The following is a 72,089-nucleotide window of genomic DNA, read 5'->3' on the forward strand; positions in this document are numbered from 1 at the left end:
CAAATTAGTCATTAATGCTCCTCACTAAAAAGTCCAGCTCTCATCCTTCAGGATAAATGGTAGATTGTACTTTCCTAATTCCCTGATAGATGGACATGACTGTAAGACTTGTTGTGCCCAAGAAATGTGAATGGAAGTAATACTTCCAGTTAAATGCTGTAAGACTTAAACATGACATGCCATATTTCCTTCACCCTGCTGTGATATCAGGGATTGTACCAGAGGGTGAAGATAACGTGGGGCAGAACCCCCCCACCAATAAACTCAAAGTCATCTCTGTGCTTTATAAACCACTGAGATTTGTGTATTATTTGTTACCAATAGCATGGCCTTTCCTGACTGATACATGCACACACACAAAATTGAATGTATAGAAGAAGCCTTTATATGATTATTCAGTGAGTGTTTACTTTTCTCTTACACTTGGTTCTAAAAACCTAGTAGAGTATCTATTATTCAAGACTACAGCAAATTAAGACTGTTACTTCTATAGGTAGACCTACTAATTGTCTTTAAAATGAGTGGCTGGTAAACAGTGTGTATGTTAGAAGCAATTAATCTGGGGTTATCAGATATCAACTGTTTACCTTAGTTGTTTCTTATGTTCTAAGAGATTATTTTACTTCTATGGTTTATGAAAACCATGAAAAAGATATAGATTCCAGAACTGATAAACATCTAGTCATTCTTTTTGGAGACACATTTTTGAAGACAGTGCTAGACAATAGGAATAGGAAAGGAAAGCAAATCAGTAGACAGGAAATTAAATGTTTTTCAATAAAAATAGCAAATTACACTCAAAAAAAGTAGAAGAAAGAAAATAAACAGAAAGAGTCAAATGAAACAAGTTGGAAATCTTTATATACAGGAAGATAGAAAGTGTAGGAGAAAGGAAGAAGGGAACTGAAAATGGAAAATATATGGGTATATATAATAGAGCATTTTCCTTTTTAAAAAAATACTTCAAAAGTCAATTAACTGCTTAAATATAAAATAGTAGCAATATTTTGTGGAATTTATAGCATTTATTGAAATAAGATATATGAAAATAGCACAAAGGTTAAAAAGGGATACAATTAAAATACATGTTGTAAACCTTTTACAGTTTATATGAAATATTCTAATTCAAGGTAGACTGTGGTAAGGAAAGGATGCATAAAATATTCCCTAGAGCAACCATTAAAAATTATAAAAAGAAGGGAATATTTTAAATACTTGGTTAACCCCACAAAAAAGTCAGAAAAAAACAGAAATAATAGAATAAAAGCAGATAAAACAAATAGAAAATGGTAGCATATGTAAACCCAACCATATCAATAACTATATTAAATATAAATGGGAAAAATTGCAACCCAAATGCATCAGTATTTTTAAAGGGTAATGCATCATGATGAAGTGTTTGGGTCACTATGTAGATACAGGGTGGATCTGCAAGCAAAATTTATTTTAGCTGTAGAGACAAATAATGCAACAGATGTACCAGAGGGATATTAAAGGTTTATTACTGACATAATGAATCTTTCTGGGAAGAATAAGTGAGGCTCCCCAGCAGGTCCAAAAAGGCTTGAGAAGCAAGGATGGGAGATTGGCTTGGGGTTTTATACTGGCTAATGGGTAAGGCTGGGTGAGGTTGGGTGAGGTTGGGTGATGGTTCCTGTGTGGGGACTGGGGCTGTCACACAGTTTGAACTTCCCACCAACACCAAAGAAGGGTGCACTAAGGCTTTCTTATCAGGTTGCCCAAATGTGGGGCAGAAGAAGAAGGGAGTAATGGGCTTGAAAGCTAAGAGCAAACGAAAGTGGAATCTGACCCTTCACTATATAAAACTTGGTTTAAGTGAAGCAAGTTTGGTTAAATATCCAACAGTCAGTCAGTATTAATTCACCAAAATAAAGAAGGAAAAAATATATATAATTTCAATAGAAGCAAAAAAATCACTTGAAAAATTTAATAATCATTCATAATGAAGGCTTTTAGTAAACAGGAAAAGAAGGGAATTTTCTTAAACTGATAAAGGGTAAATACAATAATCCTATAACAAACATCATGCCTACAGGTAAAATATCAAAAATATTCCCTTTTCATAGGGAAAAAGACAAGGATGCCTGCTTAACCATTTCTTCTAAGCATGGTATACATACTCTCACCAATATTTGGTATTATCAGTCTTTTTCATTTTAGCCATTCTAGTGGGTGAAGACTAGTATTTTGCATTTTCTTAATGACTAATAATGTTGAACATCTTTACATGTGCTTGACCATTTATATATCTTCTTTTATGAATTATCTTTCAAATCCTTTGCCATTTTGTCTTTTTATTACTAATCTGGCTCTGTACTGTGTTTCATGTATATTTAATTATCACAATGACCCTTTAAGATAACTGTTACTTTTTACCATCTTCCCTGAAAAACTAAGCTTTTCATGAAGACCTACAAATTTAAAAATTCAGAAAACTTGCTTAAGATCGAATAGATACTAAATTGCACTCTAGGATTTGAGAGAGCTTTCTGAAATCTCTGCCCTTACCCCTGTTGCTACCTACCTAAATGGGTACAACAATTAAATGAATTGCTTAATTTATAAATACTAGAGTATACGGTACCTACTTCTCTTTCAAGGAAAGTTAGAAAGAGTTGTCATTGGACTTGGGTGCAAGACCTACAACTGGGTCATTAGCACACCCTACACAGGGGACATGGGAGGAAGAAAAGAGGACTTTGCAGCAAGACACAAATTTCAGGGAATAAAATGTGAAGTTCAGTAAGATACTCTACCTGCTAAACTCCCAAGGTGTCAGAGGAGCAGAAGCCAGCTCCTCTTAAAAAGAGCAGGCTCTGGGCTGGGTAGCAACAAAGTACTAGATGGGATTTCAGGAGGAGTTCCTAATCTGAGAACACAGAATTACACAGCCAACTAACTGGAAAGGACAAATGGGTGTCGAGTCACATGACCTTAGACAACACAGCACACTGCACTTATAAAGAGATTCACACCAGTGCACGATCTACATCTTGAAGACAGGAAAGGAGACTTGGGCTCTCCACTGGAACCCACTCCCAGGGAGTATATCCTCATTTTAATCCTCGTAACATGACTGGGGCTGTGGTGAGTGCACACTACCTGGCTCATTTAATATTTGCTTGGGAACTGAAGCAGCTGAGCCTGACAGCCATGCGTTAGTGGAGACTGCTGTGAAGAGCTGGGAAAAAAGAAATGGAAGAGCTGGAAAAATTATTTTGGGGGATTGACAGGTATAGCACTACACTGTGGCACTGCCACTAACCTTTTCATGGCCTCTACCCACCCAGAATATGCCTCAAAATGTTTAACATCGGCCGGCGGACTTGGCCCAGTGGTTAGGGTGTCTGTCTACCACATGGGAGGTCCGCGGTTCAAACCCCGGGCCTCCTTGACCTCTGTGGAGCTGGCCCATGCACAGTGCTGATGCACACAAGGAGTGCCATGCCACGCAGGGGTGTCCCCCGCGTAGGGGAGCCCCACGCACAAGGAGTGCGCCCCATAAGGAGAGCCGCCCAGCATGAAAGAAAGCGCAGCCTGCCCAGGAATGGCGCCGCACACACGGAGAGCTGATGCATCAAGATGACACAACAAAAAGAACCACAGATTCCCATGCCTCTGACAATAACAGAAGCGGACAAAGAAGAACACGCAGCAAATAGACACAGAGAACAGACAACCAGGGTGGGGGGGGGAGGGGAGAGAAATAAATAAATAAATAAATAAATCTTTTTTTAAAAATATTTAACATCCCTCTGACTTCTAGTCTCATACTCTTCCAATCCGTCTACACTACCAAGTGCTATTGCTAAAACACAGATCAGGTAATAGCATCCTCTCATCCCAAAACAATCTGATTTTTCACAATAATTTCCAGAAAAAAAAGGCCATCTCCTTTGCACAGCATTTATGATGCTTTCTGATCATTTCTAGTCCTTTTTTTTTTTCATTTTTTTTTTAGGAGATACCCAGGATTAAACCCAGGACCTCATACATGAGAAACATGTGCTCAACCCTCTGAGCTATGCCCACTCTTCCAGTCAAGCTACAGCTACTCCCTATTGCCCAAACATACTTCATGCTTTCTTGCTTTGAATCTTGACTCTTGTCCCTCTATCTGAATGCTCTGGATCTCCCAACTTTTTAATGGTCAGCTCAGACACCACCCTTTCTACTACCCGAATCCTCCTCAGTCAAAATGGGTTTGTCCCTCTTCATTCCTGTAGCCCTGTGTTTATGACAACAAATTCAAGTTTATAACTTACTGTCATTACTTGCAGACACTGAGATTGAAAACATGAGAACAAAGGCTGGATTATTCATCCTTGAATCCCTATAATACCTAACACACTTTTTTTTTACTTTATTTTTAAAGAAGTTTTAGATTACAGAAAAGCTACATTGGAAATATAGGGGTTTCCCATTTCCCCACCCCCTCCCCCCTCTCACATTTTCCCCTATTAATATCTCTTACATTAATGTGGTTACAATTGATGAACAAATATTGAAGCATTGCTACTAACAGTCGTCTATAATTTACATTATGGTTTACACTTTGCATCAGCCAGTTTTGTTTTGTTTTTTTAACTTTTTTTGTTTGGGGTGGGTTTTTTTTTTTTTTCACTTTTGCACTGTCCAATTTTATAGGTTTTGACAAAAGGTATAATGGCTTATGTCCATCATTGCTGTGCCATACAGAACAATTCCAACACCCTAAATATGTGCTATATTCACCTTTTCTTCCCTTCCTCTCCACTTAGGACCTCTGGTAACCAATATCTTTATATCAATTTTACAAGCTCTTCCATTACTATGATTATAATAAGCCTACTTTGATCTGTGTTTGCATTTCCCCCATATGTTTGTTCATTCCTCAATATTGAGGATTTGGGTATGGTGATGCCCACTTGGCTTCAGATTGAGAGGGCGCTTAGATCTATTGGCAGATGGAAGGGACATATTTGCTTCCAGTTGTAGACACTCTGCTCTTGGAGATGGGGCTTGTCCATCATCATTCCTTTGTTAGTTGTCCTGGGTGAGTCCAGTGAACTGGGAGTAGGTGTCGGCTGTACCTCTGCTGAGATTCAGGGCTCAACCAGCATATGACCAGCCAGAAGACTTAAGTATCTTAGGCATATATTTAAGGAGTGTAGTGCTAATTATAGGTTCAAATAAAAAGGGTAGAAGAATCAAGCATAGGAAAATTGTAAATGAGTCTAACTCTGTTACATTGGAGAAAATGGTTATCATATAATCCAAGGTAAATACCGCCAACAGGGTGCTGATTTAATGAAGTTGTCTGTCCTGCCTATAGTGTCCAGATGTCTCTAGAACCCTCAGGAGCACCCCTGTTTGAGGCTTTGTTTTACTGTGGTGGTAAGTGAGATTCACCTAAGATGTGCAGAAGCATAACCTCTGGAAAGATCTCTAGACTCACTTTGAAATCCCTTAGCTGGAAAAACTTTTGCATTTAATTTTTCCCCATTTGGGCAAGGCCTTTTTCCAAATGCATTGCTGGTTGGTGCTTTATAATACTCCCTCGGTGCCAGGGAGGCTCATCCCCAGGAGTCATGCCCCATGCCAGGATTGGGGGGGGGCGGGCGGTAGGTAGTGAGTTCCTTTGCTGATTTTGCTTAGAGAGAGGCCACATTTGAGTAACAAGGAGGTTTTCAGTAGGTAACTCTTGGGAAATAAGATATTCTGAAGCTAGGTTTCAATTTTACAAGAATAAGGAAGGTTCATAAGTACAAGCGTTAACATTGAGGGTTATGCATATTGCTCTGTTTTCTTTTATTAGGCACTGCCTATATATTGTAGAGATTCTTGCCACTGTTAGAGAACATAGCAGGACTCCCCAGGATGGGAATTTAATATTTTGTTGGCTATTGTGTGGGTCTCTACCCACTGAGATAACACCCTATGACCACATGAACACATTCCTATTCTACAGAGCCATGCCCCAGGTGGACCCTTCCCCAGACATCCCCCCACCACTGACAACCTGCACCAGTGACCCTCCCCTTCCCTAACTGCCAAAAGAGCACTCTCACAACTGTATTCTCAGCCGCAATCCTCTGCCTCCCCAGAGTTCACCTGCTCTTTCCTCCAGCCCTCTCCCAGTTCCATGGAGATAACCCAATGCACCCCCCAGCCCCGCTAACACTCACACTCCAGCATCATCAGCCCCATTGCCATCACTGTACCAGCACCACCTCCATCCACTGCCAAACCACCCCCTTCCACCTTATCACAGATTCTGCCCAGACTGAGCATCAGCTCTCCATTCTCTACTCCCTTTCTATCTCCTGGGAACCTGACTTTCAGGCTCTACCTCTGTGAGTCTGAACAATATCTTTGATTCATATTAGTGAGATCATGCAATACTTGTCCTTTAGTGACTGGCTTACTTCACTCAACAAACGGTCTTCAAGATTCATGCATGTTATCACATGTGTTGATATTTCGTTACTTTTTATAGCTGAGTAATATTTCATCATTTGTATGTACCACATCTTGTTTATCCATTCATCTGTTGATGGAGACAACTGGGCTTGCTTCCAACTTTTGGCAATTGTGAATAATGCCGCGAACACTGGCATAAACATTAACGTTTATCTGTTCACATCCCGGCTTTCAATTCTTCTGGGTATATTCCTAGTACAGGCATTGCCAGATCATATGGCAATTCTATACTTAGCTTCCTGAAGAGCTGCCAAACCATCCTCCACAATAGCTGCCGCATTCTACACTCCCACCAGCAATGAATGAGTGGGAATGTAGTGGGAATGAGTGAGTTTTCTGTTTTGTTTTGTTTTAAATAGGAGCCTAATAGACTAACAAACTTCTTAAAGCTGGTTGATTAACAAATATTAAAATATTAAAGTTTTCAGACTTGTTGAAATTTCACATTAACTATGGAATCAAGCAGTGAAGCTACAACCTTTGGGACCCAAGTACAAATCCTCTGCTGGCTCTTTTTGCCCCGTAGATTCAGGCGGGGAGTAACTTCTCCCTAACAGGAGTAGTCCGTTCCTGCTTAGGCAACTCCAGGAACTCAGCCTGCTCATTCCTACTGGAATTTCGATATATTAATTACAACCTATATACTGTGTACTTCTAAATTGGAAGTTGATAACCAAATAGATTTGAGAAAATAGTAAGGAAATTATGTATAAGATTTAAACTAAAATATAGTAAGCATTGAAAAATAAGCAAAAAATAAATAAAAAAGAAGCACACCCAACTATATGATTGCAATTTTTAAAAATTTTATTCTGTACACATTGAGCTTCTATTATAGGCTAAGCACTGGAGATAAAGAGAGAACAGAAAATAATCCTGCTCTTGGAAGACTTCATGGTCTAATGACACCCAAAAGTCACATTCAAAGTAATGATCTTAAAAGGTGAATATGTCTTTATCATGCATAAGAGGGTGGGATGAGAATATTCCAAGCAAAGAAAGTTGTAATGAGGTATCATATGACATGGCATATTTGCAAATCAATGAGAGGCCTGACATGAGCAAAGTCATTTTACTTCCCAGGCCTTCAATTATTTCTGTAAAATGAAGATAATACCTAACCCAGAAGGTTGTTTTGGGTTAAATGAAATAACATATGCACCCCATGACTGTTCCCAACTATAAATATCCTCTATTCCTGGGGTTCTTAACAAGGGGTCTGTGAGCTTGAATTGAAATTAAGGGGAAAAAAAACACATTATTCTTGTGGAGATGGGTTGGCACTGTTGTGATATATTTATTAAATAATACACAGTATAGTGAGGACTTAGTAAAGGGTCCATGGTTTTCACCCAACTGGCAAAGGGGTCCATGGAACAAAAAAGAGTAAACACCCCTGCCTATTCTATAACCACTAAAAAGGGCTTAAAATTTTTAAAAGGATGGAACAAGGCCATCATAGTTTATAGTGACCTCTGATCCTTGATGGTCTTGGGGATATTTCCACAATAAGTAAAATTACCCCAATGTGAGTTTCATTTGGATCGCAAAGTATAGGTTGGATACAGTTTATTAGTCTAAGACAGGTGGGCCAGAATATTGTTCTGTCTGTATCCGATAAAGAGCCCTGTTAGTCTACTTCTTGTTATTTCTTGACTTTCCATGAATAGAATATGGCTTTGGAGATTACCTGAATCTCTGGACTGACAATGTGATAGCCAGCCCTGGGCCTCAACAGACTTGCAAACCCTACACTCTGGTTTATGGGACTCACCCCACTCAGCTAACAGGGAGGTGAAGAAGGTCAACCACCACAGCAGGGAGCCAAGAGTGCCTACAAGTGAAAGCAGGAGGATTGCATCCAGCATCCATGTGGAATCTAAGCCCCCTCTTGATATAGATGTGGAGTGGGCACAACCATTCTAGGGTCCACAGGATGGAGGAATAGAGTATGGATTAGAGTGGACTTACTGACATTCTATTCATGAACTTTTGTGATTAGTAATCAAAGAAAATGTGGCATTGGTGTGGAGAAAGTAGCCATGGTGGCTGCCGGGGTTAGGGAGTGGGAGGAAGAGATGTGATGTGGGGGCATTTTCAGGGGTTGGAGTTGTCCTGGGTGGTGCTGCAGGGACAGTTACCAGACATTGTATGTCCTCCCATGGCCTACTGGGTGGACTGTGGGAGAGTGTGGGCTATGGTGTGAACCACTGACCATGAGGTACAGCGGTGCTCAGAGATGTATTCACCAAATGCAATGAATGTATCATGATGATGGAGGAGGTTGTTGTTATGGGGGGAGGAGTGGGGTGAGGGGAGTGGGGAGTATATGGGGACCTCATATTTTTTAAATGTAACATTAAAAAAAATAAAAAAATAAAAAAATAAAAACTGGGTTTGAATTATGGATTCCTGCCTCATTCATTCATTCTTTTTCTCATTTGGACATTTATAAAACGTGCTATTATGTTCCAGGTCCTATGTTAAGGCACTAGAGATCAAGACAAGATCCATGATGTCTATGATCTTACAGTCTAAGAGAAAGAAAAGAAGAAAAGAAAACAAGTACAGCAAGAGGGAAAATTAAGTTTCCCATTTCAGCACCCCGAGATGTGATACAAATCATACACCCAAGTGAGTGTGAGATAGACCTTCCTGGAGGAGTCTTCACAGCAGAATAAATTCCTTGATTCTTGAACTCCCTCACCCCTGAATATAAAAGAGCAAGAGGAAGGGAAGTGAGGTATCTGTACTCCAATCTCTTTGGAAAAGAATGAGTAGAGATACCATCTTTTTCCTCATAAGGAGAAAGAGGACCATTTGAATACTGGTGGATATTTTCGTTTCTGCTAACAAGACACAAGTGAAACAACAAAACCAGACATAAGAACTCAATGATTTGAGCAACTTCTTTCCTGAATTGACTAATAGTTTTCAAATATTGAAAGAATAGTTTCTCTTTTTTTTTTTGCAATGTACCTCATAACAGTTACACACACAACACACTTTTAAGTTCCCTCTGTATTATGAGCATTTTCTCCACCCTATGCTTAAATCTAGACAATCAACAAAGCAATAAATCAAGCACTTAACTTGTGATATTTCCAACATCCGTGATGTAAATACTTCAACCTGATGTCACTGAGTATAGAGCTGGAAAGAGGTGTCCAGAAGTGCACCATTATAAGATAAACAAAATGTGATGTATTCATGCAATGGAATATTCTCCAACATTGTTTTTATCAAAGCCCAATGAAGGAAAATGCATTTGATGTTTTAGACAGCGGGACAATTATTTGGGAGAAACAGGGCGAAACTCCTGTTTGTAAGATAAGTCTTTCAGATGAAGTATATAAAACTAAATGGGGCGGCGGACTTGGCCCAGTGGTTACAGCATCCATCTACCACATGGGAGATCCGCGGTTCAAACCCTGGGTCTCCCTGACCCGTGTGGAGTTGGCCCATGCGCAGTGCTGATGTGCGCAAGGAGTTCCCTGCCACGCAGGGGTGTCCCCCGCGTAGGGGAGCCCCATGCGCAAAGAGTGCGCCCCGTAAGGAGAGCCGCCCAGCGCAAAAGAAAGCGCAGCCTGCCCAGGAATGGTGCCGCACACGCGGAGAACTGACACAACAAGATGACGCAACAAAGAGAAACAGATTCCCCTGCCACTGACAACAACAGAAGTGGACAAAGAAGATGCAGCAAATAGACACAGAGAACAGACAACCAGGGTGGGGGGAAGGGGAGAGAACTAAATAAATAAATAAATCTTTACAAAAACAAAACAAAACAAAACCAAAAAAACTAAATAGTAGCATTATTGTATACAGTATTTGGACTATGATTTGATAAGTTATGGTTTATACTTAAGATTAGAATTCTGAGCAAAATGTTTTTGATGTATAAATTTAATTTAATCCAAATATATATGGATACATTTTAAAGACACAACTTGAAAAACAAATTCTTGAATAATAAATAACTTGGCCAGTGTTATTTAAATGTTGACTCAATTACTTTTGTTTGATAAAGGAAATAAGTGATTGCTTTCACTTCTAAAAATATACTGCTGTGACTGTTCACTCTGTTTTCCTTGCTTCTGTAGAGTAAGTTTGTCACAAGGCTTAAATGTTTTTAATATTCATTTTGGTTCAAAGTTGTGGTTTTTGTTATATGTGGAATCTTTGAAAGTTCAGCCAAAAATGAATGCAAATGTGACCATTCTGAAGTTTCTCTTAATTCTGATTTGTGCTAGAGTTTTTGGCTTTAAAGAAACTAAAACAATGGTAGTTGCCTCCTTCAGTATTTGTTAGATGTGTGAAGTACAGATAAATGTCACAAAGATGGTTTTATTTTTTAGATTATTACTGTAGGTAGTTACTCCTTATTACAAGTGAGTCCTTTTTTAAACGTGCATTTTTTTAATGAGTGGATTTTACAGATCCATCATAATAAATTGTATTGCTACATTTTTAAAAATAGGGGATGATGTGGGAGAGGGAGGGGATACATGGGAATCCCTCATACTTTTGATGTAACTTTTCTGTAATCTAACACCTCTTTAGAAATAAATTTTATTAAAAAAATAAAAGAACCTAGGGCCAAGGTTCTTAGGTAGATGGCAGTGCCCACCCATCCATGAGACAGGGGCTATAAGGCTGGGGACATGAGAGCAGAGCCTGTGGAACATTAGGGTAGAGATGCCCTATAGACTTGGGCTACATTGACTCAGAAGCTCCCCCTTAGATTTCTTAGGTAGAGGTGGTGGTAGGGGAAGCCATCAGCATCCAAGAGCATACAAACAAAACATCTGAGATTCTGGGTGGAGATGTGGGCACCAGGGATCATGTATAGAGTGAGAAGAGCACATGGGAAGAAGTTGGAAGCTAGGAAACAACATTTAAAGTAGAAGGATCCAATGAGGAAACTTAGAAGCAATGGTCTGAGAGGTAGAAAGCCTGGATAGGTTGCTTTCACAAAATAAATTTTGAAAAAAAAGGAATCAAGTTCTGATTTATGTGACAACATGGATGAACCTTAAAGGCATCATATTGAGTGAAAAATACCAGACAGAAGAGGAGAAAAATGGTATGATCTCAATGATCTCAAATAATTAGAGTAAGCAAATTCATAGAGTGAGAAACTAGAATACAGGTTACCAGGGGCTAGTTGGGAATGGGGAGTCAGTGCTTAGGTGGACCAGAATTTCTTTCTGCTTGGGGTGATGGAAAAGTTTTGGTGAGTGATGGTGGTGATATTAGCACATCATTGTGAACATAATAAACAGCACTGAATTGTATATTTGAATGCGGTAAAACAGTATTTTTAGGTTGTATGTACGTTACAAGAACAATTTTTTTAAAAAGAGGACTGTGCAGCACAGTGAACCCTAATGTGACCTATGGATTCTGGATAATAGTACAATTATTACAATATTTTTCATCAATTTTAACAAAGTTACCATATTAATGCAAGGTGCCAATTACGGTGGTGGGGCAGATGTGGCTCAAGGCATTGAGTGCCTGCTTCCCACATGAGAGGTCCTGGGTTCCATCCTGGTGCCTCCTAAAGACAAACAACAAGCAAACAAACAAAACAACTAATCAGGGGAACTGATGTGGCTCAGTGGTTGAGCACCCACTTCCCACATAAGAGGTCCCACGTTCAATCCCCCATACCGATACTATATATGTATGTGTGTGTGTGTGTGTGTGTGTGTGTGTGTATATATATATATATAGTGGTGGGGGGGGTGTATTAATCAGGGTTCCTAGGGAAACGGAATCAACAAGGGATATCTGTGGCGAGTAAGAGATTTATCAGAGTCTCTCATGCAGCCAGGGGGATGCACAAGTTCAAGTTCTGCAGGCAGGCTGCAACCGGGAGCTCCGATGAAAGTCCACTGTAGATTCTTGATGAGTTCTGGGAGATGCTGGCTGTCCAAAGATGAGGTGGGAAATTCTCTCAATGCTGGAATCACTTCCCCTTTTAAGGCATTCAACTGATGGGTTAAGCATCACTCATTGCTGATGGCAATCTCCCTGATTGGTGTAATTACAACCAGCTATCTATGATGTACCACTGCAGTAAAGTCAATGGTGACTAAAGTCCATAAATGCCCTTGTATTACAGTTAGCCCAGTGTTTGTTTAACCAAACAACTAGGCACAAGTACCTGGCTGAGTTGACACAATAGCCTAACCATCACAGGGGAACTGCATTTTCTGCATGATTTTTCTGTAAACCTACATATCTAATAAAAAATATACATTAAATTAAAAAAAGCATTAGTGCACCATTATATAGTATGTCAAGAGCATAGATAATAGTAAAATGTATTAATATAGTTAGGAAATGATGAGTTTGTGGCATTTATTACCTTTGTTTTTAATACAACTTCATTGTAAGTCTGTATAATTTAATTTTTAATAATGGCTGTGTTTAACAACTAGCTTGCAAAATTCCTGGAAATTTAACAGGCTCTCACCACCCAGTGTAAAACACCTCCTGTATTAAACACTTGCATACCACTGACCTCAAAAAGTCTGAAAACGTGGCTTCACTGTCCTATCACTCCTCAAATTACCACAGCATGACATCTCTCAGTGAACGTAGTAGTGACTTTTTGGGTAGCAGTCTCCTATTATCTTACGTGTTTACACCTCTTTGCCCCACTAGGTTGGGAATTCTATAATGACCGGTACTTTTTCTTTGCATCCGCGGGGAACAGGAGAGGATCCCTTGGGGCATAAGAGAGGAGTTCAAATAAATTTAAAAGGAATGAAGGAGCTAATCTTGTGGAGTTCCGACTGCAAAGAGTGTTAGAGTTTCCTGCATGCTCAGTACCACCTCGCGCTATCCTCTACGGGGAAGATAAGACGCAGTCGACGCTACAAAGGAAAGGTTGCAATCCGCAAGTTTCCCCTTTGAGGTAATAAGCCTGCGAGGATATGCTGCGCGCAGGATTCAGTAGTCCACTTAGGGCGCTCTATGCCGCTCCTGAGGCAAAAACCCTCAGCCGGCCCGCTTCCTTTAAGGAAAAAGAGGATAAACCCGACCCGGCCGTGCCCGCAGAGCCGAGAGCGCGCACTGGGCGGGAGCGGTGCTCGGCCCCGCGCGGCTCCGCCCCCGCCAACCTGTTGCCCGGCAACCGGCCCGGAAGTCCCTGGGAGGTGCGTCGGCAGAAGGCGCCGGCTACCGGGCGGAAGATGGCGGAGGGCGGCGGCGGCGGCCCAGAGCTCGGCGACGCGGAGCGGAGGTCCTGCGGCCCGCGGCCCCCGAGCGCCCGGGATTTGCAGGTGCGGTGGCAGCCGGGAGAGGGCGGGAGCGGGCGGGGCCGGGAGCAGCGGGTCGGAAGCCGCCGCTGGCCTTGACCGAGCCTCCCGGGAGCGGTGTGGCTCCGGCGCTGCGGGTCTCTCCGGGCGTGGTAACAGGTGCCCGAGTTCCCCTGGTGCCTGGGTCTCGTTTCCCCCCATCCCATCCTTACAGTTTGATTCAACTAAGAAGCCAATTAACTGAGAAAGGAATTTTGTGGGGCCAGTTGAGCGGCTTGTTATGAGTTACCGCAGAAGAAAGCTTTACTGTGGCCGTAGGAAGTCAGCGGACACTTAGAAAGTAAAGACATTTGTGCTGGTTACTCCTTTCTTGTTTTGGATGCTCTTTCTGACTTGATTACTTACACAGTAAGAAAAAAGAAGTGCCTTTTCATGAGGTATCACTTTTTCTCTTAAAAAGGAATGAACTAAAGCGTCTCATCTTACAGCTGTACAGCCTGGTTTTTAAAGCTAGGTTCTAGAAAACATGGCATATAAGAAATGGAGAAATAAAACTTTATAACGTTATAGGACACTGGCGCCAAATACTGCTCTACTACATTCTACCACCATTTTGCTTATTTTATGCTTTTTTTTTCTGTCTCCTTATGAGATCATTGATAAAATTCAACAAGCAAGCATTTCTAAGGAGATACAATTAAAAATAAAGGAGCTTGAATCCACGCACCTTGATAAAGGAATTGTTTTGCTTTATAGTCACACCTTCTTTCTACTTCTCTAAACAAACATATTGACTGCTGGCAGTTTACATACTGCTGAAATCTGGGCAATGCAAAGGTAAATCCACAGTCGATGCAAGACATTATGAAGGGGAGATAAAAAGTGAAAAAGATATTTCTACCTTTAGGATGCCTACAGATTTTTTTGATAAATAGGATGTGAATACACTTAACCTAACATTTTAAGATGGAATTTGATTGCGTGCCAAAGTAAAAACTGCATTAAATGAGGAATTTGGAAAGTGGAGAGATCACAGTGTAAGATTAGAGAATATTTTTTAGGAAATGGATCAAATGTAGAATAATCCCAAATATAGGTACTGAGTGGTCATGAGTCATTTTGGTAGTACTAAGCATAATCAAGGAATAGGAAGCTGTCATCTACTTCATCTTTTCTATTATAGACCAGCATCACTAAAGAGACAATGTGATGAGACGTTGGAGGAAAAATGGTGTTTGTGGTCAGAGTGACTTTGGTTTGAATCTTGGTCCTGCCCAGTTAGGAGAAACGTCTTAACCCCTCTGATCCTGGTTTGTATAGGGGGTGATGTTGGTGTTGTAAGGATTAAATAATGACTGTAAAGTGCCTATACATAATCCCCATATTATCCTGGCACGGTATTTGCTTGATAAATACTTGGTTCTTTTTCCTTCAAGGGAAGAAACTGTCGTTTACACTGGCTGGTCTGTTCTAATGCCATTAAAACTAAAACTATGTCACTGAATATCCTTTCCCTCTAATTTAAATCTCTTCTTTTTATGTGAAAATGAAAATAGCTTGCTTAATGGCCAAGCTATTGGCATATTGATAACTGGCCTGCCAAATTGTTTACAGACTTAATCCAAATCCAGTGGATTAATATATGATTAATAGTTTGTGATATTCTGGTAGATGTTAATTGTGAAAATGCTTTCATTTCCACCATAAATTAGAGGACAGGGATTTTTTTTTTTCTCCTTTCTGCATTATGCTTTGGTAAGTGGGTAACTGATTACTTTATGAAATGTGATTTCGTGTATAGTATTTAAGTATTGATAATCTTTCCTTTAGAATTTAATAAGAATGTGAAGAACTTGAAAAGAAACCTGAAAACAACCAAAGTGATGATGTATCAAGAAATAAAGTATGTATCAAAGGTTTAAAAGAATTTTATAATGTTCTTCTCCCTAACTAGTTTCTTGGATTTTGATTATTTTTGGGCTATCATGTTATTGTTTAATCTAACCATGCTAATCTTAAGAGTTACCCAATTGGTGCACTTCTCAGTACATACTTACTTCCCTGTCAGCTCAGGCTAAGAGTCTTTCATGGTGTTGTAGAGGAAGAGTGGTATGTTATTCAATGGAATAAGCAAAAGTACTCCTAAGAAAATATATCTTAGCTGCCATGTGGTATGGGGTTTGTTGGCATCTAAGTCAGGAGGATTGCTCTTGTAGTAATTGTCAGGTGCCACCAGAAGAAAGCTGTAGAGTTGTCTCTCCGAAGGCCTCCCAGCACCCTGAGCCTCAGAATTACAAATGCAGATTTTGAAATCTCATTTGGATAGCAAACCAGTCTTGACCTCCAGTTCTCCTCAAATTGGAAATTGTTCAATGGGAAAACTTGGGGTAGCACTTGTGGACAAAATTAAACCTAAAGACCTCCTCAAGGATCATTACTATTTCTGAATGTTTTCAGAGACCCTAGTCTCTTCTGATGCCCCTCGGTCCATCCATGCACATGGCTTTAACAGTTTGTTTAATTGTACACTTCTGTCCCAGTTTTCCTCCAGAATAGTTTCTGTTCTTAATTCTGTGTTCTCTATAGTTGTAGTTGCAGGACATTAGGGTAACTTCAGTACTCATTAGGGTTGAAATTAGACTTGGTGATATGGGGCAAAAAGGAGAGTACTCTAAGTGAGAAAAGGATAAGAATGTCTGATGTGTTATAATTGCCTCAAATATCCTAATCCTTTGGGGTATCATTATTCTGTATATCACCAGTTCTTTTTTTTTTTTTTTTAATTTATCGTTAGTTCTTAACTTTAGACTATAGCAGAATCTCCTGAAAGGCTTGTTAAAACACAGATTGCTGGGTCCCACACCAGAGTTTCTAATTCAGAAGGTCTATGGTGGAACTTCAGCATCGGCATTTCTCACAAGTTCTCAGGTGATACAGATGCTGCTATTCCATATAATAAACCTTCCTACCTTCTGGCATTTGCTGCTCTAAGGCTCAGAGTCCTAACACTTTTCATCTTGTGCTCTGTACCTGATTTACCTACTCTTCAATTACTTTGCTTTCAGGTTTCTTTTCAAGTTCTTCGCATGTCAAATTCTAGAGGAAAGATTATTAATGCTTACATACTTTATTCTCTCTCTGAATTGTGTATAATATTAAATTATGAAAAATGCCTGTATTGTAGGACACTCTGCCCTGTTAATTAATAATGCATTATTAAATAAGAATACATATGTTTTTATCTTTGTTTCACTGAGATTTTGTTGTGGTACATTGGTTTTGACCAGTACTTCAATTTGATTTAATGAATTTAAATTATCATTTCTTCTTTTGTGTAGTATTATCTGCTATGACAATAAGTTTAATTTAAAATTCTTTATTATAACATTTACTGATAAACCTATTAAATCATGAGTCCTGGCATCAACTCCCTCTAAATATCATTCACATTCCTCTATGTTAATAATGTACTATTAATAACTAGGACCTTTCCTCCAGGTGAACGCCCTACGCTAATAAATAACATTTTCTGCATACCCCTATTTCATTGCGATATTTTATACCATTTGCTTTATTCATTTATTTCACCAAAGAAATTATTTGAGTGGTAGGGTTTATTTTTAATAAAGCCATACTCTTTCTTTGGAGAGTTTGTAAGCTACTTTAGTGATGCCTTCCACCATTCTTTCCTTCCTCTTCACTTATTTTCTAGGGTTGATGGATTGCTTCATTTACCTGATACTCTTATTTCTTACAAATTAGTTTTTCTTCTTTTTTCTCCCCAACTGCAAAGATCACTAGATTTAATAACTTTTGTAGTGTTTCATATTTTAAAAAAGCATATTTGGTCCATATAATGTTTTCTCTGAGTCTTTTTCAAAATGAAGCAACCAATGACTATGTAGATGGCTTAGAGTCCAGGGATATTCATAACCTAGTTATACGGAATGATAGCCAGGAATAGAAATATTCCCAAATGAACCTTAAAGTTCCCTCATTAGAAGAGAATTGAGCTCTAGGCAGTGAGCCCTTACTTGAGAGAGGAAAACTTTTTTCCAAGTTCCTTGCCACCCAAAAGGATTAGTCACAATTTAATTGGTTCATTGAGCACATAGTTTGTATTGAATAAAATGGGTTTGATTAACTTCTCTTAGAGAAGAAAAAATAACTGTACTTTGACAAAAGAGTGATACTGTTGTAAATAACAATCAAAATGTCAGATTTTATTTGTCTTGGGCTCAAGGCTTCAAAAAATAGAATCACATATAGTAAATTCTTAGCAGTTATCTAGTATATTTGTAATAGATGGCTTGTGGAAAAATTGTTTAGAAACAGAACCTTTGCAAATCCAATGTAAAATGCAAACGGAGATTTGTATTGAAAGATTATTTGTGATGGCTTGTTTTAGTAGAGCAGATAATTATTTTTCAGTATGAATGATCACTCCCTAATACTAGTCCAGCATAGCTAGATCATACTGGAGTAATAAATTAACCCCTAATCAGAGGGCTTAACATAGTAAAAGTTTATGTCTCTCAGCAATGCACGTGCTTTGGCTGGGCAGGCAGGAGGAGTCTTCTCTATGTGGTCACTCACACATCCAAGCAGAGAAGTCCTTCACTGTCTTGTGACTCCACTCTGGACACAAGGCTTGAGCATTTACTGCAGGGAGGCTAGAGAGGGTTCACTGTGGAGGGTCTCCTCAAGTCACTCCATCCTTTGTCCACAGCCTTTCCAAGGCCATGCCAAATGCAAAGCAATCCAGAAACATAGGGGAGTACTGAAATACATGCTGAGCATGCCTCTCTCTGCCGTACTTACCTGTTTTCCATTAAAGTAGGTTATACTTTTATAGGCTATCATGAAAATCCTCTAAATTGTCGCAATCTACCGAGCCTCCCACCAGCATTCTTTATGTTTTGAGACCAGCATTTTTTTTTTAAATCTACATTTCCTAAAATTTAACACATCAACACTTAGGCAGTTTTATCCATTTCATTTGAGGGATGCTTAATAGAAAGCATGAAATCAAGAAAAAGTTAGGGAATATTTGTTCCCAGCCCCGCTTAAATACTTTCAAGTGGTATCATTTTTTATAAAATTATGGGTCTCAGGGACCTCACCTGATAGGAACTGGACTAAATGACCTCTAAGTTCTGTCCAAGTCTAATATTCTGTAAATTTATGAGCCAAATTGATACATAGTTAATTGTGGTAGCATTAATATGGACTTTGGTCTTCAGAAACAAGCCCATCAGTGCCTGTTATTCAAGAGAATTTATTGTTCAGGCCCTATTTTCTTTCTGATAAATATTTCAGTCACATATTCAAATTCAAAAGGGAACATAAAATACACAAACACAAAGAGTAGTATTGTCAGTTTGATTGGAATGTGATGATTGGTTTTTAAATTTTCATTATCTCTTTAACTGTAAAAGTTGAATTAGTGCTTTTCATATTCTGTTAAAGTACATATTTCTCTGTTTATTCAAATCATCTTAAAAAAATACAAACCCATAATACAAATATAATCTCCATTTAAAATCCATGATTTGATTAATCTGTTTCTGCTTCTGAGTCATGTTGTGTTGTAGTCTTTGCATAATTTAACCTGTGTTTGTGGAGTGCCTGATAAGCATTATCTTAACAGCAGTTGGGGAAATATAGCAGGGGGTATAAAATAGTAAGAAAAGGACACAGATAATGACAATATAATGGTTAGCATAAATATCATTAAAGGGATAGCATGTGATACTGAAGATCTAGAAAAGAAAGATATGATTAGTTAAGAAAATCAGAAATGGCTTCATGAAGAATGGTTGAAATGGGCCAAAGTTAGGATTTGAATCCAGTTCTTTTGCTTACAGAGCTCTTCTGTAATTTGAATTTCTAGCAAAATTGCCATGTTAGAAAATATGAAATTAGATTTATGTGGGGGTTGGGTTGAGGGGGATATAAAATTAGGGGGGAAAATTAAGCTTTTTACTTTGTTTTCTTTTGTAGGTATTTTAAAGTTTGACTAATAGACTCTTCAAAAAACTAACTCTGCCTCAAATCTCTGAAGCAGCAGAGATAGTTTTCAGATCTTTTGTGGGTCCAAATGATCTCTAAGTTCTGTCTCTAATCTCTAAGTTCTAGAAGAACACTTTTTCTGGAGATTTTATACATGCAAAATATTATGGCCATGCCAATTATAATTGAATAGCCACAAGGGTCAAGAGGAAAGCTTTGAGTTGATATCCCGAGATGTCAAAAGTGGGGGGAAAATAGCTTACACGATACTGAGATATTTGGATTACTTTTTAAAATTCCCATTTCAAGAACAAATAGTTCTGTTTATTTGAATTTGAAGATATCCAATGATATATCTATATTCATTATTTGTTTAACATTGCTTTATAAAAAGCATGTAAGTTGTGTGTGTATAATAAAATTCATTCTTTCATTTTTTCAGAAGCACATTTTCCTAAACTTGATGACATTTTTATGCCTTGTAAGCCTTTAAACAGAATAATTTTGAAATTGTTTTATGTGCCCAAATTTTGAAAACTCAGAACAGCTCAATAAAGTTATTTCATGAGCCCTTCTGAGAATAAGTTGACATTAGTGTGAAACATCTTCAAATATTTTAAAAAGGAATTGCAAAAGAATTATCTAAGTCCAAATTTGAAATTATACTTGAATTTATTCTATTCTATGTGGCATTTTGGTTATTTCTACTATAAAGTGAAAGATATAGTACCTGTATTGTGGAAGAGAGTTATCTTCTGAAGCATCAACCTGTATTTTTTTTTTAATGAGAAACTTTTACCACTCAGTTACCAAGTCACTGTTTTGTGTTAGACTTTATAACAAGCTTCTTTTTATGTAGTTGGCCTTGGCAGAATTATATGAGGATGAAGCAAAATGCAAATCTTCAAAGACTGATAGAACTAAAGCCACAGTCTTTAAAAGCCCAAGAACACCACCTCAGAAGTAAGTCCTCTTGTGTTTTGCCTTATCTGTGTTGTTTTGTTTTTAAAATGGTAACCCTTTTTAATTGACAAATCCCAGAGCTGCCTAAATCACCTGGCGTCAAGCTCCTTCTCTTTAACGCAAACCCTCGAGAGCCGGCCGTGGCAATGTTCTGCTTGCTCGCCATGCTCTTCCCTCCATACGCTGCTGCTCTGGGTAAACTCAGGCCCCATTGTTCTTCTCCAGAGCACTAGCAAGTTGGAGGACAGCCATGGGCACTTACAGGTAGCCTTAGTTAGTGGGCTTCTGCTGGAGTCTGCTCGGCCTCCATGCGAACTGTTCCTTCACTTACAGTGACGTGAGCACCCACCTGCCCTTCTGTCTTCCCTGTTCAGCTGTGTTTATCCTGCTTTTGGAGAAAGTGTTTAAGAAAGTCTGTTCCTAATCTCCAAATCTGACCTAATTCCACCCCTACCCCTCCTTGTTTTGTTTCTTATGTCAATTTAGTGGGGATTTGGAAAGGAGTGGGCTTTTGTGGGTAAAAGTTTGCCAAAGGGCTGCTAATGCAAAGTACCTGAAACGCTTTGGCTTTTATAGAGAGTATTAATTTGGGGTAAAAGGTTATAGTTCCAAGGCTGTCAAAAGCCCACTTCAAGGCACCATGAAAGGTGCTTTCTCACCCTGGTCAGCTGCCACCTGTTGAAGCAAAATGGTAGGCAGTGACTGCCTGGTCTCTGCCTTCCATTCCAGACTGTACCAACGCCCTCAGCTCAGCTGAGGCCAGCCAGGTGCAGGGCTTGTCTCTTTCCCCGTCTTCTCTCTCAGGCTCTGCTGTTCTGCTTTCTTCCTGAGTTCACCTGCAAGCTATCATCTCTAGGGCCTTAGCTCCTTGAGCCTCTCCTTTCTGTCATGGCAGTATTATACATGGCAGAGCTCTCTTTTCCTCTGTGTCTCCTTTTTTTTTTCAATCAGATCCAGCAAGTCATGCCTCACTGAGGTGGTCCAGTTGAAGAAGGTCTCATACCTACAGGCATGGACCAGCCCACAAACATAATCTTTCTCTCTTTGGGATTTATAATTTCAAACTACCACACTAAACATCTGAGCTTTGGTTGTCACCTTAAGCCAGAAGTCTCCGTGTTGACATTTGATATTGGATTGGCTATATTTTCTGATATTCTTGATTGAAAAGAATCTTAAAAAATGAAAGAGTATACCAATAACTATATATATAAAGGATATTTTTCCTGCTCCCTAGGACCCATTTATGAAGTTGAAGTCAAAATAGAAATTAATTACTACATAGCCAGTACACTGGTTTGCAGTGGAGTAACTTTCTTTTCAGTCCCTGAACCCCCGAGAACTAAATTCTTATCTGTAGCACTGTGGACTAGAGTTAGATGTTTACACTTTCTAAATTTCAAGGTCTGTTCACTGACTAGCTCTCCACAGAGGATGGATTTTGCAGAGGAAGAGACTAGGTCCTATCTGTGAACATGCCTTTTCCCACCACATCAAGTTGTGAAGGAGATGCCTTTGCTAAGCAATTACAGAGTTGGGGGCAGGGGAGGGCTGGGGAAGAAGGGAGCAAGCCAGTTCTAGGTCTGGATCCTGAACTTGCTAACCAGAATCTCTACGAACTCGGAGTAAGAAAGTATATATTGAAGAATAGTATATATATTTAACCTATCCTTAATTCCATTTCTTATATTAAAGGTTTCCACAGAAGTTATAGAAATAGCTTTTTAAAAAAATAAGTCTCATAGGACTATATAGCTTTTTAGTTTAAAGTAGTTTATGTCCATTCTCAGTTCTTATTTATGAACTATCATGTTGAAAGGTTCTATTCAAGTGAACATGAGTACAGTGGATTGCATATAGTTCGACCTTCAACTGGGAAAATTGTGAATGAACTCTTCAAAGAGGCAAAGGAACATGGGGCTGTCCCTCTGAATGAAGCCACAAGAGCTTCAGGTGATGACAAACCCAAGGTGAGTGCTAACTTTTATATATAAATATACCATTTTTGTATTTTATTTCCTTTGGTAGTTTTTATATTCCTTATAAATGTCATTTCTCTAAATTCTTCATTTTTATAAAGTCATCCTTTCTGTATTCTTTCTATTAATGATTAAAAATTGAGGCCTTTACTTACCTTTCTATAAAACTTTTTTTAACTTTTTATTTTGAAATAATTACAGAGTTTCAGAAAGTAGCTGAGAGGGCCCATGTGCTCTTCACCCAGTCCCCTAAATAGCTACATCTTGCATAGTTAGAGGAAGTAGTGAAGCCAGGAACTTGACATTGGTACGGTGTGTGCATTTGTAACAGTCTATGTCATTTTATCCCATATGCAATAGTTTGGTGTAACACTACTTGAGTGAAGATACCCCTCTGTCACCACAGACACCTCCCTCCTGGCGTCTCCCTTTATAGCTACACCCACTGCCGTCTCCCCCAACCTCCCTGACCCCTGGCTCGTCTGAATCAATTTTGCATCTCTATAATTTCGTGATTTGGGGACCATTATATAAATGAAATCATAACAGTATGTGACCTTTTGTGTGTGTGTGTGTGTGTGCTAATGTAATTTTTTTTATAAGAAGCTTTAGACTACATAAATGTTACATAAAAATTACAGAGGGTCCCTATGTGCCACGCCATACACACTTAGCCCATTAACAACCTCTTTCCTTGGTGTGGTGCATTTGTTACAGTTTGACCTTTGACACTGGCTTTCCTCAGAATAACAATGCCCTTGAGATCCATCCAGGTTACTGTGCCTCACTATAGTTAGTTTCTTCTTATTGCCAGTAGCATTTCAGGATGTGGATTAACCCTTCACCTACTAAGGGCAAGTTTTGATTGATTCCAGTTTTTGCCTTTACAAATAAAGCTGCTGTGAACAGTGCTGTATAGGTTTAGAGAAGACCTAAGTCGTCACTGCTCTGGGATGCTTAGTCCAGGAGTACAATTCCTAGGTCATATGATAAACATGTAATTTTTTTTTAAAAGAAATTTCTAAACTATTGTGCAGAGTATTGGTACCATTTTACATTGCTGATAACAACATAGGAGAGATCAGTCTGCTTTCTCAACCAGCATTTGGTGTTGTCACTCATTTTCACTTGAGTCGTTCTGATACTTGTATAATGATATCTCGTTGTGTTTTTTATTTGCATTTTTCCCTAATGATGTTACTTTGCAGTTCCCTTATGGCTAGTGATCTTAAACATCTTTTCATGTTCTTATTTGCCATTATCCTTACTCTTCTCTTTGGTGAATTGTCGCTTCATGATTTTTGCCCATTTTCTAATTGGGATTGTTAATTTTGTTAATGTTGAGTTTTAGAGTTCTTTTTATATCTTAATAGACATTTATATTTTGTCAGATACATAGTTCGCAAATATTTTCTCTCAGTCTGTAGCTTGTCTTTCATCCTCTTTTATGGATCACGCTGATTCCAAGGTCCCAAAGATTTTCTCCTATCTTATTTTCTAAACATTTTATAGGTTTATTTTTTTCATACAAACCAATGATCCATTTTTAGTTCATTTTTGTGTTAGATATAAGGTGTATGTCCAGATTTTTTTTGGTTTTTGCTTACAGGTGTCCAACTGCTCCAGCACCATTTGTAAAAGAAGTTTTTCCTCCATTGAATAGCTCATGCATCTTTGTAAATTTTTATAAAATTTACACAATTTTTATAACTGTTAATTGACTCAGTATTGCTATAGCAAAGACAATTGCAAGTGTCTTTTGCATGTAATTGTCATGTATTCTTGTAATCAGGGTTCCTCAACATAGATATTTCCCCATCAGAATCATTTGAGGAGGTTTTCTAAATTATCGCATGGCTTCAGATATTATGATTCATTAGGTTTGAGGTGTGCCTAGATATGTGCCTTTTGAAAAAGCTTCTCTGATAGTTTTGACAGATATCCATTGCTGAGAACTACTGTTTTAAGTGAAACATAAAATTTTGGTTTTCATTGCATCATTTAACAACAGCTTAAAATTTCCCTTCAGTGAAACCCAGTGTAATTTTGGTACTTGCAAGTTCTCCAATTCTGTAAGAAAATAGGGAGTTAATATAATTTACTCTATAGAAAATAAAACAAGTTAATAATTAAAAGCTCATTCATGAAATAATGATTAAAAGGAATAGTATTTTTACCTCATATGCTGTACTACCTGATGAATAGAATACCTTGTGATTTGTATAGTAAGATAAAAATTACAATTGTTGTTAGCTTGTTACAGTTGAATAAAATCAGCTTACAAAATAGAGCTTCTTTGGAATAATTTATACCCCTTAATAAAATTCTTCACTCTGTTTACTTTGTGAAATATGACTTAAATATTAATGGTGGCTTTATTTTAATTTTGTCTGTACTAAAATATATATTCCAATGCATAAATACATTTCTTAACTTAAGATTGGCCAAAATTATTTCAGGTTCTGAGTCAGTGTTTGTATGGAAAGAAACAAATTCTGACTTGAATACATATCTCTGTAACACAAGACCTCTATTTTAATATAAAATTTTCCTAGTTAAGTATGAACCAGTTTGGCTAATTATGATTGATACAGTTTTAAAATATATGTCTCATAATATTTTGCATAATGAGGCTTAGTGAATTTTTAGCTCACTTTTTGTGTATTTTAGTCATTCACAGGTGGAGGCTACAGATTGGGGAATTCCTTTTGTAAGCGGTCTGAATACATCTATGGAGAAAATCACCTGCCAGATGTAGGTCCATTAATCAAAATGAAAAAATGTAGATATTTGCCTCTAGTTACTAATGTTTGTTTTTTGAAGTAAAACTTGACAATATAATCTTTTTTAACTGATGTTTTAAAATGTATTAAAAGGGTGAATGTTTAGGTTTTTCAGTTGAATTTTGTTAAGTATATCAGTATTTCTTGCACTTGGAGGTACAGTAACTGGTAAATGAATGAATATTCTGCTATGTCAGAAAAAGCTTACACATATGTTGTAGTTATTATAAATGGAGTACTGTCATCATATAGAATGAGCTGAGTTATAAACAAAAACACCTAAAGTCTTTCTTTGTTTCTGTTTAACCTTCTGAAATTTTGGACTTAAAATTTCATTCTGAACATTTATAATTTTAACCTTGGAGAGTCACTGCAAATTCTTTCTTGACTACTGGCATGAATATTTAAGTTTTGTAGCAGGACAGAAGATGATCTGAGCACAGACAGAAGAGAGACGTGAAGGTGGGTGGGCCCTGTGGGTGCTCTCTCCTGATTGCTTTTCTTTCCTTAGTCAACCAAGAGTAATTGTACTGGGAAACAGATGAGCTCAAGAGGTTGAGTGTCTGTCTCCCATTTACAAGGTCCTAGGTTCAATCCCTGGTACTTCCTAAGAAACAAACAATGAAGAAAATCAACTCTTAGTGGAGAGCAGATGTAGGTCAGTGGTTGAGCTCCTGCTTCCCATGTACGAGGTCCTGGGATCAATCCCAGGTACCTCCTAAAAAACAACAACAGTAATTGTACTGTAAAGGCAGTGCCAGGTTGCATACTTTGTTATTTTCAGCCATCGTCTACTTGTTAAGCTAGATACAAATATGCTAAGCAGGATACTGCCAATAACTCCATGTTTTAAATTAAGCAAATGGTTTAATATGTTGTGAGACATCACAATTACTGAGACTTAAAATGATTTGGTTGAAATGGATTCTTGAATTTCTTTCTCATTTTTTTTCCCTCTGCTCAAAAGGTTCAGGTTTTGCTTAAACTGTGGAGCAATGGTTTCAGTTTAGATGATGGAGAATTGAGACCTTACAATGACCCAACAAATGCTCAATTTCTGGAGTCTGTTAAGAGAGGGTAAGGTGTATTATTTGTATTCTACTTTTAACTTAGGGTGGGACTTTATTATTTTTTAAACAGACTAAGAATTGGACACGAAGTGGTTGCTGGGGAGAAAGGGTATTCATAAACATAAAGGGTATGTTGTCTTTAGGTCAGTGGTTCTTTGGGGGAGGAAAGGTGGTGGTCGTTGGCCCCTTTTAAATCTGATGAGAGTATTGACTTAATTCCCAAAAAGAAAATTACATGCTATATACCAACATATACACACAAGAATTTCAGGAGTTCTGTGGAGCACACATTGGAAACCCGTCCTCTAGAGAAGCTACTCTATACTCCATCCTCTGTAAATTCTAATTTATACAGACTTCAAAGTATTTTGATTTATATGGAAGTTTTGTTACTGGAAATAGTATTAGGAGGTAGAAGGAGAATTTTTGCTTTTTGGTACAAATTCATAACTTAAAAAAGCAGCAGTGCTCAAGACAGGCTTTTGTTTCTCTTATGGCAAATTTGTTTCATCTCACTGTAATAAATCAATGAATGGATTAGCACGTAGTCCCCATCCTCTAAGCCACTGTCCTGCTTGCTGTTAACAGGGTGACTCATTGCATGTATGCCTGAAATTCAGCAACTTATATTAGAAATCTTTTAAAGTGGCATTTACTGCTGGCAGAAGATTTCAAAAGGTTAGTGCAAGAAGTGGATAAACTCTAGGTATTCTCAGCTTTTTTATTTATATAAGCAGTCAAATTATATTTTGGTAATTTCCATAGAGGCATACCTGAGGATGCTTCTTAGGGGTTAAAAACATCTAAAAATCTTACTTGAATGGCAATTAACCTGTGTATGGCAATTAACCTGTAAGCACCTGGCACATTTAAGTCACTTTTTTCTCTGCCCTGTACAGAAATAGAAAAATAATTAAATATTAAATTGTATTTATGAGAATCAAAACTAAACATAGTCATAAATTCATTCCTAACTATGGAATACAATTAATACTGTAGGATATTTTTACATGTTTAGCTCAGTTGAATGTTAGTCCCTCATATAATGAAGCATTACAGAAAGCCAGTCGGTTCCAAGTCTGTTACATACCAGTCTATTGTCTTCTAGCCTAATTTTTTCCAATCTCTTATTATCCTATTTAAAAATAAAACTCTAAGATTTTGACAAATATGTCTGAAGTTATAATATGTACTTTATATATATATATAAACTATATATTCTCTGATCCGTCCTAAGAATATCCTTAACTCACCTGTCCTTCTGTCTCTTAGATTCGTCAATCATGTTATTTTTATGATTTTGTAATACCTAGATTTTAATAAGTTAAGACAAATAGTCAAAACAATTATCAGGGTAAAATTGAAAGAAATTCTGTTTATATGAAGTAATGGAATGGAGAATGAATGAATTTGATTTTCTCTTTTCATGAATATTATCAACTGGATGTGATAAATGGAACTGTTTTTTCACTAGGATTTCTCAAGGACCCCATATGAATAAATGAAGCAGACAGTTCATCCTTTTTGTGTTTCACATGCCTTTGAAGTCAGATGGAGGCTTGATTTGATTTTCCCATACCTTTCCATACCAAACAAATTGCTTCTGACATTCGAGCAGCTCTTCCCTCTCCTCTGGAATAGTGTAGTATTTAAGAGCACAGATGTGGGAGCCAGCCTGCCTGGTTTTGAATCTCAGTTCTGCCACTTACGACCTTAGACAAGTTAACCTCTCTGATGCCTCAATTTCTTTATCTATAAACCAGGACTAATAGCACCTGCCTTACAGGGCTTTGGGGCAATAAGTAAGTTAATATGTAAAGTGATTAGAATAAAATCTGCTCCATAGTTAGCCTGTGTTGTTATTATTATTTCATCTTATTACCTTATTTAGCCATTTTTATACCATTTAATTTTTCATCCTTTTTTTCAGTAACTTTTCAGATTCCTTCTTAATATTTTAAATATTTTTTTTGCTGTGTTTGTCTGAAATGTAATAATAGCACCATCTTCTATAAAATCCCTAATATGTACAAGAGACATTCATGAATCCATTATGTTATGGATCTCGTAGTCCCTGTAAAAGAAGTTGTAGTACCACCCTCTTTACTTGGAAGGATCTGAGGCCCAGGGAATTCGGCATCACAAATTTAATTAATAAAGGTAGAAACGGTTTTAGAACCCAAGACTTCTGGATCCTAGTCTGAGAATTTTTTTCTTTTTTTTTACAATACCATACTATGCCTATACCTGTTGGAGTTGACTTTGTGGCTTTCCTAATCAATTTAAAATTTAAAATTTTAGGAATTATTCTAGAAGATGTGATTTCCTTTATTTCCACCCTTTAGCTCCCTTGCTGTTCTCAATCAGGGAAAAGGATCTAGCTGCCAGAGACCTTTCTCATGCTAGAACCTTTGAGAATTCCTACTTGACATGTTCGCTACATGCTATAAAAAGCATTTTCTATGTTCACAACTCTGCTCTTTGCTATAATCTCGTGAGCCCCCTGACCTACCACATCAGTTATTAACTTTAGAATACAATGGTCTTTCCTTTTCTATTTTGTTCAGTCTCTAGGCAGAGGCTCTGTTTTAAATAATGATTGCACTAAAACCTAACATATTGAGCTTTTACTGTGAATCACACACTTCTCAAAGTGCTTTAATTTTATTTACCCTCATTTAATTTTCACAATACTGTGAAATAGCTACTGTTATTATCCCCTTAGTGCACAAGGAAACCAAGAGGTTTTGTAATTTCCAAGGCCATGCTACTGGTAAGTGACAGAGTTGGAATTCAGAGCCAAGCAGAATACTCCAAAGCCTACACTGTTTACCACTGCTTTGACCAGCTGCCCTGCACTTGGCAATTGTCCTTTCCCACCTACAGCCACTGACAGCCAAACCTCCTTTTCCTTCTTTATTGTTCTGGATCAGAGAACCTTGCTTGCTGTTTCCACTTTTCCATCCTATTTCCCTCCTCTACTGGTTACGCGCGCACACAGGGATAATCAAATGTGGTTTTCACACTCAACACCTTTACTGTTTATGGGAGCAAAATGCAGGCATCCCCAGTCAGCCTGCATTCATAAGAAATGCTTTTTGGATACTAGTCATCTCTAGACATTGGTTTCGTGTGACCATCACACACTTAACAAATTACAAGTTCTTTCCTGCCCTCGAAAGTTTGCCTTCCTGGATATGTATCAGGAACTGAACTGCTACTTTATAGAGATGGTATTTGTCAAGGTAGGTATTACTACCAGATGAGAAATCAAGTGATTTTGCAGTGATAATAAAAGTTTTTTGTGTTATGGTTTTGCTAGCTGACACTGGGATCTACCCTAAGTAGAAATATAACTGAAAGCCTAAGATTGATGATGAGCAGGGAGATTACTTAACAGTTAAGGGATAAAGGACCAGAGTTGGGGATTGAATTCCATAGAAGAACTAAAGGTGGACATTTTCCAAATGATGAGATAGATTCAAGTAGAGTGGCTGAAGGAGTAGTGATAAAGTTCTTTGGAGTTGAGTTATTCAAGGAACCTGTAAGCAAAGGTTCTTTAGAAGACTAATTAGCATGTGTTTTAAATTTGAAATCTATAAGGATGAGGTCAAGATCCAAAAAAAAAGTGCTGTAAGTGGTATGCTGAAGTCAGTAAGAAAGGTGGGAAGCTGCCCTAGAAGACAATATGTGATAGGGGTTCATATACGGGTATAATAGCTTAAGTGCATATGTGGACTTGGAAACCAGCAGAATCACTGGGAAGAGCTGGGAGCACCTGGGTGGGGAAGCCTTCTGTGCTCCATGAAGACCGACAGTAGTAGTGAGGGTGGGAGAAGAGGACATGCTGGTGAAGACTATACTATAAGTCAGAGCTTATACATTCTCAAATAATCTGTAAACTGTGTAGGTTAATGTTCAAATGATTATAGTATACTAAAAGACAGATTTTTTTTTTAATATGAGCCTCACTTATCCTCAAGTACAAGTTATGATCAAGAAGAGTTGAAGAAAAGACTCCTGGAAACAAATAAGTCATATCAGATAGTGGTTCCTAACCATATAAGTCCCACTGCCCCCTTTTTATAACAAATAATTATAACACTACCTTTACTATTCTCCTAAAGGAACTCATAGATGATATAATCTATTTCTGCTCATTTTTTCCAGAAGTGATACAATATTACAATATTCTACCCTAAACGTATGGGAGAAATTAAAGGAGAATAATTTATCATGAAGTTATACGTAGGTTAATTTATAGATACTTGGTTATGACTCCACCAGAACACATAACAAAGTAGTTGGATGGTTTGCACCTGTGTGCAGTTCTGTGTTTTTTTATGTACATGTGACGAGTATGAAAACAGAAGGATGATATGTTGAATGGGCAGCTTAATTACTGCAAGTGGCATTGTGGTCAGGGACTTGATAAAGTTCCAAATAAAATAAAGTGCAGACTTCCATGAGTTTGTAAAAGAATGTCAAAGAATATTAACAGACCAGCCAAGAAAATATTTCTCTGCTTATATGTAAGACAGAATTAGCTTTTAGGCTCAGAAAATCGTAAACACTGGTTGCATGCACTTGAGTCTCTAGCAGGGCCCTCAGTGATTCTTTGGAGGCCAAGACGAGCCTTTATTATGCAGAGCTGATCCACAGGTTGAGGACATTGCATGTCCCAGGCCCTAGCCTTGAGTGACAGAGCTCTCCTGAATGACACTACAACCTAAAGTACCCTTGTAAATTTTTAAAATTTCCCCCAAGGAATTTAGAAATAAATATCTGCTACATTAACTATTATATCCTCATAGAAAATTTCTAATGCTAATTTAGATTTAAATTGCTGTCTTGCAGTTAAATACCAGCAATGCCCAAATCACTGTGACACCCCAAAGCATCCCTATGTTGAGAACCACTAAGGAATAGCATGATATGACTTTAAGAAGGGTCTGCACTGACTAATTAGTCACCTTAGAAATTTTTAGAGGGAAACGGACTTTGGCCCAGTGGTTAGGGCGTCCGTCTACCATATGGGAGGTCCGCGGTTCAAACCCCGGGCCTCCTTGACCCGTGTGGAGCTGGCCATGCGCAGTGCTGATGCGTGCAAGGAGTGCCGTGCCACGCAAGGGTGTCCCCCGCGTGGGGGAGCCCCACGCGCAAGGAGTGCGCCCATGAGGAGAGCCGCCCAGCGTGAAAAGAAAGCAGCCTGCCCAGGAACGGCGCCGCCCACACTTCCCGTGCCTCTGATGACAACAGAAGCGGACAAAGAAACAAGACCCAGCAAATGGACACCAAGAACAGACAACCAGGGGAGGGGGGGAAATTAAATAAATAAATAAATCTTTTAAAAAAAAAAAAAAAGAAATTTTTAGATGTTAATTTAAGCATAAGTCACTGTCTTATAGTATAGTTCATAACTTGATTACACTAATCTTAACAGTGTTTATTATAATTTTTTTTTAATTAACCAAAACCTTTTCTCCCCACTTTTTAAAAGAGAGATTCCCCTGGAGCTTCAGCGACTGGTTCATGATGGCCAAGTGAATTTGGATATGGAGGATCATCAGGATCAAGAATACATAAAACCTAGATTGAGGTTCAAGGCTTTTAGTGGAGAAGGGCAAAAACTTGGAAGGTAAAATCCAAAAATGAGAAAAATATTAGTCTTTTTCAACATGGATTTGCTCAGGAAATTTTTTTTAAAAAGCATAAATAAAATGTGTGAAATCAAGATACAAATCATAGCCATAGCCATCTACCCAGCGTTTCCTTGGGCCCCTTTGCACTGAGTCTCCTTCCTCCACCCCAGCCTCTGGCAGTCACTGATCTTCTCATTAGTATAATTTTTCCTTTTCTAGAATTTCATATAAATGGAATGATAAAATATGTACATTTTCACTTCTGGCTTCTCTCATTTAGCATGCTTTTGGGATGCATCTAAGTTAAGAATATAGTATATCAGTACTTTTTCTGGATCATATTCCCTTGTATGTAAATATCATAGTTTGTTTATCCATTTACCTGTTGAAGGACAATTGGGTTTTTTCCCGTGTGGTGGTATTTTAAATAAGAGGCTCAAACATTTGGTATAAATAAATAACTACCACTAAATGACTAACTTATAAAGTAGGAAATGAAATACCAGAAACTGTGCAGACCTCTCTGATAGAATTGTATATGAAATCTGGTCACATCAGTAGCTAATCACCATGTGCCTGGTACTTTAAGGGCATTTAATCTTCATACCAACTCTTTAAGGTAAATACTGGTTTGACTCCATTTTACAAGGGAAAGTGGCTAGGATGCAGGATTCAAATCCAGGCACTCTGGCTCCAGAATCTGTTTTTAAGCACTGTGCACCCTGCCTTTTTCTGATAACAAGGTTTTTAATAGGAAATTTGGAAAGGGTTGTTGATTAGACAAATCCATCCGTATTTCACATCTTAGCTTGTGTATCTGTCATCAGTCATTACCACACCCTTGCAAAAGGAACCATGTGCTTTCTTAGCTTGGTGGTTTTCAGTATTTTTTTTAAGCAACCAAACCCTTCAAGTTAGGGAAGCCCACTGTGTAAGCTCATAAAACCTGAGCTGCTCTGATTATAAGTGAAGGGAATTGTCTCTGAGATACTTCCAAAGAGCTCCTGGGACTTGGCAGAACACAATTTTAAAATCAGCGTTTGATATAATATGTGAGACTCATAGCATGGCTAAATTTTTTTCATAAATTTTATGAAATATCTTGGGAAAAAACTCCCTTCTATTTGTCCACCTATTATTGCAGGTCACCCTGTGGAATTGTGGCATTGGTCATGTTTCCAGGGTACCCTTTGTGCATCTTTTGCTCCTTTTTATGTGATTCCTTTTAAGTTCTTTTCAGTACCTGTGCTCACTGGTTCTCTACTCCTCTCTCATTTCTACCAGTAGGAAAAAAATCATTATCAGTTGTTTTTTTTAAAGATTTATTTTTTATTTCTCTCTCTCCCCTTACCTGAAACCCCCTCCTCCCAGTTGTGTGCTCTCTGTGTCCATTTGCTGTGTGTTCTTCTGTGTCTGCTTGTATTGTTGTCAGTGGCACCTGGAATCTGTGTCTCATTTTTTGTTGCATCATCTTGCTGCTGCGTCAGCTCTCTGCGTGTGCAGCACCATTCTTGGGCAGGCTGCACTTTTTTCACGCTGTGCGGCTCTCCTTGTGCGTGGGGCTCCCTACGCAGGGGACACCCCTGCATAGCATGGCACTCCTTGCGTGCATCAGCACTGCATGTGGGCCAGCTCATCACACAGGTCAGGAGGCCCTGGGTTTGAAACTTGGACCTACCATATGGTAGACGGATGCCCTATCCGTTGGGCCAAACTGCTTCCCTCATTATCAGTTTTGGTATCTGTCTGATAGCACTATCAGACCTCACTTTTAATGTCTGGTCTCCCTTTCTATATTCTAGTCTTCTGATAAAGTCTGATTCCTAGGTGTTCAGGGAACACAGCATTATGATATTGGCCCTGGCTGTTTTTAGGACCCAAACTTGCCAGTGCTCCATCACGAGTCAATTTGGAAATTGTCTTCCTCATCTCTCTTTTCTGCCAGCTCAAGCTAGCCTTCTCCTGAACTATACTCTTTCTTCTGTCCTTCTGTTTCAATTGCCATGACTCCCAAAGGTAAACCAAATATACGTGTATGTATATATATATATGGTACCAGGGATCAAACCTGGGACCTTGTATATGGGAAGCAGACACTCAATCACATGAGCTACATATGCTTCCCAGATATTTTTTAAAAATGTTTTTGAGTACATCTCCTTTTTCTTACTTGCTACCTTTTGATATTTTGATTTTTAATTAGAATGCATGCTCCCAACATATATTCTTTGTTATTTAAACTTATGGCCAAGAAGTATAATATTAGAATGCACATATTTGTTAGAAGTACAAGTAGGAATTGAAGTAGGTACTTCCTAAGTGTTCAGCAGTAAGGGAGGAAAGCTGAGAAGAGCTAATGCTTATAATCTGCAGTTTTACCCATTGGAAATAAGGGTATTATCTGGTGATGGTATCTCACAAAGGCCAGCCTCTTTCCTTAAAATGCAAATAGCTAGAGGAAATGACTCAAAGGAGAAAATGTTGCAAGAGAGTGGCAGAGATAGTGCTATGTCCATCACTAGCCAAACTGACCAACGTTTCTAATTGAAGAAAACACAATCTACTCAATAGTGCAAATATTAAGGAATTTCTTGGGTAGTTTATAGAATTTCTGTGGGGAATAGGAAACCAAGCTTTTCTCAGTCACAGGAAACAAACATAACACACAACAGAGAACTCTTCTAAAGAAAACACTTGCAGTGCTCCCAGCAGCTGCTTGGTGCCCGGGAAGCTAGGGACCAGGCGCTAGGACATACCGTCATGACCACGCTGGACCCCATGACCACGTTATGACCCCAGCACCTTGGCGACTGGCAGAGCCTCGAAGGTTCCGCTTCCAGACAGGCATGTGTGCGTGATGGAAGGACAAAGTCATAAAATCCTAGCTGAAAGCGGTTCTGGGAAATGTAGCCTTTAGATGGTTAGCTTCTAATAAATAGGAAGTTTACACTAGGAGGAGATTAGTGTGGTGGTGTGAGCCTATATGACACATTAACCCACGTGATGAGATGTTGAATATCATAACTGCATATGTTCTAGAAAAGCATTAAACATTTTAAAATTTTACATTAAATACAGCAAAATGCAAGAGGACTAAAAGTTAGCCTTTAATCTGTTTAGACAATAGCATTCTATAATGATTCATTTCCCAAGGGTTCCAGATAGCCATATTACTGAATAGAGAGATAATTAAGGGAGTGGATGTGGCTCAAGCAGCTGAGCGCCTACTTCCAACATGGCAGGTCCTGGGTTTGGTCCCCGGTACCTCCTGAAAAAAAAAACAAAAAAAAAACAACAAACAAGCAAAAGAACCAACTCAGAGGAGCTGATGTGGCTAAGTGGTTGAGTGCTGGCTTTCCCCATACAAGGTCTCAGATTCACTCCCCAGCCCCAGTACATCATATAATAATAATTAAAAAGGAGCAAATAGTTAAACAGATGTGGAAATAATTTCCTTGTCCTCTGTAGGTGGCAGTCACATTGCAAACTGAATTCTACATAAATGGAAACTAATTTTTTTATCATGATATACCAGTAATTATAGGGTAAACCTAAAAGCATAAAAGTCTTACCCAGTATCCTCACGTAATATAACAAAACCAAGCAAATCATATGGGTAAGACTGCAGATTTGCCATGATAGAGCAAATTACTATTGAACAAATGTTAGTTTGGTAAGCCAGAGGAGAGCCCAACAAATGAAAGACCTGGAACATCACAGAATCACCTCTGATCAGGAGGATTAGCATAGGAATTCACAGTAATCATCTGAGCTGGCATGTCTGATGAGAAAAGCCATCATGTGAAGCACATCCCTCTTGCTGCTCAAGAAGAGCCTGCCTGTCTCCCTTATTGTCAAAACCACACGCTTCTGGGGAGCAGATGTAGCTCAAGTGGTTGAGCACCTCCTTCCCATGTACAATGTCCTGGATTCAATCCCTGGTACCTCCTAAAATAAACAATAACCAGCTCTCATTGGGGAGCACATGTAGCTCAGTGGTTGAGTACCTGCCTCCCATGTATGAGGTCCTGGTTCAATCCCTAGTATCTCCTTAAAAAGAAAACAAAAAAAAACTTGCTCAGCACTCTCTGATTCCTGCTGCCTCTGAGATTGGACCTCCTCTTGGTTCCTGGCCACCCAATGCTGTCTTTTCTAAAGTCTAGCAGTCCCTTCCTTCTCCCCTTTTCATTTTTCCATTCTAGGTTTTCTGCAACCCCCTAGCCTTAGTATCCAGCCACTGGATTACTCACCTGTGCTGCTAGGCAGCATGCCTCCTCTCCCATTCTCTCAGGGCTCCTCCCAAACATCCACTGCCTTTTCCTAAGCTCCCTGTGCTACGCCTTTGCTATCATTCTCAGATGGCTTTGCTTCCAAGTCCCTGAGAAAGGAAAGCCGGACAGGAATGAACTTTCTTAACTTGTTTTCTGCAGCCTCCAAGTTTTTTAATGTCTTCATCCATCCTTCTTTTTTTTTTTTTTTTTTAAAGATTTACTTATTTATTTATTTCTCTCCCCCCGCCCCCGGTTGTCTGTTCTCTGTGTCTATTTTGCTGGGTGTTCTTTTTTGTCTGCTTCTGTTGTTGTCAGCAGCACAGGAATCTGTGTCTCTTTTTGTTGCATCATCTTGCTGTGTCAGCTCTCCGTGTGTGCTGCGCCATTCCTGGGCAGGATGCACTTTCTTTGGCGCTGGGCGGCTCTCCTTACAGGGTGCACTCGTTGCGTGTGGGGCTCCCCTACACAGGGGACACCCCTGCGTGACAGGTGCACTCCTTGTGCACATCAGCACTGCTCATGGGCCAGCTCCACACGGGTCAAGGAGGCCCGGGGTTTGAACCGCGGACCTCCCATGTGGTAGACGGACGCCCTAACCACTGGGCCAAGTCTGCCGCCCTTACCTTCTTCTTTAAGTTTGAAGAAGAGGGTTTCTCTCCTTTGTGAAGCAACGACTCCACTTATAACCTACATCCTTTCCTCTGGTTTCCTAGAGACCTTGTTTTATCAGCTTCCCTCTCAGCTCCTTTTTAAAATTTTTCTTTTTAATATACTGCTTGAACCATACATATATGACAAGCATCACTATGGTTTGATCAGTTGAATGATGAAAAAGTTTGAAGTTGTGAACAAGTCTGAAATACTGAATGCTAAATAGTAAAGTTATTGAAACTTTTAAAAAATGATGTGCTATACCACACTACCAACTTGCCAGCTACCTATTTCTGTGGCTTTGAACATGTCTTTTAGTTCCTCTATGCCTCTGTTTCCTTTACTAGAAAACAACATGGTTGGCCTAAATGATCTTATAAATCCATTCTAGTTCTCAAATATTATTCCATATAATTTGATTTTGACATACACACATTTTACAAAATGTGACAGACCTTTATTTACCTAGTTTCCCTCCCCATGCTTCATTTTGTGTTTTAAGAAGATGCTTATCTGGTCAGCTTTGTGTGTTATAAAGAGCCCAAGATAATCCTCAGTTTCTCATTTATTGATAGGGATAGTAATACCTTCCTTGCAGAGTTGTTGTTTGGATGATAATAATTATAATGCTAATAGCCAACTTTTAGTTGGTGCCAACTAGATGAAAGCACTGCTTGAAGTGTGTTGTTTCTTTTTTCATTCCCTTCCCCCTCCCCTGCCCTGCTGTGTTTGCTGTCTGTGTCCATTCACTGTGTGATCTTCTGTATCTCTTTCTCTTTTTGTCTTCTCTTCTCATCTTTCTCCTCTAGGATTCACCAGGATCCGATCCTTGGGGACCTCTGATGTGGAGAGAGGTTCCCTGTCAATTGCGCCACCTCAGTTGCTGGTTTCCGGTGCACTTCACCTTGACTCTCCCCTTCATCTCTCTTTTGTTGCATCATCTTGCTGTGTGACTCACTTGTGCAGGCACTGGCTCACCACACAAGCACTTGGCTTCCTGCACAGGCACTCGGCTCTCCACGCAGGCACTGGCTCTCCACACAGGCATGCTTTCTCTTCTTTTTCACCAGGAGGCCCCAGGGATTGAACCGAGGTCATCCCATATGGTAGGCAGAGGCCCTATCACTTGAGCCACATCCATTTCCCTGAAGTGTGTTTTAGTTTCCTACGCTGCTTAAAGCAAATACCATGAAATAGTTCAGCTTAAACAACAGGAATTTATTCACTCACGGTTTTGAGGCCAGAAAAATGTCCAAATCAAGGCATCATCAAGGTGATGCTTTCTTCCCAAAGATTGATGCTGCCAACGATCCTGGGCTCCTCTGCCACGTGGCAAGGTACATAGTGGCATCTGTTGGTCTCTCCCTTTTCTTCTGGGTTTCTAGCTTCCCTGGCTTTCATTCCCTCTTCTGAATTTCATTCTTCTCTAAAGGACTCCAGTAATAGGATTAAGACCCATCCTGATTGAGGTGGGTCACGCCTTAACTGAGGTAACCTCATCAAAAGGTCCTACTTCCAAGGGGTTCACATCCACAAGAATGAATTTAAGAACATGATTTTCTGGGGTACATAAGCCTTCAAACTACCACAAAGTGCTTTGTGTGTCTTAGTTAATTTAATCTTTACAACAGCTATTGCAGCTATCTCTGTTTCACAAATACGGAAACTCAGGCCTAAAAGGGTAATTGGCCCACAGTCACAAATCCAAAAGCTGCTGAGTCAGGACTGAGACCAGGTAATCTGCCTCCAGGGTCCATGCTGATAGCCAGTATGCAGCAGTGCCTCATTGGTGATTTAAATGAAATAAGGAGTGTAGTGGGGGCAGTGGTGGTGGTAGTGATGATGATGATGATGATGATATCATGGTGGGGGGTGGGGAGCAGGAGAGAAGAGGTGCTCTGCATTCGGTCTACAGGGGTCTTTCTAGTTGGTTTGCCTCCCTCTCCTTCATGTAAGGCACCCTGGGTTGTTAGCACAGTAAACCAGCTTGGCGTGCAAATATGTATGCCATCAATTCCAAACTTGAAGAAAATTCCTGAAGTCAGTAAAATCTAGTCAGTTATTGCAAATTGTCATTCTCTCCTTTTTCCCCCCATATCTCTTATATACTAAAAGTTCAACAAACTTTTGGAAAATGGCTAAAGAAAAGGGGAAAATGTTAATTGTAAATACCAGTTCGTTTTTATCACTTTGCCATTTATTCTGTGAGAGAAACTTTTAGATGGGAGTAAGAATCACGATGAGTTAGGTTTACACTGGATTAAAACCCAGTGCTCTAGAACAGGGTTCTTAACCTTTTTTGTTCCACGGACCCTTTTGTCGGTCAGGTGAAAACCACAAACCCCTTACTAAGTCCACACTATACTGTGGATTATTTAATAAATAGATCACACCCGCACCGCATGCTACAAGAATGTTTTTTTTAATTTCAATTCAAGCTCCCAGATCCCTTGTTAAGAACCCCTGCTCTAGAGCTGTTATACTAGTAAATATCATAGCCACATTTATTTCTTGTCAAAAAATAATTTATAGGAATCCATCTAAATCTTAGTATTTGAGAAAGTAAACATCAAAACTACTTAAGAGTTCCTTACAGTGCCTGAGCTAGGGTTAAAATTTTGTGTCTATAAAGAATTTGGCTAAATTTGTTTTAATCTCTTAACCAAAAGAGCACTATCTATTTTGGGACATTTGTCTTTGCCTTGTAATGACTGACCACCCTGCTAACGTTAGAAGTCACAGAGAGAGCAATGCCAAAGACCACTAGTCACCTAGTTCAGATGTTCCAGCACGTAAATTTCATTACAGTTGCATCGCCATGTGTAGAATTTCATTCCTCACTAACATCCAAGAATTACATAGCTGGTGTAATACTCCATGAGATAGTATTAACTTCCTCAAGTTCACACATTCTGAATTGACATAGCTGTGATTTTAAATGAAGTCTGTCTGAATTCTTAGTCATTCCTGGATTTTAACTCAGTCACTCTTATTTCATGCTAAAGAAACTGCTATGCTAAACAGATTATGAAATTCCAAAGGAATAAAAGAGGAAAGAATGCAAGTTAGGCTTTTGAGAAAGATTGGCTAAACAAACTAAATTAGAATCACAGGCTCCAAAATAATTTTAATGTAATGAAAGAGGTTGGAAGAAGTATAGAAGATTAAAAGGAAAACATGTTCTTGCTAGGCCAGAAGTCATACTGGAGAATGACTGAAAGCAGCTACAGATCCAACAGCTTTATTCTGCTATCTTCAGTTCGTTATATGTTTTATGTATTCAAATTTGTTTTCTACTACTTCAATTCTTTCTTAGCCTTACACCAGAAATTGTCAGCACACCTTCCTCTCCAGAAGAAGAGGAGAAGTCAATACTTAATGCAGTTGTCCTTATTGATGATTCAGTGCCAACAACAAAAATTCAAATCAGGTTAGCAGATGGAAGTCGTTTGATACAAAGATTCAATAGTACACACAGGTAAGCTTTTTCACCAGGGAAAGAATATATTTTGCTGAGTTATACATAGTTAGTTATATACTTAAAACAGTATGTGATTTGGGTACGTGAAGATTATGAAATTCTTTAGATTTAATTTTGAAGTAAGGTTTTGACATAAGTAAAAGGATACAGATGTGTGTAAGAAGTGATATACTTGATATTTAAACAAACTGTACACCATCCAAAATCAGATATCACACAAAAATAAAGCAGATCCACGAGAGCTGCTGTTTTGCACTGTTGCTAAAATCATACAACATGGACTCTTGAAGTTTTGTTTAGTGAGGAATAAATAAAGTACCATGAGTTTTTAAATCCTAAATTTAATTTAATGAAGTACACCTTCATTCAGACTTTATTCATTTAAAAAGTTTATGGGAATTATGATTGGGATGAACTTATCTATATAGCAAATGCTTCATAATAGAAATTTGTAATGGAAATACAGTTTAATTCTGCTGTTGTCAAATATTTTAGATAAACTGTTTTAAATGTGCCTTTAATTGACAGACACTTGACACGCTAATAAGTTATTATATTTGGGGTGCAGAGGTGGTTCAAGCCAGTGGACACCTCCCTCCCACTTGGGAGGTCCTGGGTTCCGTTTCAATGCCTCCTAAAAAGAAGACGAGCACACAATGAATAGACACGAAGAGTAGACAGCAAACACTATGGGAGGGGAGAAGGGGCCAAATAAATAAATCTTAAAAAAAAAAAAAAGATTATTATTTATTATTTCTTTATTGAAGCCAGACTCCTAAGGGATATATTGGTTTTTCTTGTTTTTTGTTTTATTATACTTTAAAAAAAAAAAAAAACTTAGATTACATAAATGTTACATAAAAAATGTAGGGGATTTTCATATACCCCATTACCTCCCCCTCCCATACTTTCCCACCTAACAACATCCTTCATTAGTGTGGTACATTTTTTACAATTGATGAACACATACTGGATCATTGCCACTAAGTTTGGATTATAGTTTACATTATAGTTTAAACTCTCCCACACAATTTTGTAAGTTAGGGCAAGATATATAATGACTTGTATCTGTCATTGCAGCAATATTCAGGACAATTCCAGTGTCCCAAAAATAACCCCATATTACACCTATTTTTCCCTCTCCCTCCTCTCAGAACCTCCACTAGCCATTGCCTCCACATCAATGATAAAAGTTCTTCCAAATAAGATATTTGTTATTTCTTCATTGAAACCAGACTTCTAAGGGATACATTTGTAATTTTAGTTGTTACTGTGTATGTTTGAATGTGATTGTTTTTACTTAATCTTATGACTTACACTGTCTGTAGTTTTAGGCCTATCTTGTTATAGCCACAGACTAATCAAAATTTCCAAGGTTTTACTGGGTAATATGCTGGCAACACTTTTTTTTTTTTTAAGATTTTTTTATTTTTTATTTCCCTTCCCTTCCCTCCTCCCCGCCCCTAGTTGTCTGCTCTGTGTCCATTCGCTTTGTGTTCTTCTGTGACGGCTTCTATCCTTATCAGCAGCACCAGGAATCTGTGTTTCTTTTTTTGTTACATCATCTTGTTGTGTCAGCTCTCCGTGTGTGTGGCACCATTCCTGGGCACGCTGCACTTTCTTTCGCACTGGGCAGCTCTCCTTACGGGGTGCACTCCTTGTGCGTGGGGCTCTCCTACGCGAGGGACACCCCTGCGTGACATGGCACTCCTTGCGCGCATCAGCACTGCACGTGGGCCAGCTCCACGTGGGTCAAGGAGGCCCGGGGTTTGAACCATAGAACTCCCATGTGGTAGGCGGACGCCCTATCCATTGGGCCAAGTCCACTTCCCATGGCAACACATTTTATTGTCTGAAAAAAGTAAGGCCTGTACTTTCAATGTAATGTCATTGTTACCAATTATTATATAAAATCTACCTGAAGATTTTGTTTTATGGTAAAAGTAAATACTAAATTCTAAAGTTCAAACTTTCCTCACATTTTCCTGTAATGCCTTAAAGGCCGTCCATCCGTTGAAATAATGTAAATTAAAGTTACAGCAACTTCAAATAAGTGTTGGAATTAGGGAATTTTTATCATTATCTAATTCTAATTAACTACTTTAATGGTAATATGTCTTTGGTATCACAAATTATTTCTGTCTTGTTTCTTCAGGATCCTGGATGTTCGAGACTTTATTGTACAGTCCCGTCCTGAATTTGCAACTCTTGATTTTATTCTTGTGACATCATTTCCAAACAAAGTACTAACAGATGAAAGCCTGACACTACAAGAAGCAGATATTCTTAACACTGTGATTCTCCAGCAACTGAAGTAAAAAATGCTCCTATTCATGCGGTCGCATGTAGGAATACATAATGTGCCAAACTAGTGAGGAAGAAACTCCAGCATAAAAACAACTCAATTATTTTTGCTGCTTATACAAATAAATTTTGGTTTTATTCTTGTTCTTTCTTCCAGCTGTAGCATAGACGAATCCAGACTAGGGATAGATCTTGATATAAGTATGTTCAAGCTTTTAGTTACAGGGTTGGCTTTTTTGTGAATAGCTTTTGAATATCCAGGCAGACTAATTTATTACATGCTGAGTGTTAATATAACATCATTTGTTTGCAGAGAAAACAAAAACCCTTTTTGATAAATGCATTTGGTAAAATTTGCACTGAAGTTTCTTGATGTTACATTGACCAACAACCATTAAGAAATCTTTTGACCAAAAAATTCAAGAATCTTTCTGTGATTTAAACTGAAAACTATCCGTATTCTGATTTTAAAATAGTTTGATCTTAATATCCCGTTAAGATTTTATTCATCCTTTTTACTTACTGATTTAGCTATATTTTGAGTATCAAAAAAATACAATTCGATCTTGTATTTTATAGAACTATGACCATGATAAACTAGATACAAAGGATGTAAATAGAGTTTGGTAATTCCTGAGATGTTGTAACAGTACTTTAAAATAGAGTAATTATAGTCTCTCCTAGAGCTGGCCTTGTTCACATTCATTTATTCAATCAATACATTTTTATAGGGAACCTACATTATATACCAAACACTGTTCTCAGGGCTCACCCCAGAATATATTCCCCTCAGGAACAAAACTGTAGAAATGCAGAAATGCAAATTCTGCCAGACAGTGGATCTAAAGAATTACTAAATAAGCATTTGCATTGCTGCTGAAGCCATACATTTCCTGAATGAGGTAGGCTGTATCAGGAATGACCGAAAAGCTTTTTCTTCCCAGACATTGTTTCATCTTTGGTCACCTCTTCTGGTTAGTTTTTCTATTACTGCTATAACAAATAACTACACTTTACTTGCTTCAAGTAGTATAAATTTATCTTTCAACTCTGGAGGTTAAAAGTCCTACATGGGTCTCAGTGGGCTAAAAGCAAGGTGTCAGCAGAACTGTGTTCCTTTCTGGAGGCTCTGGGGGAAGATGTTACCTTGCCTTTTCCAGCTTCTGCAGGCCACCAGCATTCCCTGGCTTGTGGCCTCCTTCCCCATATTCAAAGGCAGCAACATCACATCTCTCTGACCCTTCTGTTGTCACATCTCTTCGCTAACAGCCAGGGAAGATTCTCTGCTTTTAAGGACTCATATGACTAGATTGGGCCCACCCAGATAATCCAGAGTAATCTCCCCATTTTAAGATTTGTAGTCACCTGCATCATAACTGCAAAGTCCGTCTTGTCATGTAAGGTAACAGTTTACAGGTTCTGGAGACCAGGGCATGAACATTGGTGGGGCAGGGGGGTGGAGGGGACATTTTTCTGCCTTATACAATCTGCCCCCAGCCCCAGAGATTTACATCTGTCCCAAATAAATTGACCTCATTCAGAGATACCCAAATGTCTCAAACCACGACAGCATCAACTCAAAGTCTAAAACTCATCAACCCCAAAATCCAAAATCTCACCATGTAAATTAAGTACAAGTGAAACTTTGAGTCAGATCAATCCTGGAGCAAATTTCTCTTCATCTGGACACCTATGGAACTAGAGAACAAGTTAACTATTTTCAAATACAGTGGCAGGGCAAGCATAGGATACCAGATATAGACATTTCTATTCAAATAGAAAATGGAATGAAGAAAGGAGCCACCCAGCCCAAACAATTCTGAAGTCTAGCTGAATTCCAAGAGTAATCCTCTGTGGCTCGCAGCTGTACACTCTAGACTGTGATTCCCCTCAGTCTTCCTTTTCCCTAAAAGGTAGTACGTGTTTGCAGCTGAGTCATTTATCATCTCATTCTCCTGCTTGTAGAATTCTGAGCACCCAGCAGCCTTCTTCCATTTTATGCCCCCTATCCCATTCAGTTTTAGATGGCAGGGTTTATGCTGGTTTAAAAGTTCTCAAGAACCTTGTGGTTCTCATTCCATTATATAAAAGACTCCTTTATGGGTCTTTCTTATATAATCTCATCTTTACTTTTGGCTTCTGAGATGGCTGAGGGTGATCTATAAATCACTCCCTTAATTTCTTCAAAGAATTATTCTTTTAATTCCAAGGAACTTTTTGTGTGACTGAATACTATTATTTTTCTAAGGTATTAGCAAAAGGTTGTATATCCACACCCTTGGTTTTTTACTAAAGCACACTCTCCTGACAATCTCTTTAATTTTAGCTTTTGCCATTTGGGTATGCTGGAAATTCCCCCACTCACTTAGTCCTGGTTCCACACTTCTTCCTTCATTGTCTTTATCTCCTCCTACGTTTTACTGTCTTATCTTCAACACTTTACTTGGAAATCTTTGAATACCAAGTTCACCTCTTACAAGTTCTGCTCTCCACACAGCTGCAGGACTCAATTCAGCTAAGTTTTCTGGCACTGTATCACAAGGATCCACAGTGTTCCCAGTAACATGTTCCTCATTTCCTTAGCCCTGGCTGGTGTTGTCTTTAACATTCACATTCCTAATAACAGCCTTTTCTTGATGATGTGGATATTCTCTACGGCGATTTAGGCTTTCTCTGCCGTGCTCCTCACCTCCTCCTGTGCCCTCATTAGCAGAGCTGTTAACACATATTTCTGCTGTTGAAAGGCAATTTCAGCATTTTCTGTCATGCTCCTCAAAATTCTTCCAGCCACTGTCTGCTGCCCAATTCCAAAGCCACGTCTCCATTTTTAGGTATTTGTAACAGTAGCAACCCACTTCCAACTTTGTAAAGTCATGGTCAATTGACTTGAGTGTGGAAGTAGGAAATGTGGAATTTCGTTTTCTCTGGAGGCTCTGGTTATTTCAAGGAGGTGATGAGTTTCCCTGTGCTCCGGTTTTAGTGCTGAGAATGTTACCAGAATTGCTGAAGAACTTCTTCAGTGTCAGCTGAGTTCAGGTTGTCCCTGAGTCCCTTCAGACATAAAGAAGAACACTTGCTCCTTCCCACTTAATGAAAACAACTTGGCTAATATGTAAATAATAATTAGACTCAACCCAAAAAGTTAATCAGAGATCAACTCTGTTTTCATAGAAGCAAGATCATCTTTTGAAAGAGATGCTTATTGAAAGAAATGAACATTTTAAATAAAGGGTATTGCTCTGTTTGGGATTACCCAAATGGGAAATATTAACCAAACCCTATGAAATTATTTGAAATTCTATTCTTGTAGCTTCTCTTCATCAGATGCAGTGCCTACAGATGTACATACAAAAACCACTGTCATTTTTGTAAATAAATCTTCCAAAATGGAGAGATTAGGAGAGAAAATTAAACACCCAGAGAGAATGAGCTAAACTTTCATATGTGCTACATCGTTTTTTGCTCTATTGAGAGTCATTTCCCTGAATTCTTTTTACTACTGCAGTCAGTGTAATTATTTGGGTGAATAATCATCTCAGAAAAGATGTCACGAGCAATTAACCATGTGTGAGGTTGGTCATCTTGCATGATGAACATAATTAAAAGTTTTGAAATGTGCACTGAGCAATAAATGTTTTCGTGGAAAATATTTTTCAAAATTTCTTTGATTCTTGGTTTTATTTGAGTGACTGAATAGATCATTTTAAACATGAGGAATATTTCCTGTGATTTAATTTCCTGGATGTTTCTTTTTGAAGGTCAGAAAAGGAATCGTGTTGTAGCAGTGTTATCTCAAGTTCCCCTTGCTGTGTCTGTGCAGGTGTTCCTTTTTGACACAATGGATTCCTGAAAGTCTTGTCACAGTGTGTATTGTAGATAAAGTGGGCTAGGATTTCCCTGTGAAAGTTTGTGTACCCAAGCAGTGATGTCATTTAATATGCCATACCATATATGGCAAATACTGTCATAAAGGCTATGAAATGATTCCTATAATTTATTTTAAAATTTCTCACCTCTTTTTTAAATTGTGGTAACATATATAAATTTTGCCATTTTAACCATTTTTAAGTATACAATTCAGTGGCATTAATTACTTTTAGAATGTTGTGCTACCATCTACACCAGTCATTACCAAAACTTGCATCACTCCAAAATTCTCTATCTCTTAGGCAGTAATTCCCCATTTCCTCTCTCCTCAGCTCCTGGTAACCTCTTTTCTATTTTCTGTCTCTATAAATTTGCTAATGCTAGATATTTCATATAAGTGAAACCATACAATATTTGTCCTTTGGTGTGTGGCTCTTTTCAAACAGCATGTTTCCAAGATTTATCCGTGTTGTAGTGTTTATCAGCACTTCATTTCTTTTTATGGCTGAGTAATATTCCATTGCATGGATATACCACATCTTTTAAAAAGTTAATCCATTTAAAGTACGTTTAACTCTAAATGGTTTATTGAAAAAAGAGCCCCAATGTGTGTTTGTGTACATATAAATTTATTTTTTGGTCTAACACCAAAACACTAACTCGTAGCCTAGAACTAAAATGCTACTGATAATCCACTTAGCTTACAATTTTGCCTCTTTAGAGTTTATACCTATGACCTAAAATCTCCCTTTTTTTAATATATATATTATAAAAAAATATTCTGAGACAGCTTGAATTTTTTATTACCTTTTTTTTAAAGTAATTTTTCTGTAGGAAGCAGAGCCATTGGGACCCATTCCAGGCATCCGCCACCTTAACCCTTCCCCCATGGGAGAAGAGGACTGTAGGTGAGGTCATATGACTGTTGGCACAATTCCAGGTGCAGCTACTCCGGTGAACTCTGCTGGGAAAGAGAGAGCTGTTGTGTCATTCTTTTTTGCTGATTGTACCACAAACACTTCTTGCTTTTTTGAAGGATGTAATAAATAATAACCGATTCATTAGCACAAACCAAAAACCACAATTCACACAGTTACCAATACAGTACATTTTCAGTTGGCTTGTTGAATTGAGGTCTTTTTGTTAATAGGCAGCATCAGAAGAGAGCTAAGATTAAAGTTGGAGGGATGCTGCTTTTTTGCCTCACAGAAGTATCTTTTCTGTCCAGACTGTGTCTTGTTCCATTTACATTGGCATGGTAGCCCTGTTTAAAATGGTGTCCAGTTAGTGTAGATGTCAGTGCACACATATTTAAGACTGTTTGGCAATAGAAGATGACTTTTAAATGAGTATATGGCCTTTTATATTTTATGCTGTGCTTGCATCATCCTTTTGTGGTTTGTGTTTTCCTTATCCATATAGTGAACTTTTCAGTGTACTTTGTAAAGCATTCCTAATAGTACTGAGGTTCTACACTTGTAATGTATTTCACATCTTTCCCATTTCATTTTCCATTTTTGTCTTTGTGGGACAGGTTTGCTTCTTCTAATGTTAACAGGTTTTATTGTTTTTATCTTAGGATCAGGAGTGATAATTTTTTTGTTTCACATTGAAATCTATGTAATGCCCAGAAATATTGCAGGTATTCAGAATATCAGTAAGCATGAAAGTGAAAGCACCGACAGTTGAATACAAGCAGACGCCTGCTCCCAGTAGCCTGGAACTTTTAACTGGGTTTGGGTTCTTTTGAGTATAGAACATCGTTGAATGAACACCTTTCAGAAAGACTTTATCCTTTCTACAGCTTCGTCAGATTGAAGATTTTATTCCATTACTTCTGTTCCTTGGTGGTGGGGTGAGATGGTCATTTTTATTAATATATTACAATAATATACAAATACTATGTTATACATGCATATTATAAAACACTTGCTCATAACATCAAGGGCTAGAGTTTTATTCCTTGTAAACCTACTATAAATGTCTACACTGTGAGTACATATTAGTGCTTGAAATATTGTGACATATGAGTTCTATGGCAACTCAAACTGATTTTATATTCTTTAATATTAAGCATGTGTATGGCTCATTTGTAATAAGGAGTACATACCGCAGAGATAACTTCTGGGGTTTAACATCTTCCAAGGACCTCCTCAGAGCAGAGTCCTGGAGTTGGGAGGCAGCCTTTTACCTAGAGCGAATGCTACTTTGGCTATGTTTACTTAGAGCGAATGCTACTCTGGCTATGTTTTGCATTTCTGACCTCTGCCTAAATGTTACTTCTTCAGAGAGGTCTCTTACCCCCTCATTCCAGAGCCATCCTCTTAACTTTCTCAGCCCCATTAACCTATACACCATAGCATTAGCAACACCTAGTATTTTCTTGTTAAGTGGTTTGAGTTTGGTCAACGTCTGCTAACACTGTCCCTTCCCATTCCCCTAGACTCTCAGAAAGCAAATTCCATGAGGACAGTGACTTGGTCTTATCCACCTTGAGCCTAGACAAGGGTTTTACCCATACGAGTCACTCAGTTAATGTTACATATGTAATAAGAGAATAAATGAAGGCTGGAACCATCTGGACATGAGAATATATGCATTCATGTTTTTAAAATGAGAGCTGCAAGCAGAGTCAATACTGGTTATAGAGTGCATTTGCACATTTTGAATTGATTTTTTTTCTATTTCTTCCCTACCCCCCCACCCATAGATGGCTCCCTCGCCTTTTTGCTCATTGTTTTTGCTTGTGGTTTATGCTTGTTTGTCTGCTCATTGTTTTTGTTCATATGCTCGTTAGGTTTGTGTTTTTTTGCTTATTAGTTTTTCTTTAGGAGGCACCAGGACCTCCCATGTGGGAGGCAGGCACTCATCTGCTTGAGCTACATCCACTCCCTGCTTATTTGTTTTTCACTCATTGTCTGCTCATTGTCTTTGCTCATGGTTAGCTCACTGTTTGTTTGTCTTCCTTAGGAAGTACCGGGAACCAAACCTGGGACCTTCCATTTGGAAGGTGGGCACTCAGCTGCTTGAGCCACATCCACTCCTCTTGGTTTGGGTTTTAAAGAAAGGAGGGAGAAAAAAAACTTGCTCTGGAAGAAGTGGCAGCCTGTTGCATTTCTGAGAGTTCTTGTACCGTAAGTTCCCCAAGGTAGAAATGGGGTGAAGAGGGCAAAGGAATGTCCTCTTGAGGAACTAACATTATGTAAAATGCCTGGGATTTTCTGAATCCCTCTAGTACTTACTATGACTTTAGAAGTTTAAAGATGAGAAAGATGGGTGGGAAGTCATGGTGGAAACCCTCTCAACCCAATAAATAAACTTATTATTCAGAAACAACCAAAGGTATACTGGCCCCTTCTTATATAATCTGATTGCTTATAGGACAGTTTTTCTTATATATTTTATCTTCCTATCAGTGTTAAAAAAAAAAAAAACTACTAACCAATACAAAATTTATTTATCTCACATCACATTTTAGCTATTAATTTTTTAGAATGTAATACCACATCGTTTATTAGTTATTTTACTACTGATTGTCAAAAATGTGAAAGTAAAGTTAAATTTAATCACAGTAAATTAGTATGCTATAATATGTGATAACTTTTACTGAAAAGTTACATAAAATCAGATAGTAGAAGCTTTATCACACATGTCATACCTCTGAAATCAAACCAGTTTGAGAAGCTGTTGACTTTGGCTACACTCTCAATTTGGCTGAACTTATGAAGAAAATTCTACTTATCATTATATATCGTTCTTGTTCTCCAAATTAACTCCATTATGCAATCTACCACGCAGGCAAAGAAGGCAAAAATGACCTGGAGTTACTGGTTCCCAAATAACCTTTTTAAACAGACAAGGCTATCTGCAAACATGTATGAGTTTTGATGTGTTTCTTGGGATTAAATTTCAGAAAGGAAAGGATCTTATAAAATATCATGCCATTCAGCAGTGCTCCAAAATATACTCACCAAATGCAATGAATGGGCCACTATGATGAGGGAGGTTGTTGATGTGGGAGGAGCGGGGGGATGGGGTGTGGGGTATGTGGGAAACTCTGATATTTTTTAATTTAGCATTTTTTGTGATTTTTGTATCTTAAATTTTTTTTAATTTAAAAACTTTTTAAAAGGTGAGAACAAAAAAAGATTAGTATATAGAAGAAAAAGAAAATATATATGTATATATATTTTTAATCTAATTTTTTATATTAATAGTACCTTATATGACAATACTCAACCAGTATTAATTTTTTTGTTTGACATATTTTAAAACTAGTATTTGGCATTAAAAATGGCACTGACCAGGAGTTCTTTATATGTAGTCCTTGGGATAAATTGCTTTTAGCCCAGGAAAGTATCCACAGGCATCTCTTCCTTTTATTTCCAATGTGCTAAAAATAACAGACTAGATTTGATTCCAAGTGCTTATATAAATGCATCACACTGGTCAGTTTAATTCATCTTTCTCAGATACAAAAGACCGTTGGATTTATTTTCTTTCCCTAATTTTTTTAAAAGAGGATTTTATAATAAATTATAAAAAGATGTTTACATGCGTAGAAGGTTTATTTTTTAATTTATGACATTGTTTTAAATTTTATACCTGGAAATAGGCCCCCTAATTCCACTATTATAGATGGTTCTCTAATCAAAGCTTTACGTTGTACTTAAATAATTGCATTTAAGTATATGCAAAAGCATGTTTGCTTATATCCTTGTTATTCTTTCTGAGAGATATATATGCCAACATTTCTTAAAAATGTTAGAGGTTTATGTATGTGTATTTGTCTGAACTGGACAGGGCAGGGGGTGGGGGTAGCATGGGAGCCGTATCTGTGGTGGTGGGAAAGGGGGAGAGGTCGTGCTGGAGGTGAGAGCAGTTTATTTTGTTCATATACCTCTGAATTTCCAATCCACAAACCTTCTATTCTTAATTCTCCTGACTTTTTTCCTCTTAGGTTTTCTTTCTTCTTTGTTTTCCATATTACTTCCCCGTTACTTTGAAAATTTCTGACTCCCCAGGAGTGTTCCTTGGAAAAATAGGTTCTCCATGCTGACATTTTTGGGTGAAGAGGAAATTTTGGACAGAACTTTGAAATTGGTAGGGATAGAATAAGGTCTGGTCAGATGTATTAAGCCGCATAACACAGATATATATCTTTTTTTCAAAAACATCTTTACATATAAACTTGTTTGCCAGTTAAACTGCTGAATAAAATATTTGGTTATTTAGTGATTCACTACAGATTCTTTTAAGTGTATTCTGATTGAAAAAATTAGTTTACTGTCCACGTCTCAAGGCATCTAATTTGTAAATGGGAATACAGCTATCAATAACAGCAACTTAAGTCTTAACCAACTAAGTCCTGAAAATCTCTATTATGACATCATTTTGAATTCGTATAGCTTTTTTCTCCATACATTATTTAATATGGCCTTCACAAGAACCTTAGGAAATTGAATAAATAGTATCCCCATTATCTTCATGGGGAAAAAAGAATGTTAAATGACTTGAATCACCCTGTGAAGAGTAGTGATTCTGTTGATATGATTCTGTTTCCATTGTCCCTCATTGTTGGCTAACAAACTGTCTTTGTGCCTTAATATTCATCAGCAGTATACTTACATAAATACTGGGATACTTATTTTATAGATGACAGGTAAAAGGTTAAGTAATTTTCTAAAGAATATTCAGTAACACTGTTGACTTTGGTTCACCATCAAAAACATCTTCAAGAACAATGTTGCTATTTATGAAGATTAAGCAACTTTTCCTATTTGGTTCTATTTAACTCTTGTGCAGTGTTCTTACTGCATTTCAATGTTTTGTTAGTTTTCCTCACAGTTCACTGTTTTTCTTTTTTAAACCTATCCTAGCAGAGCCTTATCACATCAAGAGTGATGGGGGTGGGGGAGCATTATTTGAAAGGCTCTGGCACTCAAATCTATAGAAATATGTCTTTTTTTTTAAACTGGAGACATAAGAATCAAATCCTGTTTAAAATTATCTAGTACAAGAATCTGGAATTCTCGTTCAACTGTAAGCCAGAACACCTCAAAAGCCAAAAAGTTAATCAGCCTAGAAATCAGAAAATTTCTTAATCTGGTCTTTTTAAATCTTATATATTAAAATGTGGGCGGCGGGGGCAGGTAAGAGGTGATTTTCCTCCCTATAAGAAGAGAGATTACTAACATCAGATATTATTGTATGACAATAGTATCAAATGCACTATCATCGATTATGTTTTCACTTCTTTAACAAATTATATGGATCTTATAAAACAGCCCATGATATAACTCGAGGGCACAACTACCTTTCCACTCAGTAATACTTACAGAGGTAGAAGACATGAAGGAAAGCAGTGAGTGAAGAAATGGAGTTTATTCCATGTCATCATTTGGCAATAATTAAGGCCCTTGGCCCAATGACAAAGTCTTTTAGTTACCTTTGGCAAGGTAGCTTGTGGACATGAGAGTGTGGGAATTTGTTCACTTATTGCCTCCACCAGGGCAGGTACAGGACTTGGGAAAGGGTTTAAGTCAATCTCTCCCTTAACTGCTTTAACCAAGGCAGAGGATCAAAGTCACATGTTAAAATAAGAACCAGGAATGACCCAGATATCCATATCATTTAACCAAGCTCTTTCTCACCTCCTGCAGTATAGTGAAATACCCAGCTAAATATAATTAGCATCTTCAGAAAAATGTGAAATTGCAAAAATGTTGACAGTGTCAGCGTAGAAGGTCTTAGGTTCATTTCAGTATAATATTGTCCATTAAATATTACCCAGGTGTTCATACTTTTGTGTATCGCTCAGTGACCATTCTCCCTGGAAAGCATTTTACGGTGCCCCATTGAGTCTTGACTCCCTCAGTCATGCGCTCCCTTTAAATGCACTGCCAGAAAAATTAGTCCTTAACTTTCCTGCCCTTGCCCTATTCGCCACCAGTTTTCCTTGCCTAAAACTCTGGTTTCTCAGGTTCGTTTTTTTAAAAAGTCCTTCCACCATGCCATCCTAGGGATTTTTCTTCGGCCACCTCCTTTCATATCATACCCCCTTTTGTGCCTTAAGCCATCCTACTGACTCCATGCTCCCTATTTGGAAGTTCGTGTCCACCCCTCTAGAGTTCCAAATTCTCTCTATTAACAAAGTACAGCCCTTATTTGTCTTCTCTCTTTAATCATAAACTTAGTCCCTTAGCCAAATGAGGTCCTTGACAGAAAAAAAAAAAGGGGGGGGGGGGTTAACCAATAAATAGGATTTACCTTCCTTAGAAGTTGTAGTAAATAGCATTTCTGGTATTCATTACATAATGGTTTAGGATCTTTTCTTAATTATTATTGAAAGTGTGGCTATAGCATTGCAGTTTATTTTTATAGGTACTATTTGCCAAGAGTTTATAAGCCTAAGAATATAGAACCATCTCAGCTTAAACGTAGGAAGTAGAGTACACAGTATCAAGGCTATGCGCAAGTGCAGTTTGGTGTCTTGATGTTCCCAAATCCCAAATAGTAGAGTGCTGAAAAGAAAAAAGAAGAGAAAACAAAAAAAAAGACCTTGATACTGTTCAAGGTCTGCTTTTATCAGTAAATGGCCTTGATCTTGGTTGTTGAGTCCAGGGTCTGATCAGGCTCAGTATATACCCCAGTGGCCTGGGTTGACTTTAGAGGCTTTACAGCTAGTTAGTGACAAAATCATTATCATTTCTGAGCTTTCTCGCACACACACATACCCCTCACTACTAATATTTTTTTTTGTTTAATTAATATAGTCATGCATTTAACTGCCCTTTTCTGTGAGACTATTACTTTGAAAATATGTCATTTCAAAGGGAAGAGAACATGAGGGAAAGATTAAATCCTCAATTCTATAAATACATCTCTGTAGAACCAACATTGAGTCCTCTTTCTTTGAGATTTATTTTTCAAGCCCTTAGTAGAAACTAATATGTGGCCAGTGTAAGATGAACCCAAGATGAACTGAAGGTTGCAATGTGGAGAAAGTTCTTAGTATCTTTCCTTGAGCTTCGTAATGCTTAGAGTTCAGGTGCTTGAACCAATTTTTCAGTTTTAGAAAATGAACATAAAGGAAATGAACTCATCAGTTCATAATTTGAAATTATTTCTTTATTTAATGTCTGTCTCATATGGATTTCTATAGGAACAGTGTGGTATATAGCTGTACTTTCAGGGAAAGAAGCATGACAAGAATCTGAATCCTAGTAGTGAATTCCACTACTCATCAAAGAGACCTTAGACAATCACTTTTCAATCTCTATAAAATGTTATACAACATAAGAAATGATTATCCTTCTATTGCTGGTTTATGTTCTTTCTGAGCCCCTTTCTGCTTTTGCTTTGCTCATTATCTTGCAATGCTCTGAGAGTTCTTGGGTTTGTGACCAGAATGGCAAGTGATCAAACAAATATAGATGCAGTGTATTTTGCTTGGGTCATTTAGATCCATAGTTAAGTGTCATTTGAATTCTTCTCTTTGGACGAATTACCTATCCTAGGTTTAGCTTAGGTTAAATCCACTATGCTTTTGTCTCCATTCTAGCTTTATGAGAAATGTCTGAAATTTTGTTCATCCTAATTTACTTTTGAAATGCAGACAAAATTCTTAAGTCTTCAGAAATCAGTACTGTTTGGACATATTCTAGTTCATTGATGAACTTGATCCTTTGTACTCGTCAAGCAAGAATTCTAAGAGGGCAAGTCTTTTTATAACCTAGCATTTTATAATGAAGTATTTTTTCTGGTCAGACAAATCACAGGGCCCACCCAGATTCAAGGGGACGAGAAGTAAACCCTCCCCCCTCAAAGAGAAGAATATCATCTTTAATCTGCCATAGTTTCATTTCCCAAAAACATCACTCTCAAATAAATCATAATTACTTACACCTAAAATGACATTTCCAAAAGCCAAACTGGATTCTAAGGTTGGCATGAACAGCATTTGTTCTGAGATAGAGACTCATGATTATAGCTCACTGTAAATTTCTTTTATTGTTTTGGAACGAAGTGTACCCAAAAGTCAGTACAATGCTAATTTTGGTCCATTTCCCTTGTTATATGTCCTCAAAAAATACCCACTCCGGGTCAGAATGAGCTGTGTTCGTGAGGAAACATGGGTGAAGGGTGCTTATGGAGAAGCCATGATACTGTATAAAGCAATGAATGTTCATGTTTGTATCCAGAAGTAATATCAAATGCTGAAAAATATTCTAGTAGTTGTGTGCTATCCACTGTAACATATAGCTAATGCTTATTCTCATTTTCAGTCTAGTTTCTCTTGACTAACGACCAGCTAATAATAGCTAAGCAGCTGTACTGGGCCCTTGTTGCCCATAATGTTCAAGGTTTTACAGATGATATCAACAGGCTCTAGAACAATAACAACCTGAGTACAACTGTTCAATATTTTCAGATCTACAGATTACACAAAGTTTGTCAACTTTGGAATCAAGCCATTGACTAAGGTACTATCTAGAAATCTACATAGACCTTGTAGTTGGGGGCTTCCCAGCTGATGTACCATGGATAGTGACTGGAGTGGGGAAGGAGTCAGCACCAGTGGTGATTGGGTCTTGGAGCAGCTGGAGCCCCCCACACCCTGGGCCAATGACCTGCAGCTCCAAGCAGTTTCCTCCAGTCACCCTAATGTGCTTAATCTAGAATTACTTCCTATGTGTACCATGATGGGGGTAGAGGGTGGAATTAAGAACTACTTATCAAGATAATAGCTATCATCAAATTTTTGAATATCCAAGTTGGAAGATCATCTTGTCGAATATATTTACCAAGAAATATATTCTGGAACTACAAAATTCCAGAACACTGACCTCATCTGTTGATGTTTCATGGATATTTTTATTATTGATACCAACCTTCTGGAACAATTTTCAGTTGCTATCCCCTTTCAGGTTAATGCATCTGCTTATAAATCAGCCTCCCTACTTAATTTTTTGCCTTGGGTGTACTGGATTTTATATCATGACACTGGAAGAAAAATGATTAGTACTCAAGTCCAGGCTAAAGTCCTGGAGTATTTGTAACATTGGAGGGGAACAACCTTTGATCGTTGAGTTCATTAGAGAGGACTCTTAATTGTCTTTGACTTACTGGATAACACAGGGAATCTGAAAAAAAAGGTCAAATTGGCTATGGAGTAGAAAGGAAAGAATTCATTTGAGCTGCAAGGACAGCTGGAACCAGGAACTCAAATGCTGTTGGGACTCTTCTATCTGCTGCTCTCTAACAGCCTCATCCTTATTTCTCTATGACTACTAGCTGTCTTAGTCTGCCAGGGCTGCTATGTCATCTGCCACACAATGGGTTTGCTTGAACAACAGGAATTTATTATACAAAATCGAGGTCTCTACAGCCAGGCTTTCTCCTGGAGTCTGTAGCACTGCCAGCAATCCCCGGGGTTCCTTGACTTGCCTCTCTGCCTCCATCACATGATCATCTGTCTCCTTGGTCTCCTGTGGCTTTGTGCCTGTCTGTGTGAATATCCTCTGTCTTATAAGAATTCCGGTCATAGGGATTAAGGCCCACCCTAATTCAATTTGGCCTAATCAAAAAAGGATATTTGAAAGATCCTATTCAGAATTGAGTTCACACCTTTGCTAATAACATCTTCCAAGTTCCTGTTTACAAAGGGGTTCCCACCCACATGACTGGGGGTTAGGACTTGAACAGGTCTTTTAGGGGGACATGATTCAAGCTGCAACTCGAGCCTTCTCCACGCAGCAGAAAATATAATGGCTTTAGGACCTGACTGAGCCTTAACACCCTTCAAGGGGCATGGGCTTAGCCTGCCAGGAGAGCCTACTCCCCATAGCCTGTCTCGGATGTGGATGATGACAGTAGACGTTGACTGCCCTACCAGGGGCCACAGGGGACATGGACAAGGGGTTCTTCACAGAGAGCACAGCCAGGCTGGACTTAAGGGCTACCCCACCCCCACCTCTACCCCGCAACCAGCCAGGGCAGGAAATCCTTACACCACTGCCCAGCAATATTCCCTCTTTGCTATGGAACTGTGACTGCTGCATGTCTTTGTTTTCTAGATAGGAGGTTTTATAGCAGTTGTCCAAGCCTCACTCTACCATTGTATCTTGAGGGGAGGGACAGACAACTTGTCTTTTATTTTATTTTATTTTTAAAGATTTCTTTCTTTCTCTCCCCTCCCCCCCCCACCCCGGTTGTCTTTTCTCTGTGTCCATTTGCTGTGTCTTCTTTGTCCGCTTCCGTTGTTGTCAGCGGCACAGGAATCTGTGTTTCTTTTTGCTGCGTCATCTTGTGGTGTCAGCTCTCCGTGTGTGCGGCACCATTCATGGGCAGGCTGCACTTTCTTTCGCGCTGGGCGGCTCTCATGGGGCGCACACCTTGTGCGTGGGGCTCCCCTACGCGGGGGACACCCCTGCGTGGCAGGGCACTCCTTGTGCGCATCAGCACTGCGCATGGGCCAGCTGCACACGGGTCAAGGAGGCCCGGGGCTTGAACCGTGGACCTCCCATGTGGTAGACGGACACCCTAACCACTGGGCCAAGTCCGCCGCCCAACTTGTCTTTTAGTTCATACATTACCAGAACTAGAGGAAACAAATGCCTACCTAAGGGGAGGAGGGATATCATCTAAAGGTCCTCGCGGCTGAATGCAGTAATTGAGTGGGACTTTGCATTTTCTCTCTTGGGGAGTCGGGGAGAAGAAGGGTGTGCACAGACATTTGGTGGCCAGAGGCAAAGACTGCAGAATTGGTTAGATGTCCCCACAAAATCCATGCCCCCCTGCCCTGGGGAAGTGACCCAGCCATTCACATCCAGGTGGAGCCATGCGATTAGCTCTTTGCAATGGAATGTGAGCGGACATGATGCCTGTCCCGTCTTCCTGAGGTAAGAGATTAAGAGGCAGGTGTAACTTCTCCACCTTTTCTTTCCCTATCCAGGCTGAAGGAAGGAGCCTCGTGGGTGACCCTCAAGGAGAGGAGAGCCACCCCCTGGAAAGAGCCTAACGTCTACCGTGGAGGGTTCGATTAGCTGCGAACATCATCACCACGCTGTTACATGAGTGATAAATCAACTTCTGAATGTTAAGCTTTTGAGCTATTGGCTTTTATTTATTATAATAGTTAATATTCCAAGAACTAACATAGCCCATCAGCAGAATCACTGAGATCCGAGATCAAAATAGCATTCCTTTATTTTTTAATTAAAATAATTTACATTAATTGTAGTTTAATTTAAATTAATTGTTCGGGAAGTCTTGAAGTCTTCAGAAAAATCTAACATGGGCTCCCCTTCCGCTTTGTGGTGCTTACCTTTGCTTCTGATTTGCGGCTCCCCAGTTATGTGGTGATTCCCGGTGGCATGCACTGCTCTGTGGATCTCCTACGTGTCCCCAAATTGTGCACTTGATGCTATTTTTCCATTCCACTCAAATGATCCCTGTGCCAAAGTTGTGGTAAGAGCCTCCAGCTTGCTTATCTTCTGCTTCTCAACCAGAACATAACACAAGCAAAACTGCTTGTTGCCTCGTTTTTCTCGTAGGCCTTCCAATGGTATAGCTCTGTTTATCTGACTCTCTTGTCCCATTCCGCCCCGCCCACCCCACCCCCCTTCTTCCCCATCTCTGCTCAATGAGGGCCCCAGGACAGGAAGAAAAGCCATGCTTCTTCCTTCCTTCCCTTCACCATTTTTGCCAAACTCAACAGATAGACTCAAATTCCTCTTTCCTCAAAAAGAAGTCTTTCACCATCTAATTGGCGGCTAGTGAGTTAAGATGTAGCTTTTGGTTTCCCAACATCGTCAGGATGTTAGTGCTAGTCTTTTGTGATCTGGGACTCCAAACACCCCCAAATTAATACTATGTCCTCCGCATAGGCCCTGGCTCTGAGAGAAAAATACCTCCATTCCACAGGTGTTAATAAATGCCTTCTGGCGTCAAAACCGTAACAATAACAACAGCAGCAGAAGGTCACTGGAGCTTTGCTTGGTGCCTATTGGAGCAGGGTCAGTTAAATCACACTATATCTCACCCCCACTGCAGCTACACACTGAAAAATTCAATTTGCATGTGCGCACACACACACAAAGTTGGCGTGAGAATTCTAAGTGTTTTTATTCTTTAACCATAGTATTGTGACAAAAAGCATGGAGCATAAAGTAAAGAACATGGAGATCAGGTTCCCAGAGTATACATAATTTCTTAACCACCAGTTATTTAATTTGTCTACATCTCACTATCCTCATCTGTATAAAGAGAGAAGATTAGTATATACCTGACTGGGAGGTTGTAAGGATTAAATGAGAAACTGCATGAATACAGTGCAGTGTCTAACATAAGCATGCAATAAGGTGACTGTTATTGTTATTAGTCTCTCTCATCTCAAAATATTGGATGAGGAGCAGATGTAGCTCAAGCAGTTATGTGCCCACCTTCCTCATGCAAAGTCCTGGGTTCAGATTCTGCTGCCTCCTGAAAAAAACAAGCAAAACAAATTAAAAAACCAACTCAGGGAAGCCAATGTGGCTCAGTGGTTAAGCACCAGCTTCCCACATACAAGGCCCCAGGTTCAGTTTCCAGCCCCGAGTACCTTAAAAAAAAAGAGATGAACTTAGACCCTTGAGACTTCAAACTAATTTTATAAATTAGGAGTTCAAATCCATGAAAATCCTAACAGAATTCTTAAGACACGTCCCAGTGCTAAACATCATCAGCACAGTAACTTCCAGGCAATTGTTTTGGGAGGTGTACCTCTGAGCCTTATGTGATCATCCTAGTTAAGAAGGTGGAGGTTGACCTCTGAATGTCCTTGATTCTACACTTTCCAACCTGGCAGGGTTATCTTGAGAATACTCTCTGTTTTCTTTGCTGGCATTTGCATAGTTTTCAGGTCTAGCTGTCCCCTAAAGTCAATAATGACTTGCAAAGATATGTTTATTTTGCCTTTAGTACTATTGGAATTCTGTAACCTTGGGTTAAAATAGTTCCCAAACGTATTCTTTCTGAAGGGCAAAGTCAAGGGATTCCCACCAACTATTTTCTCTTTAGGAATAGGCAGAGGGGACCATAAGAAACAGGACAAAGCTGCTGCTGTTCAGGTTCTGAGAAGTTTGACCCGTCAGACTTCACAGTGAGACTCTTGGTTCTTCCAGCGCAGCGTTCCCTTTTAGCTGAGGAATGTGTCACAAGAGGAGAACTTGGGCTAAGCTCTGGGGCAGCCATGGAGAGTTGGCCATTATGGACACTGAATCACTTTCTTTTTCCTTGGTGCCGCCTCTCTGTGGATAACAAACTTAACATTATATTTCCTTCAATGTAAACTAACACAGAACTTCTCCAATCTGATCACCTAACATTCCTGAAATCTGTAACAGTAAGCGAACCCTTGTAATCACAAGGAATTCTTGCGTGAGGTTTGCTTAGCTACGCAGTGTCTGAAGCACTCATTGACTTCTCTTGACAACCCTCTGAGGTTAGTGCTTCATCATTCCCTTCTTAAAGGTGAGGAGATTGAGGCACAGAGAGAGGGGGATCATGCAGCTGGTCAGTGGAAGGGCTGCGAAGTGAAGGCAGGTATCCTGGTTCCAGAATCCAGGCTCATAACCCCTGGGTTCAGTGGCCTCTAAGATGGTCCCAGTGGCCACATGGCATGCCCTCGTGGGGGGTGAGCTTCCTGACTTGCTTCTAATGAGTGGAATACAGCAGAAGGAATGGATGCCACTTCCCAGATGAAGTTTAAAAAAGACTGTGGGTTCCATTTGGGGCACCCTCTCTTGCTCTCTCTTGGGTGGTGCACCATCAAGGTGGCTCCTCGAAGCAGTCCACTGTCATGTATGAAGCGGCTCCGTGGAGGAGCCCAAGTGAATGAACTTGGAAGCAGGTGCTCCAACCCCAATCCAGCCTTGACATCACTGCAGCCCTACGTGAGACCTGAGCCACAGGCCCCAGCTAATCATGTCCTGATTCCTGACCCACAGAAACTGTGAGTTAACGAATGGTTACTGTTTGGGGGTAATTTGTTACACAGCAAAAATACAACCACTAACCCATATTGCTACAGTTTGCTTGCTTGCTTGCTTGTTAGTTTGAAACAATACAAGATGCTATAATTAGAAGTTGCATTTCTTACTAAGGTCTACAGTTAGTAAAGACATTCAGCTATTTGTTTTTGAATATTCTGACTCCAATCTCTGTCACAAACCCTCTAGTTTTATAGATGGAATGCTTAATCTCAGATAGACAAAATAATTTTCTTAAGACCTCTGGGTTAATGTGTAAGAGAGCTAATATTTGAACCCAGGCTTGGCTGCAAATTAACACCCTTTGCCCTGCACCGTGCCCCAAGATACTCTCAGGAAAGGAACAGCTGGGGTTAGCAAATGCAAGTAAAACAAAGACATAACCATAGATCCCAGAATTCACTAAATGGTGTAAAAAAATGGTCCAAGCTCTCTGTAACAGGCAGGACTATATTGGCTCTTGTGGCCAACCAGGCTGCCTCTGAGGCCCTGACGGGAGCTCGGCTTGGATAGCTGAACGCAGCAGTCCTAAAAGCCTTGAGCGTGGTAGCCGAGCACAGCTGTCACCATCCAGTCTGGCTGAGGGCCCTGGTCAGTCACTTAGTACCCAGGAAAATTTGTTGAGTACAAAAGGGTGTGAAAGCAACTGTAACATTTGGAACATAGCCTGCCGTAAACACACAATGACATTTAATCATGAGCTGTACTAGGGGAGAAATGCTTATAATTAACTAGGAAAACAAATTCCTAAGCCATGATCATTTGTTAATTCTATGTCATAGCTAGAATCTGAGAAATATGTATACTGGGTAGAAACTAATAAAGAGAAGTTCTTCTTTCAGCATACAACTGCCTGTATGCGTGTGCTTTCTTCATGCATCTGGGTCTTGCTGGACAAGGCTCTTCCCACTTCTGTACCCCAACAGAGTATGGATAAAGCAGTGGGTTCCAGGGCACGAGAAAGTAGACACATACCTTCATACATCCATGGGGCTGAAGGGGGGCTGGGATCCCCAGGAGCAGACAGCAGAAATACAGAGGCAGTGGTGTCTGGGGAAGAGCAGAGTTTCCAGAAGAGTGGAGAGAAGAAACCATTTGAGAGCAGACATGACATGTTTGTTATCTCCCATGAGACAAGTGCTGGGGACTACTAGAATTCTTGTGCCAAGAGGAGAGAGTGTGTAGGCGGCTGAGGTTTCTGTCCCATAGGTGAGGTCAGGAAGACTTTAATATCACGTGTTGTTGGGCATTCGACTCCAGGGAGACATGGATGTGACATGTAATGAGTCTGCAAGCCTCATGCAGTCCTGTTATTGTCTGAAAGTGATTCTCAGTGAGTCCAACTCTAGAGCTCTTTTACTCTTTAAATATACAGGATGAATCATTTCATAGATGAATTGCTTTGCACATATGTATATGAAAACAAAAATATATTTTCCTGTCCATTTGCCTAGATTGATAAGTTCTACATCTAAGTTACTTCTAACGATTTGATTCTTTACCAGCTCCAAGGATTGCATGTCATCTGAAGACGTCAAGTTTCTTTTGGATATTCCTTGTCCCAGCATATGAAGATATTAAATTATTCTGAGATAGGCAAAATAATGTAGCCCTGAAATTGTCCCCATGCTAAGTCTCCAAACCTGGGAATATGCTAGGTTTCATGGCAAAACAGTATTAAGGTTGTAGATGGAATTTGGGTTGCCAATCAGATACCTTGACATAAGAAATTATCTCAGAATATCCAAGTGGGATCAGTGGCTATGGAAGTTGTTGAGGGCAGGAAGAGGGAAGAAGAGGTGTGATATGGGGCATTTTCAGGACTTGGAGTTGTCCTGAATGATATTGCAGGGACAGATTCAGGACATTATAAATCCTGCCATAACCCACTGAATGGACTGGGAGAGAGTGTAACCTACAATGTAAACTATAATCCATGTGGTGTAGCAGTGCTCCAAAATGTACTCATCAAATGCAATGAATGTGCCACAATGATGAAAGAAGTTGTTGATGTGGGAAAAATGGGGGGTGTGAGGTATATGGAAACCTCATATTTTTTAATGTAACATTTTGTGTGATCAATGCATCTTTAAAAAAAAAAAAAAGGGTAGCAGACTTGGCACAGTGGTTAGGGCGTCCGTCTACCACATGGGAAGTCCACGGTTCAAACTCTGGGCCTCCTTGACCTGTGTGCAGCTGGCCCATGTGCAGTGCTGATGCACGCAAGGAGTGCCATGCCACACAGGAGTGTCCCCTGCATAGGGGAGTCCCATGCGCAAGGAGTGTGCCCCGTAAGGAGAGCCGCCAAGCACGACAGAAAGTGCAGCCTGCCCAGGAATGGTGCCGCACGCACGGAGAGCTGACACAACAAGATGACACAACAAAAAGAAACACAGATTCCCGTGCCGCTGACAACATCAGAAACGGACAAAGAAGAACACGTAGCAAATAGACACAGAGAACAGACAACAGGGGAAGTGGGAGGGAGAGAAATAAATAATAATTTAAAAAAAAATTTTTTTTTTAAAAGGGTGCTTATGAGTGGAAGAGGGAGGCAGCAGGGAAAAACTCGAGAGATGGCAGTGTGAAGACTCAGCCTGACATTCTGGACATTTGAAGATGGAGAAATGGGGCCATGAGCCAAGGAATGTGGGTGACCTCTAGAAGCTAGAAAAGACATGGAAATGGATTCTTCCCTGGAGTCTCCAGAAATAACCAGTCCTGCTGACACCTTTGATTTGGTCCCCTGAAACCCATGTCAGGCTTCTAGATAATAAATTTGTGTGGTTTTTAAGCTACAAAGCCTGTGGTAATTCGTTACAGCAGCAATAGAAAACCAGACAAAGATTAAATGGTGCCGCACCAATGCCACACAACTTCTTCATTCATGCCTATTTCATGATGGTTAATTTCTTGAAATGTATCAAAGACTTTCTGAAGTTCTAAGTGTATTCACTGCTTCTCTTTATCCTTTTCCTCGCTCAAAAAGCCCGTTCATCACACGTACCTCACTGAAATTCCTGGGACAGCCTGAGTTTCGTTCAGTACAGCCATCCCCAGGTTGCAGGTTCTGTGAGCTTGGGCAGGCAGGGGGATGCACCACAGGGAGTCTGTCAGCCTCGGCCTGTCAGGGTCTTTTTCTTTTACTCTTTTTTCCTTTTCTTCCTTTTTTTCCCCTTCATCTGTGTGTGGTATTTGCATGTGTGGTGTGTGTGTGGTGTGTATTGTGCATGGTATGTGGGGGGGGGATGTATGGTGTGTGGTATGTATATGCATGGTGTGTGTGTGGTGTGTGTGTGTGCAGGGCGTAGTGTTGATTGTGTATATGATGTGGGACTGTATATGTATGGTATGGGCGGTGTGTGTATGTGGTGTGTGTGATTTGTGTGTGGTGTGTGTAGGTGTGTAGTGTGTATGATCTGTGTATTGTGTGTGGTATGGTGTGTGTATTTATGTGTAGTGTATGATATGTGTGTACATGATGTGTAAGTGGTGTCTGGTGTGTAGCATGGTGTGTGTGGTGTGGTGTGTGTATATGGAGTGAGTATAGAAGGGTGCATTATGTGGTGTGTGTGTGTAGTACATGGGATATGTGTATGTGTGTGGTCTGTACAGTGTATGTGATTTGTGTGGTGTGTATGTTGTATAATATGTGGAATATGTGTGTGGTGCAGAGTATGTTGTATGTGATATAGAGTATGATGTGTGTGTGGTATGTGTATAATATGTGCTTGTGTGTTGTATTTATGTGTGTGTTGTGTATGTCATGTGTTGTGTGCTATTTGTGTGTGTGGTATATGTTATATGTGTATTGGTGTGTGATTTGTGTGGTGTGCCGTTATGTGTTGTGCATGTAGTATGGGGTGGTGTGTATGTTGCATATGTTGTGTGGTGTGTTGTGTGTGGTGTGCTGTTTGTTTTGTATGTGTCATATTGTATTTTGTGTGGGTTGTGCTTTATGTGTAGGTTTGGGGGTTGTGGTGTGTGTGATGTGTGTGTGGTGAGTGTGTGTTGTGTGTGTGCTGAGAATGTGGTATATATGGTGTGTGTGTTGTTTGCATTATATGTGTTGTATGTTTTGTGTGAGGTGTGCATGGTGTATCTGTGTAAAGAAAATCCATTTGCAGTCTTCTCATTGTTTGGCACAATTTAATATATTCTGACCAGAAGTTTTTTCCCTCGATTCCTACAAAATCATCAATAGATTTCATCTGGGTTCTGTTATTTTAATTTACATTTCATCAATGTAGCTTAGAACAACTGAGGGACTATAATATGATCATGTCCCTCCTACTTGTCCATTTCATGGATAAATTTGATAGTAAGAATCTCTTTAATATTTCCTCAGTGAAAATAGAGGCAAAGAATGTATCTAATCTGTGAATCATCTGCTATCTTCCTTAAGTCATTGTCCCAGAATCATGGAAGGGTCTCATGGAATCTTCCTTTGAGACTTTGGCATTCACAATGTTCATCATTACAGAAGGTTCCCCCAAAGCCATACCATTTACTGCTGAGTGGTTTTCCTACTGAGGCTATGTACAGAGGCGAGGTCCCTTGCCTAGGGAGTGGCTCCTCGCCATCAGCTTGCCACCACCATCTCGGCTTAGCTCTAGTTCTTTGTGGCAGTCATATTTTTCAAGAGAGTTACATGTTACATTGGCATTTATAAATTTAAGCAGTCCTGGAAATGCATCTCAAAGGGTCAAGGGGCTAGCTAACCTTTTGTTGTTGTTCACCTGTTTCTGAGTTCTTCCAGCAAGCTTCTCAAAGTCCTTTGGCCTGCCATCTAAATTTGGATATATTTCATTATTTGAAAATGCTTTTTCCCTGATGTCATTTTGCATGAGTGCAAAGCATTACTTAAATCATGTGTGTGTTCTAAGCATGCTTTATCTGGGCAAGACTTCAGTTTTCTACATTCTTAATAATCCACCTCACCACTGTCCTTAAGTGACCACAGATTCAAAAGCTCTCTGAGTTATCAAATATGCAGCACTAGTTGCACCATTTCACCAGAGGTAACCAAGGTATGCACTTTGTAAACCACTATTGACTCTAGGTCTCCTGCCAAAATGAGACAGCACTGGAAGGGACCCAAGGAGAGTTTTCAGCTTGGAGCCCTGAGCCCTAGGGTTGTTTTGCAGGATTCATACAGCAAGCACAAGTTGATAAGGGCAAAAGCATTTGGTGAGTAAAACAAACAGCTGCAAAAAAACAACCCCTAGTTGTTTTGTAAGGGAGCAGTCAGAGAGTCCAGTCCCTGAACTGGGCCATGCCTCCAACAAGCAACTGCCTCCCACTTCACCTCCAGAAGCACTGCCACCTGCCACTGGAGCTCCTCTAATAGAGGGTGGAGTCTTTCAAAATAACTCCCCCAAAGAGAAAGCATGTCATTGAAAGGGGAGTGGGGTACTATAATACTTTATTTGAAGGAATAGTACAAATAAAAAAACTTGGTGGATATTGATACAACTTACAGTTTTTAAGGTAAATCAACACACATGCACTGCTATGGTGACCCTGGAAGTCCCCTGGTTGACTCTGGGGAAGCCAGCCTAAGGCTCAGCTTTCATCATCAGTTTCCCACGGTATGCCCAGCAAGGTATGCCTCTGCCAAGCCAGACTGCAGGGGTGTGCATCTTGTGCAAGGTAGTGATGCCATCCCCCGAGCCTTTGATGAACTTCACCTGCTCGTTCAAGGAATGGGGCTCAATGGAGTCACACAAGTGGGGGGTGTCTTTTGTCAGTGGCCCGTCTATGAAGTTCTGGTGGTAACTGATTCACCCTTTTTCCCACGTGTAGCACTCTCTCCATTGCATTCACAGTCATCGCGTTCCGGTTCCTTGACATCCTGAAGAGACGGTTGGCCGCCATCTTGGTTCTACAGCTTCATAAGTTTCTCAGCACATCCCGCTCCTCATGAGATTGGTGAAGAAAGTATTTGGCAGAGTTCTTCAAACCCTCTTCATCATGGTCAGGGTAGTAAGACATAGACAGTAGATGTAAGAGGAGTAGAGCTCCAGGTGATCTGGCGGTTGACACACCTGGATGTGGACATGGTCATCATGGCAGGAGGCTGAAGAGAGGCCATGGTGCTGGAGGGCTCAAGGTGGCCCCAGGGTGGTGTGAGGAGGTGGCAAAGGGCTGGCTCAGAGAGACCTGCCACTGGCTTCAGATCACACACTGTTGAAGTAGGAAACTGCAGTGACTCTCTGACAGACACCTGGCAGCTTCATGTCATTTTATATTCACATTTAGGTCTGTGTGGCATTGGAATCAGATTCTTCGGGGCTTCTCAAGTGATTGGACTAGACCCTGAACTCCTTGAGGACGGGGACCAACTCTTCCTAAGAATCGCCGCTCCTAGCGCTGGGCTGCGGCACGCTGAGCCCTGGGCCACCCCTAACTCTTTCACAAGTAAAGGATGAGCTCTGCGAGATGAGGAGGAAAAGCCATCAAAGACAAGCCTCGGCAGCATTTTGCCTTGCCCTGTTTTCAAATGTCAGGTTCAAATAATGTTGGATTAGCCCAGTGTATGTCATTCTTGTGGCATGGATGTTACATGTACTGGGTTGTTAAGATACTGGCATCTGTTAGCAAGGCACCCATTGTCTGCAGGTGTCCGTGAGGCTATGGGTGAGTATCAGTGAGGCATCAGTGAGGCAGAGATTGTTCTTGTGATCTCCATGGCCCAGGTATCGCCTGCGCACATCCACAGAAAACAGGAGGAGGGGAATGTGATAGGTTGAATCATGAACCTCGGAAAAACACGTTCTTAATCTTAATCCATTGTAAATAGGACAAAGAAGACAGTATTTACCACCCCCTTCACTCAGCTGATGTGCCAGGGTGGGGTGAGGATCGGACTAGTGCAATGAAATGCCCCCCGTTCAGAACAGAGAGAAGGGCGGCTGTTGGGCAGTCGTCCTGAAATGCACTGCTGGGGCACGGGGCGGCCCTCCACTGTGGGGTGAGTTCCTTAACTAGTCCTGGCCCTTCACCGTGGAGGTGGGGAGCGCTTTGATTCTTCCTAGAGCATGCTGCCTGAGAGGCGTGGCCCTTGTTCTGTGCTCCCCAGGGCTGAAGCGGGCACTGGGAAGGGGCCCAGCTCAGTGCTGCCGACACCCTGCGCACAGAAGGCTGGACCGAGTTCTAAGCCTTGAACACTCGGGTGGCCTTGGCTTGGAGCCTTAAAATGGGATACAAGTACCTTTCCTGGAACCTGTGGGTGATGCTGTTGGTATTTAGGTCCCCAAAAGAAAAGGAAAAAGCAGGGGAATCGAGGCTCCTCTGTCATTTTGCCCCCAGCCTGCACAGAACCCCATGGCCCTGCTCATCTGGAAGTTACCGCTTTGCTCTGAACCCATCGCAGCCCACAGGGGAGCTCCCTGCTCTCCTCCCAGCCACCGGCCTGCGCAGCTGACATATCGAGAGCGCGCCATCCTCCGCAACGTTCTTTTGCTTCTTCTGGATTTTCCTGTTCTTTCCCACTCTCCCAAATGCGTCTTCATGGGCCAGTAGCATGTTCTCCCCCATTCCACGCCCCCACTAGTGATACAGTTGAATGAAAGGTAAATAGAATGGATGAACTTTGAAGTCAAGTTAGAAAGAAAACCCTTCTAACCCTTATTTTCCTTCTCTGTCAAAGAAGGGAAGTAGTGCCATCTATAACGCAAGAGATTCAATGATTCTTAACCACCTCCTGTAAAAGAACCAGCTCTAAAAGAGCCTGTATGTCCCCTCCAGAATCTTCATGGTCCACCTCCATTCTCTTATTTATTTATTTCGCTCCCCCCGCCCCCCCCGCCCCAGTTGTCTGCTCTCTGTGTCCATTCACTGTGTGTTCTTCTGTGACTGCTTCTATCCTTATCAGTGGCACTGGGAATCTGCGTTTCTTGCTGTGTCAGCTCTCCATGTGTGCGGCGCCATTCCTGGGCAGGCTGCACTTTCTTTCGTGCTGGGCAGCTCTCCTTATGGGGTGCACTCCTTGCACGTGGGGCTCCCCTACGTGGGGGACACCCCTGCATGGCAGGGCACTCCTTGTGTGCATCAGCACTGCGCATGGGCCAGCTCCACATGGGTCAAGGAGGCCCGAGGTTTGAACCGTGGACCTCCCATGTGGTAGACGGACGCCCTAACCACTGGGCCAAGTTCGCTTCCCATCCATTCTCTTTTAAGATGTCTGCTTTCAAGATTAATTAAAACTGTTTCCTAGGCAACTTAAAAGTCTTATTTCAACGACATTGGGTTTTTTTCTCCCTCTTTTCTTTTACCTTGCAAAATTACAAAAAACAGAATGACCCATCTGAGGTTATGGATTAAACTGACTTCAGTTTGTTGCTCTGGGAATTTAAGCCCCGTTTATAAAAGGTTTCTTCGGTAAGATTATGTTCTGACTTCAAAATATATTATTCACAAGCAGATATTTGGAACATACTCCTTAAAAAATTGAGGGCTTTCTATATATGGCATTGAATTAAAAGGAGTCACATACAGTGACACGATTTCTTTGGTGTAAGCTTAAATTATTACAAGACAAGGAGCTTGGCCTGTATAATAAGAGCAGAAATCTGAGACCCTAGAAAGCTATCCTCCAGCCCTAGAAAACAGTGAAAGGCCATTCATTATGCCACAGTCCAATGCCTGATCATAATCAGGAATAGTCTTAGAACTTCAGCAAAACGAACATTTCCAAAACTTCTCCAAGAACAAAATAGAGATTAAATAGAGGATACTGAGTAAATGAATGACTGCACAGAAGGATGAAGAAGGTTCTGTCTGCTCTCTCTCAGCCTCTGGCTCTGCTTGCACCTCTCCTGGCCTTGCTGAAATGCGTCAACAGGCCGCCTGGGGAGACACACAGCCCGGGAGCCTCTCCAGCCCCTCACGGCCAGCAAATAGTAAACCCTGCCTTATCACGCAACGTGCGCCTGACTGAGCGCAGGCCAGCTGTGTTCTCGAATCTGTGTGTCACTCTTGCCCAATATTTTAATAGAGCAGGAGATCAATAGAAGCAAAAAGGTCCACTAGTTGAGCAGCCGAATAAAGCATTTGCAACTCGTTGGAACGCGGACTCAAAAGCACAGGAGACCCCGGAGGGCAAAATGCTTCTCCACAGCGCACTCACCTGTTACCCACTGTCGTCCTCCTATGTGCAAGACCCCGATTAGGAGCTCGGGTGGGACACAGAAGAGTAAAATACAGTTGCTCTCCTCGCGGAGCTGGCATTCCCTGGAATTGCTCCAAGAACGTGATGAAGTAAAGGTACCTGCCGCCAGATTTCTGAGAAACTGACAGCTGACTCGGCCTGACTGCCTTGTTTTCATCGCAAAGCACTTCTGTGGTCTCCTGCCCAGGCTGGCAGGGATGTCCTAGGAGCCGGTGAAACACACACCTTGCTGTTTAGAGCACTGAATCCTGCCATGGTTTTATCGCCGTGCTCACCACATCTTCTCCCTGTCCTTATCCCCACTTACATACTCTAAGAAAAATTGAGAAGAAAAAAATATTTTTCCTGTATATATTCTCCGCAGGTATATACATTTTCTATGTTTTAAAGCAACAAATCCAGTTTCCAGGAGAATTTAAGTGAACTCCCCTTTCTCTTGCCAGAAAAGAAAAAAAAAAAAAGGTTACATTTAGATGTAGCATTTGGTGAAAGTAGGGAAGAATATAATCAGCACCCTCTGGCCTCCTGCATCCTTCTTACTTCTCCAAAGGTTCAGAGGAACCAACTTGAGAAAACCCCAAATTAGAAACTTGAAAGGAAAATAAATTATAAATGAAAACCATAACAGAAATCACTTTTAAAGTCATCTTTCTCAAAGAAAAGCAAATGTGGCAAAATGATAACAACTGTGAATCTAAATGAAAGTGAAGGGTATTCAGTGGATTCATTTATCTTTTCTCTAGGTTTGAAATTTTGCAAAAGAGCAACTGTGGGAGGGGTGATCCTCCTCTTGTCATCCCTCCCTTCTCTCATAAACTCTCTCTCACCAGCTCTTATAATTCCTAAAACTGTAACTCTTTTAATGACACAATAGGTTGTTCTAGAAGTGTTAAGCGTTGACTCTAACATGCTCAATTGCTCTTAGAAGGGTTACGTGGTGAGTCTAACATGATAGTTTGCTCTGCAAGTGTTAGGTAGTGAATTTAATATGATAGATGGCTCTAGAAATGTTAAGTGGTGAGTTTAACATGACTGATTGCTCTAGAAGTGTTAAGTACTGAATATCACATGATTGATTCCTCTAGAAATGTTAAGTGGTAAATTTCAC

General features: G+C 39.7%; 1 protein-coding gene across 1 annotated transcript; it reads left to right on the forward strand.

Moving 5' to 3' along the window:
* The first annotated feature begins 13,616 nt into the window (after nt 1-13,616).
* Nucleotides 13,617-46,569, forward strand: UBXN2B (UBX domain protein 2B). The gene is made up of 8 exons (XM_004484340.4): nt 13,617-13,778; nt 20,626-20,729; nt 22,549-22,699; nt 25,379-25,462; nt 26,459-26,568; nt 32,062-32,199; nt 40,442-40,603; nt 42,762-46,569. The coding sequence occupies exons 1-8, from the start codon at nt 13,689-13,691 to the stop codon at nt 42,922-42,924; spliced, it is 1,002 nt and encodes a 333-aa protein (XP_004484397.1). The 5' UTR covers nt 13,617-13,688; the 3' UTR covers nt 42,925-46,569.
* The last annotated feature ends 25,520 nt before the right edge of the window (nt 46,570-72,089 follow it).

The sequence above is a fragment of the Dasypus novemcinctus genome, chromosome 14 (genome assembly GCF_030445035.2).
Source record: "Dasypus novemcinctus isolate mDasNov1 chromosome 14, mDasNov1.1.hap2, whole genome shotgun sequence".
In the NCBI taxonomy this organism is placed as follows: Eukaryota; Metazoa; Chordata; class Mammalia; order Cingulata; family Dasypodidae; genus Dasypus; species Dasypus novemcinctus.

Excerpts from the sequence above, each read along its gene's own strand:
- UBXN2B (XM_004484340.4), top strand. The coding sequence starts at position 13,689 with ATGGCGGAGGGCGGCGGCGGCGGCCCAGAGCTCGGCGACGCGGAGCGG. Across the intron at positions 25,463-26,458 it reads GAGAAAATCACCTGCCAGAT|GTTCAGGTTTTGCTTAAACT; the intron begins GTAGGTCCATTA and ends TCTGCTCAAAAG. Across the intron at positions 32,200-40,441 it reads GAAGGGCAAAAACTTGGAAG|CCTTACACCAGAAATTGTCA; the intron begins GTAAAATCCAAA and ends ATTCTTTCTTAG.